Genomic DNA, 72,089 nt, shown 5'->3' on the forward strand with positions numbered 1-72,089 from the left:
AAACCGAACATCATGTCTACAAAGTCCACGTGGCTGGTGTGATTGACCAGATCGCTTCCACTGACAGACAGGAAATTTCAGACTAACTTACTACGAATGAAGCAGACCCCGGATACCAAACTTTTGATGACGAAGAGATATTAAACGATGCTAAGAGTGACAATGAAATTGATAGTGAAATTGAAGATAAAGAAAATGATGTCCCATGTGAACCAGTACCATCGCACGGCGAAGCGGCAGCTATGTTTTCTCGGTGTTTATTATGGTTAGAATCGCAGCCTGATTGTGAACCTACCCAGTTGTTATTGCTCCGTAGTTTACACAAAAAAGCAGCAGACAGCCGTGCAATGAAACAAAAACCCCTGACTTCGTTTTTCCTGAAGAAAGAGAACTATTAAACCGCTGCCAAAAGACTCTGAACTTTATTTTTTTTCACTATGAGTGGCTAAATTGCCGACACATCGTTTGTACACATTTTCATGTCTGTGAACACTATTTATAGATGCAACCATGACAACAGTGCGTTGTTATCAGCTGTCCACCACTTCGTCGTCTTTCTTGTAAATACGTTTTTTTTATTTCTTCTTGTATATTCAACTCATTATTTAGTTTTAGTATTAAATAAGTACAATTCATTTAAAAGGTTTCTATGTAGTACGGTACATTTCATTTGTCTGAGAGTGCATGTAACATGTGTAAGTGTGATATGCACCGTATGTGTACATTCATTCTGTATGAGTGCGACCTTTTGACCCCGCCCCGTACCATATCTTGATGCAGATCGCATATCCGAACTGACCGCATATCCGAACTAAATGCATGTCCCCGTAAGTGTTCGGATAATCGACGTTTTACTGTACATGAATAAGGCAACATGGAGTAGAATGGCAGGAGACAGATGAGAATAGAAATTGCTTGAAGGAGGGCTTCACCCAACATTGGATGAACATTGCCTTAACTAATTGCATGTAAGGAACTAACTATAAAGTAACCAAAAATCACACGGTTTAAGACTAATTTAGATATTGGGAATATCGTCATTATATCTTGAAAAATTCTTCATCTTGACATTGTTAGAAACATGCCTGACAAATTTCAGACCAACTCATCCTGTACTTTTTGAGTTTAAACTTTTGTACCAAAGATAATTTGTTCCCTAAATTGCAAATCTATGGTGCCTACATTTTGATTTCAACAATTTCCAACTGGACACTCTAAGTAACAACCCCACCAACCATCAAGGCAATCAGCCCCAGCAGTTTTTAATTATAAGTCATTCACACACATGAGAAGATACTTCCATACCCTCATTCACATAGTTTCTAGTGATAGAATTCTATACCATGACAGTATATAACTAGTCAGTGTTTTTTCTAAGGTGAGGGTAAAACTGGCCACAGAATGAGATAAAACAGAAAAACCTTGCATAGTTTTTGATAAGTTATATCATAGTTGTGTCAAGAAATCCCGGTAAAATAGCTGAGGAATTCATGAAAATTTTACCCACATACTTACTACCAGGGAGTTCTAAGCTATTGTGATATCTCTGATGGTAGTTCTGCCACTACCATAACTTCTATGAAGGGAATTCTATGACAGTCTGTTAAGTTTTTACTTACCATTTGTTTCAATGTAATCAATACAATCTCTGACAACTGCAGGGAGTTCTATACCATCATAGTATTTAGTTCTTTCTACTGCTACTGACAGCGGTACACCAAATACTGCCTTGTTGCTTTTAGCTGTTAAAAATCAAACAAAGTCATTAGTGTACATAACTAACATTGATTTACAATATCATATAATGCATAATAACTGTAGTTATTAATGTTATTATTTCTATTATAGTATGTTTTGGTGTCCACATTTCTAGGTGTTTTAGTCACTAGCATGGTCATCCTGACTGAATTCAGAGCCTAATAAATTAATAAAAACAAACAAACAAACAAACAAACAAACAAACAAACAAGCACGCACACAAACAAGCATATGAAATCTTCATCTTTCATGCTACCTACATTGACCTACCTGTTACTTCCTCCGTAGTGTCCACATTTTGTTGAGCTGATTTCTTCCTCATTTTCTCCTTCTCTTTTCTCTCTGCTTTGCTTTCTTTTTCTTTTTCCTTCTTCTCTACTTTCCCATCTTTTTCCTTTTTATCTGCTTTAGAGAATTTCTCCTTTTCTCTTTTCTCAGCTTTGCCATCATCTTTATCTTTCTTTTTGGTCTTACTGTCTTTTTCTTTCTCCTTTTCTTTCGTCTTTACTAAACCTCTCCTGAATAGTCCTTTGGATTTTTTGCTCTTGGCTGGGCTCCTAATAAATATGAAAATCAAGAAAACAATATGTGAAAAGTGTGTGCCTCTTTCAACTTTACAGAAAAACTGTTTTATAGTTATAGAAAAAATAAACGTATATGGAGAAATGAGAACGTGATAGATAGATAGATAATGTGATAGATAGATATATGAATTCAATCTGCAATATACATATCATATCAATAGAGGCTTAGTACAAACAAACAGGTTGTTTCACAGAAATATATATTCGTGACTGGCAGGATATTCAAATATTTAAATTTGCCACTAATGTTAACTCCCCCCTCCAAAAACAACAACACACACACACCAAAAAAACCCAAGCAAACAACAACAACAGCAACAACAACAATAACTACAAACAAACAAACAAACAAACAACACAAAACATTTCAGATACAAATACTAATTGTACCATCTTGAACAATGATCTTGTCATCTGTCAAAATTGTTGCAAAAAATGACAAAATTATATAGGTGCATGTAGTAGTTGACTTTCACTATACCAGGGAAGTTAGGTTTGTCATCATCACAGTTGTGTTAGTCTTGCACAAACATAAATTGATCAACCTGAATGCGATATTACTGCAGGGCCAAAAATAAAACTTAACAAGGCATTTTATTTTGCAAAATAATAGGTTCAAGTGAACATGGGTAGGCAGCTGGCTCATGACAAAGTATCGGGTTAATTTTCCCCTTTGCCTGTCTCTAGCAGCACTATAGATAAACTGTCATTTCATACCCCCCCCCCCCCCACCTGCCTTCTCTTCACAAGATATGGCCGATTTTGTGACTCACAAATTCAACTGGTAGACAGGTTCACATGCCCTTAAAAGTGTCATTGTTGCGAAAAAGTCATAGACTCTTACGAGAGTCAAGATCAAGATATATGGTTTTAACATAATACAGTAATTATTTTTTACGTCACGGAATTAGGACTTTCTCTACTATTTTCTTTATTCAACTTTAGAGCCATAACCTACCTGTCATCATCTTCTTCTGACAATTCAAAAGCTTTATATCCTCGGTCCTTCTTGTGTTTGTCTTTCTTCTTTACTTTTAGAAAATCTCTCTCTTCATCTGAATCTGTCAGCAATATATAAGTTGTAAAGTATAATTGCACTGGACTTATTTGCTATGGGTCTTCAGTGCTCTGTCCCCTCCAGAGGGGATGGAAGTGTATAAATATTGACTCCATATGTCCAGAGCTATGTATACATGTAGATTGCTGGTGTGATAGGAATGGACAATTTTCATATCACTATAGCCTGGAATGCATGTGGATTGGGATTTGAGATTTCACTTTCATTGATACATCATATTATGTAGCAAATATACAGATGTGTATATACAAAATGTATATTGTATGTATATGATATGTATGTATACATATACATGTACAATGTATAATTTATATATATATATATATATATATATATATATATATATATATAAATAAAACTTAACAAAAAAGTGTATGTAAACTTAACACCCAAGAAAGAGTTCCAGTACTACCAAAACTATACATGTATATATATATATATATATACATATACATATATATATATATATATATATATATATATATATATATATATATATATATATATATATATATATATGGAAAGCAAAATCTAAAATCACAATCTGTGGTATGGATGTATTACTGATAATAACAATTCACTATTAAATATACATCCATGATTTAACTATATTTGCATTTATTACTACCAGAACAATTAGGTCTGACAATGGATCACTTAGAAGTACAACCATATTTTTTTCTGTGTGATTTTTCAAAACAAAAAAACATAAAATATTGAAACAAACAAAAACAAAATACACACCAGAATATAATTTTTAAAAGGCATCACCTGGCACCTGTATTAAACATCAATATGGGAAAACGGAGCAAGAGTCTGAACCAACAATTGACTGATTGATCACACACACGCACACATACACTTTTTTTTAAACAACAGACATACATATTCATGACTGTTGTTGATAACATGATTGCAAGTGACGTACAGGCACGTAGATATTAAAACAACGGTTTTGTGGCCAATGTTGCGTCACCTTACCATCTGTGTAGCTCTCATTTTCATCGTCTGCCATGCCACGAAAATCAGCATCCCTTGGGTCGTCTGCACTCATTTTGTTGAGGTGCGATGTGTCGACTTATTTAGCATCTGAAAAAAAATGGGCGATTCCCAAAAACACAAATTAGATGGGCGCTGCCATTTTGAGTGGAGCATGCTGGGTAAAGAGCCAAGTACGCTGTGCATGTAGGGACACATTCCGTAATGGCGGTACCTTCAAAACAGTAACAGGATTCATCTCGCGGAGGTAAGTCGAATGTATGTGATTCTCAAGCAGTTTATTGGAATATTTTTGTACAATTCGACTAGTATAATGCTTGTGACCATTCGTATACATTTTGAAGGCAATACACCAATTTTTGAACCATTTCACACGATTTTCGAAGGTTGTGTCAAGTTCGACTTCCGTTCGTTTTGATTTGCAGAACTTAACGTTAGAATCGATCGTGAAGTATACACCCAAATTTACACACTTATGTTGTGATACGATGATGTTAGGACATCACAAACGATTTATTCCACTGACTGTAGTATGTGTTATTTATAAACATTTCACGCATCATTCGTAAAACGTTCATATCTAGTGACCCTGACATGTGTTGGTTTGCATTGTAAACTTTAACTAAACGTTTATCGTGTACATACGTGAACTCCTCGTGTACATTATTGGAAACTTTTAATTTTTTTTGTCGGATTTTTGTCAAATTTGGCCAGGAACAGTAGTCTTGAGAGACAGTTTGTAATTTTTCTCATGTTTCCCACCAAAGATGGTACCTGTGTCAAGATCTGACAAGCAGGCATAAACAATTGAAATGGGATTGGGAACTTCTTGTACAGTGTAGCAGTTTTGTTTATTTTATGGTTATGTGATAAGTTGTACAAGCAGTGCTGAAATTTGGTTAGAGGAGGGAAAAAGATAAAGACAAATTGAAATACTGAGGAGGGTTAAAGTCCCAGCTTTTACGAATGGAACGTTAGCTGAGCTATATTGCCTGTGCATCACTGAACTGCTCAGCAATGTGGCTGTATTCTTGTCAGCTCTTTCATGCTGCTCAGTCAGGTGTGTCATGTCCATTGTTTGGCCATGCCTTACTCCTTCAGTTAGTATTATCTATTGACATTGAAGCTCTTCCGTGCAAGTTCTATTATTCCACCACAGTAATACTATTAGTGTAGAAAATATCAAAACTGGGCATGCAAAATTAGTTTTTCATTACACAATCTTTGGAAGGTTTGAAACTTACGAAATGACCTTGTATTGGTCATGGATGAAAGCAGCAGTCATAAAATTATTTATGATCCCTTTATATTGGTCTGGTGCATATAACTGTCCTCAATGCATGTTCAGACAATTTTGAACAAGTACCATGCATATAATTAAAAAATCTGGAGGCACATTATCAATTTCAAATAGTTGTAGTTAGTGTTAGCATTGGGACTGTCTGATTGTAGAGTTTTGATTTGTCTGTGACAGGTAAGTGTATGATCATCATTACAGTGTATATTGACCTGTATGGTTACATTGCCTATCATTGTTAATATTTGCCATAAGATAGAAAAGTGGTAAATTTGGAATAATTTGAGAGATTTGGTAATCTTTATTTCATACTTGGTAATGATAATGTACATATTTTAGATATTGGAGTTTTTGCACAGAATGAATGTCAGTGTTTTGACGTGTATTTTACTTTGAAAACTGTGACGTTTATCATATCACCAAGGAAACAATCTAAAGTATCAGTTTTCTGAGTTAGCTATCAATTCTGTTGCTAGTCAACCAATAATATAGTTCTCCCAAATTAATCACAATATGGAGGTTGGTAGGATCAAGTTGTCTAATCTATACGATAAGACAGAGTAGATTTAGGGATTTTCAGAAAGTTTGCAATCATTTCACTTTACACCTGTACTTATTCTCAACTCTGATTGAAGGAAAGAACTTTAGATAAAAAAATTAAAAATGTGTACTTCATACTATATACAAAAAAGAATACATAAATTTTAAAACCCCACAAATTTAGATGGGAGAATAGTTTGTTTTAAAACCTAAGGGTAAAGTGTAAGATTGTATGTGATGTATTTGAAAGTGTGTGTGTGTGTCACTGTGTGTGTGGTTTGTCTTGTGTGATTATATATATCCTGTAAATTATCTGAAAAGATACTGGTCTCCATTCATGCTGGTACTACATGTATGTGTATCCCTATACATGTACAAGGGTTGGTTTATGTGCAGAGTTCACTCACCCACAGAGAACATCAATAGATTTTGTGTGGACAGGTTCCGTTATATTCAATTGAACTGAAGAGACATTGTGTTACATGTAAAGGAGTAACAGATCTGGGTTTGATTTGAATTTTTGAATTCTTGTTGAAAGTGTGGTGATGACTCTAACTGTTCACAGGATGACACAAAAACATGTCCAGATCTGTTGCTCTTCAATTCTCAATGTCATACCTGGTCTTATTCATTCAGTCAGAATCACTGGAGATCAAGCCTTTGTTCATATGCAAATAAACAATTCAATGCAGCCTGTCATAGGGAGTAAATATGGTTTCCTAGCAACAGTCCAAGAATTCCAGACATGTGGGTTTTACTGTTCTGACTTTGTGCTTAATTTGGTACTTATCACCTGTATTTTGAGTTGCCATGGATTTCATTGGTACAGTAGGCATATTACATATGCTGAATTACATCTCTGTTTACTTTAGAAGTGTTTAAAAAATCAGGCGTATAATGTCAACTTTGCGAACAAATCAAATCACTCTGTAAAACAAACTATATTGATTATCATCACAAAACCGTGTGGTCTCTTGTGGTAACAGTAAAATGTTTCCTCAATTTCCATCAGAGTGGCAAAACTACCCTGGCTCATGAAAATCAGGCTTACAATGTCAACTTTTTTCAACAAATCACTCTGTAAAAGTAACTATGTAATATTAATGGATCATCATTATCACAAAACCAACGTGGTCTCTTGCGGCAACAGTAGAATGTTTCCTCAAATATCATGAGAGTGGAAAATCTACCCTGGCTCCTGAGAAAGTAGACTAAGATAATATGCAGTGTTGTTCAGCCCTTGACAGTCTTGTTGGCTGATTAAGCATAGAACTAAATGTCATAACTTACACAGACTAATGAGAAAGATATTAAGTTTGTGATACTGTTGTAACAATGCACATGTTATTGCCCATGGTTAAACACATCTTGTGTATATCATGATGTTCAATGTCCTCTCCATTCCATACTTTTTTAGAATGTATCACTTCATATTCTTACCTAGTTATTCAAATAGTGTACTTTAATGTAGTTTTAGCATGTAGTATATTTTGTTTGGCACAAACCTATATGCAGAATACACAATGCATGGCCAAAATATAGAAATACAACAAAACAAATACTAAATATAATAATACATAAATAATTATAATAGGCATTTGCGTAAATTATTGTCAGTATATTTTTTAAAATCTGATCAACACCATGTTTTCATGTATTGGTGCACACAAGAATAAGCCAACCTTGTTCTATTTTGATTCTCAAGCATTTGACCCTCTAGCATGAGGTAAAATGTGATGTGGCAGGTAAACAAGATAATATATTATGTAAAATACCATTGTTGGTGGCACATCGTCTCAACTTAAGTGCAAAAATTAAATATAGAAGCACAGACAGACAACTGTATCCTACTGTCAGAACAAATACAAAATGTTTACACAAATCTGAGATAAGGATGTTTGTATATTCTATTTACCATTGATACCCTACATGTAGTAACCAAGGATTCAAAGCTGGGTACTCCAGGTGTTTTTAACATGGAACTATACTACTACCCACCATATTGAAATACATTGAACATATAAACACATATTCTTTTTCCTAAAAATACTTGCATATTTGCCTGTATAGTTTATTTGAACAGTTTGAGAGGACTTCAAGGCAGTTTTTGAAAAATGCACCTGTATTTTTCTAGCCCAAAAACTTGTCACACATGTAGTCTACTTACTATTAGTGATATCCAGACCATTTGGAAGCTTTAGTTAGTAAGACCATTAGTCTCTCTGGGCTGGTATAAGCTATCCAATGGATGTTATTTTATGATTTTACATAAAAACTTGAAAACTTGAATTTATGATTCTTTGACACAATACTACAATATCAAATGAACAAAACTTCTGCGATTGAAGATAGATATTTGTAATCTCTCCCATTTCAGCGACACTGTAACACATACAATACATTTTATATTTCATGACTTTGGTGATCCCCATGGTCTAAACATACAGTACAGAAGATGCTAAGGTTAAATGTCACCTATGAATGTAATCAAATTTTAAAACGGTAGCATATTTTCAAATAAGTAGGTTTTCAATCCAGACAAACAAATTAGATTTCATTTATGAAATAAAACTCTTCAGAACATAATTGGAATTTTAATTCAGTTTTTTCATCAATCATGAAGTAGAAATGTATTTCACCTGCCTGATGGCGGTAAACCCCTGTATAATTATGCACCTGCAATTTGGATATAGTTGTCAATTCTTTAAAACTCAAGACATGATCTTTGACCTCTGTTGTAGTTTTGAAGAAACATGTCACATCAATTATAGCAGAATAAATATTTCGTCATGGTTGTGTTTTGATTTTCATCAAATGTGTCCAAGAATTAATCCTTTAATTAGTTTGAATAGTTACAAAATCATGTATTGAAGTGGACTTATTGATTGTTAGAGTCACACTCTGTAGCGAGTGCAACACTGAATAACAATAGTATCAAATTAGTCACTTGAGAAAGGGGTGTGCTCACCTTGTTAGCAAGGCATAATTAATTACATAATATTAGTCATTTATGTGTTAATACCAAGATTTTGGTGTTTGAGTAATGTGTTCCTGGCTAGTGGTTTTGTGTTTAGTTCTTTGAGAATCAAGTATACAGGTTTTCCTATGGATTACAGGTATGACATAAACAGACATAATAATGTACAAAATCAATATTATTTGAGATTAGCAAATTATGTCATCTCATGAGTTTTTTAGTCATTTTGTAACAGGGAGGTGTGATTACATGTACCTCTGGTTTTGTAGTTATTTCTGGAAATACGGTCCTTGATAGTGCATTACATGACAGTTAAAATTGTATTGGGGCAACCTTGTTGAGACTATCATCAGAAAAGTTAGCTACATGTAAATCAGAAATAAGAAGCCCCACTTGTTGTATTGACACAAACCAGCATAAATGTATTGTGTTTAAGGGCTTCACATATGGTTTTTGTAAAGTTGTTATATTGAATTTTGTATAGTCATCACTGTTTTCTTCAGATCTATTTGTTTCCTGATACAACAATGCATAAAAACCTCACACATATTTATTGTTCTTGTATGGTTTCTGTAGACTTATTATTTAGTTTTGTATGTTCCCCATTGCCTTCCTCAGATGTGTTTCTATTTTCTAATACAACAATACATAAGCATACAACCTGCATGAGTTTAGCATACCCAGCGGAGAACAGTCAGACTAATTCAATGCAGTTTTGACAGATTGGTGGGAACTGCATCAAGTCTAGCCTACACTGAAGGAGGAGAATACACATTGTAGTTTTGACAGATTAGTGAGAATTACATTTGTACCATCACTTGTTGAACCACCACTGGTATAGACCATATGTGTGATAGATGGCTCCACCTTCAAGTTGGTGCTTGTCTGTTATGCAGATTTGTTTTCATCATACCAAGCTTGGTTCAAGGTCATTGTCATTACCTTTTAAACTAAAGTGGGTGTTGTTTTGGGGTAGGGGTACTCATGCTAATGAGCTGCAGAAACTATTGTTTTAGAAACTATTGTTTTTGAATTGATTATGCAACATGTGTATGTACATGTTTCATTTCAGATTTTCAGATGCTTGTGTTGTTACCAGGGACATTTAAACATTTGGTGTGAGAGAAGATGGACCCAGGTACTAGCATCAACTTTGATGGCAAGGCTTTAGAGGAACAGGAGGAGGCCGAGTTTGAGAGAGAAGAAAAACAGAGAGAACAGGAGGTTAGTGAAAGTGTATATGCAGAGAGTGTATGAGTGGAAATTTGAAAATGTATGATACTGACAGTTAGCTTTGCAGTGGGTATATATCACTGTTGAGCTGTCATCTGTAGACATGACATGTGACTCTGTATATGTATTTGTGGTTTGGAGAAAGTGAAAGGCATGACTGAGTGTAGTGTATGTATATATTTGTACTTGGTATTGAGCAACCATACTATTTTCGTGGATACATCCATTCTGTTTTTGGCCATTGATTTTGTATTTGATGTTGATTTTGTTTCTTGTGTTGGGTTTACTCTATTCCTTGTTTGTAGTAGTTAACTCTTCAATCTATGTCTTACATGTGATCTCTGTCCAGCTTCAATGACTGGATATACACTTAGTTTATACTCACTTTATGTCATTATTAATCAAACTTCAAAGAGATCCTGAATTAAAGGTTTTACAACCCTGGTAATAGGGAGGAGGAATTAGTCAATTTTGTATGGTTTCCTCTGTATTACTCAGTAAGTAACTTTAACAAAATTTCTTCTTTAAAGTGCCCTACTAGTTTGTATGTGACTTACAAGTTACTTGATATTCAAGAGGTGTGCATGAAACCTACCAAATAAAGCAGGTGAGGTTTGTAATGATACAATGGGAATCAATAAAGTCTTGGTGAAATGTCCAGTTTCATTCATTCGTTTCTCAACATGTCTTAGTATCATTATTCCCATAGATCTACTAAAAATAAAGCTGTCTACATAAATATTTTGCCTTGTTGTTTGACAGCTAGCTTTCAAATAACCCTACCAGTACTGTACATCCACCATTCACATTTACACGTAGTTCCCTAAGTTTACAAAAATATGTTTATTCATCTGAAGTCTTTCCAATTACCTGCAAATGTTATGTCCACACTGTAACAAGCCACATGTTTGTAAAGTCAAAACATTTCCCATTGACACAAGGTCGTGCACGGACATGTAACGGCAGTGATGCATGAACTGGGGTAGGGGTATTCATTTACACAACCCAACAATGCACGTCATGCTCAGGCATGTTTTCATAGTACAGTCCTCTAGTATAACAGTCTTTTCAAATTTATTCAAATTTATTTTGTAGATTCTTGAAGTTTTTGACAATTTCATGACACTGTTGAACTCTCCTTGTTTTCATTGTACAGTCCTCGGGTTTAATAACAGATTGTCTTTTTACACTGACTCACTACTTGGTCAACTTTTATGCTGTAGAATCAGATTCTTCAAGTTTTTGACATTTTGCCTTTTTCATGACAGTGTTGAATTCTACATAACACTCATTGTTAGGATTGTATGTCTTTTGACATTTTCATCACACTGCAAATCTCCTTGTTTTCACACGGTGTATAACCATAGATGTCTCTCGCCAACGTCTATGGTATAACAAACATGAGACTGGACACATATTTTCACTGACAGTGTTGAATGCCTCCTGACACTCAATATACCTATTAACTATGTTTTCCTTTGATACAGTAGCTTAAAACCTATACCCAAGGTTAGGGCTTTGTCTCTAAATCTAGAAGTGAGACTGATTCCAGTTTCCATCTCTAAAGCTGGTACTAGTAGAAATGAGACTGTTTCTGTGCCTGAAGCTCAGTTTTTAGATTGTAACATAATGATGTAATTGAGACTGCAAAGTATAAGTTTGTTTTTCACCATCCATGCACAGATTACATTTTCACCTGTCACCTAAATGGTTGAGTGTTGTAACACAAAACTCAATTTAGTTCCAATCTATGTACATTGTATGTGCATATACATTTAGTAATTAATCATTCCCTTTTAGCATGTAATTAGCATTGTGAAAATTATTACAATGAAGTGGAAACTAAAAACACTTTGCTACAAATAAAGTGACACTATGGCCATTAATACTATCACAAAATGATAATAACTGGCATTTCTTGTGAGTCACTGTATAGTAAGAAATAGGGGACATCAAATTTTGGTGTTTCACTAGAAATTGTGTGCGTCAGTGATGCATCAATTAGAGGGCACACTTGTCTGGTTACAGACAGAGTGAAATGATACTCATGTCTCATGCAATTCTTGCAATGGTACAACAAATAGAACTGTGAAGGATCAGTCTGTGTTTAAGCAGGACAAGATGAAAGGATGTTGTAAACAAACAAGTTATTTAATAACTTACTTAGTAGTATATAATACATAAATGCCTGACAGATTGAGTTTTAATCATTGAACTTAATTTAAACTTTTTATAGAACATTTAGGAAATCCTAGCCTATGCATTCAGAATTTGTATTTAATCCTCTCTCCCAACTTGTACTTAAATGTGTACAAACAAATACCCACTAGGGGGGAAAGAGGATTAATAAAAAATCTTCACTATGAGTACGTGATTTATGTACATAATGATGTCATTTAAATTAAAAATAGATTTTTACAAGGCTGGACATTTGTCATCAAGATTTGAAAGCTGTTACACTCTGATGGTGTACACACCTGGTACTTTCTGATTCTAGTCTATTCAGTTGTAAATGTGATGTAACAGATTTAAATTTAAGATGAATAATGTTAATTATGAATTATTTTATTGTGTGAAACCAGCCACTTCTGTGAGAATGCATTGCCCTATTACACTAAACAATAGTGCTAAAATGTGAGTCTCTTCTTGGCCTATTATGGTATGTATTATTTTTCATTTTGTGTTATTTTTTCTTGAATATTATGTGTATATAGCGCATGGGATATAGACAGTGTGGCAACTTTAATGTAATGTATGTCTACGCGTCTCCATCATCCCATGGTTTTAGAATCTTGTTCACACGCAGATTTTAAAAAAAAGTATGATTCAATATTTTTCTTGTTGACTCTTGACAAATGTGATGCTGAAGGGAAGAACATAAAATTTGGAATAAAAGATGTTCTTTATTCTTAGCATGTAACAAAAAGTCTTTGTCAGAAGATATTGAATTTGATATAAATGATATAATTTCACTTGCTACAGTATTTACTACTATAGCAATATATTGTGAACATCCCCTGGTTATGTGAAATACACTCCAGTAATACTAATTATTTTTATTTCAAACTACCTAGTCATACCCTTTTCCATCATCTTTTGAACATTTTGTTTTATTACATCACAATCCCAATATACTAAAATAGATTAAGGAGAACAGACATGTACATATGACATAATTTTAATGGAATGATCAGAAAGCTCATAAGTAGACATCAGGTATATGAAACCTTGTTGGATATGACATGACAGCAGACTTTGATAAAAACAAAGTCATTTGTGTGTGTAGCCATCGGCGGTGCTCTACATGTCAAATACCATGATGCTTGTAATTCTTGTTTGTGGGTATGTTTTGTACCATAGAATTGTTAGATTTATTACCCTGTCCGATTATATACACAGAGTTCATGTTCAACATCGTCTTTAAGATTCTGAAAGTCAAGTTTATTGGCCCATTGTGGTCCAAAGGGACCAATCTATTTTGTTGTATGATAAAGCCTTTGACACTGAAGGTGACATTACTGAAGATCACAGCACCAAACCATAGTGATGGAATTTTGTTTTCCCATTTTGGTGAGATAAATCAATAAACTGTTTTGGAATGCTGTGGAATTGATGATGTTATTTAACAATAGACGTATCCAGGTAGATTCATTTTCACTGTTTATACTCTAATTAGACATGTTAGGCAAGAACTATTGAATATCATAGTAACTTGTTTCACTCAAAAAAATTCTGAACATCAAAATAACTCATGCACGTTTCTCATGGCTGTACATAAAGTTTAAACCATGGAAATGGCCTTCTCTTTAATAATACTAAGATGTAATTTTACCTCCTAGACGCTAAGTATGAGCAATAAAAAAACGATATAAAGGGCAAACGTTTTCTTAATATATATGTAAACTACCATTTTTCCCTTTTTATTGCTACCTCCAGCTTGGGTGCCAAGGTTTCATTTATATTGAATTGTGTGTCTAACCCAACCTCCCAGCTCCAAATCGTAGCAGCATGCTTGGCTTGGCAGAATCTATGAAGCATGTCATCGGCTATTATCTTGTCCACTGTTATGTTTAAGCCCACTGCACTGTTGTTCACCCAGGTCATAAATGTCTGTAATTGTCTATTATAAACTATTGTGGTAGTGTAGAATAGTCCAGTTTTATTGGTAGAGTGAGTGTCCCTTAAACACGCTGCAGGTGGTTACACTATTTAGCAGTTACATTTCAAAGGAAAGTCCCCATAAGCTATAACAGCAGGTTGGTGAACGTTTACTACATTGTACTTTTAGAAGTTTAAATGTCTTTTCAAGGGATTAACTTTTGCTAGGTATTATTGTTCCTTTCGATCTTTGCAGAACTTAATCGCCATGTGGCTGAAGGGCTGTATCAGATTCAATTCTAACTAATGCAACATTTTTCAGAGGCTTAGAACCACTTTTTACTTTTATGAAAATACTAAAGTTTGTTCCAAATACTTTTGTAACCTTAGAGATTTTAATTCCATAAGTTAGGTAGTTTTGATAAAGAATATGAAAAGTTATCCAGTTGTTTGCATTATTGTCATTGGTTACGAAAACTTTCTGAAATGTGTGCGTTGTTTAATTCATATGTAAATGAAGTAAAGACAAGTGTGATTTATTCAAAAAAAATGTTCTCAAAATACTTCACTTTTGTTTGATATCTGTCTGGAGATGAGCACCTTAGATTGGAATTGCAAAGTTCAAGTACTTTATCCTTATAGAGTTATAAAAGCATTTTCAGCCATCAACACAAAAAACAACTTTCAGTTCATCTTCTATACTGACTAGCGTATGTGTAAAAAACAAAAGCTGGCTTCATTGTACCTTTCCTAGCAGGGAACCACAGCTTCCCTGGCGCTTTTTTTTAATCTTTGTAAAGGTTGATACCCTATATATAGGGTGTAATCAGCGGTCTATTGAAAAACCAAAAATAATTAGTTGAGAAATACTGTATGGAGGGGTTTTGAACTTGACGTCATCTAGTACAATTGTTATCCGGTGCTATTTTAAATACTGTATGCAGTGGTTTTGAACTTGACGTCATCTAGTACAATTGTTATCCGGTGCTATTTTCATCTAAGCTGGTCATGCACAAACAGGTTTTCAAACATCAGGGATAGTATGAAACCTTTGAAAACTTTGTTCGTACTCTGGAGAAGCTTTATGGCCAGGTCTATGAGATATGTTGCTGCTTTGTGATAGTGAATATCATTTCTATTACCCAAGCGTTTGTCAGAAAATATACAGGACTATGTGAGTACAAAGAACAACACGATAGTATTTTGGAATACTTTTATTTATTCATTTAGTGGCTTCATGTGTTACATCAACTACTGGGAGTAAATAATTTCTATCTATGTGCGATACAAGTAAATGAAAGCAATAGCAGTTCATTTTGTTATGTTTCAAAAGCTCATTTTGACCATGTCGTTTAATAAGTAACCTAGAGAACACACAGATTAGATTAACATTCACTCTTTTTTTAATGTTAAGAGGTCTAATGACTTTCTTGTTTAAATTTAAGTATTCTGAGTTCAGATTTGATTTGTGGTGACTGTTTCCCCGTCTTATTTTTACCTATTATAAACACACACTCAGTTTGTTGGTGTTGTTTGTTATTTTAATGCATTAAAATGAAAATGTTAGAATAAGACTTCTTTTCCTCCAATTTTTCTCATTTCAAATTTGCATGATCAACATGAAGTATCCACATGTACCTGTTTGTTTAGATAAGAATAATATTTTCATACGTGTATATCTTATAAATCATGTCAAATTCATTTTACAACATGATTTTTATGAAATTTTTATGTCAATTTTACAGCTTCCATGTTTACTCTGTTAGTGTCCTGTTTTCCTAGTAATAGTATGGCTACTTATTCTGAAATACTTCATTAGGATTTCTAATGATTTAGCAGTTGGTTATAAAATGAAAAATCTATGCCTCTGAGATGACTAAATTGTTACTCAATGATGTGACATGTAACATTAAAGGTAAAGACAGATTGTGGCTGGTAATGTAAACGGGAAATGAAATCTCTTTGGGAATCTCAGTGCAGGAAATTTTAGGTCGTATGATGTAATGTAATTGGAAGTCTGTGATTGTAGAAAGAAAGCAGCTGCTGTTGTGTAGAAATGATAGATGTGGAAGGAAAGTGCTCTCACTAAGTGCACTGGTACAGAAACCATTAAATGCATCCTTCGTCTTTTTTCCATGCCTGCTGTACAAAAGTTGTCACTGTACTGTATGCATGCTTACTTGACTCACAATAGAGTTAAGCGGTGTCCCCAGTGGTCAAAACACAACTATACATGTTACTTGCTGGATAACTTAACTTTCCCCCCAGGGTTGGATTACAGACCTTTGTCTATGGAATACTGTTTTAGTTTGTTAGGATTAGGGTTTCTACTTGTCCTTCTGGTTGTGTAATTCTGTACATGTGACTCTAAGCGATAGAATTTGTGTACCCTGACTCATAGAAAGTCCTGACTTCTTGACTGTGTGCTACGTTTCCACACAATGTGATAGAAATGCATGGTGATTGAGGTAAGATTTGGTTTTCATAGTTTGTGTTCTTCTTTGGTTCGTATGATTTTAAAAAGGGAAATTGTGGACTTTCAAATATTGCTTGGGTGATTTTTGTTGTTTTTACTGAGGCCCAAAATACTAAAATACCTCAGATTTTATCCAGTAAGTGTTTGAACAACTTGTATTTGTTGCTTCAGATCAGTTTCTCTTGTTTTCCCTAAACCATGACCATTGAAAGTTGTCTCTGTATATTTTAGCATGATAAATAAGGTGAGAGTGAACTAAATTTTACCTTTCAACTTTCTGTTAACAGTTGTATGCACATTTCCCTGCAAAACGTACTTAAAGTGGATTACCAGGTACATGTACAATTTGTTGGGTTAAATTACTTGTTTTCCTACAAATCTACAGCAGTTACGTACACTTAAGTTGGAAGTCTCTGTTTTAAAGAGATGATTGTGTCAGTTGTTTTAAATTGATCCTCTTGATGGGAAAGTCGTGTCTCAGATAATTATTGTTAAGCCATAAAACAACAGAATTTTTAAGTAGGTATTTGGGACAAGTGTGAGGAGAATAATAAAGGCAACATTTTTTTAAATTTTGGTGGGAGGGGAGGGAAGGAGGGGTGGGAAGGAGGGGTGGGGGTAGGGTGGGGTAAGTAAGACTGTCCTGGCTCATCTCACATTTGGGTCTGAATATTACCCAGTGTTGTACTTGTTATGTTACATTGTTTATTTCAGTCAAAATATGTTGTCTGGTAAATCATAAAACAATCATGACAGATCTGCTTTAAAGAAATGCTGTAATATTTGCCCTTCATGATCTACACATTACAATTGCAGAAATGATGAGAATTAATGGCTTGAAATTGTTATCTCATCCGAATTTGTTTAAATACTATATGTACATTTAATACAAATGAAAATGTCTGGTCAAAAATATATATTTTTTTTAAAAATGAATCCCAAGTTTTTGCTGATGTTTGGACAGCATTGTCATGGATATTATACTGCAATGGCCTGTCGTCAAATGTCTGGCAGTAACCTAAGTAGTGTTTGATGACAAGTCTTACCGCAGTCAAGTACCGTAAACATCTAAGAAAAGGTTGATAAATACATATTGAAACTTTTGTCAATGTTAATTTACTTAGAGGTGAAATAAAAGCTAGGTCATCCCTGGATACTTCTGTAAATCCTTTAATCCCAGTCACTGATGCTATTTTTTTCACTTTCAATAGAACATACCAAGCAATAAGTAAATATTTATGGTTAGCGTCCTGGTGTCCACAGAGAATACAATAGAATAGATAACATTACTAAGTAACTTTTCTTAGGCACTGGCATACCAGATAGCTTAGAGAGAATAATAGTCAGTAACATTAAAGTTGAATTCAACAAAATAACAGTGAGTGAATTGACTACAAATTTAACAAGGGTCCAGTTAAGATTAGGATGAAATTTAAATGTGGAAAACAGTTGTCTGGCAGAATTATAGAAAAACTTGAACAAAAAAGAATGATTTTTTTTTGTGGTTCCACTGATAAATCAATGTGAGAACCTTTGATTGAAATCATGCCCCATTTTTAAATGCCCACTTAACTTTGAATTAGGATTAAAATCTAGATGTGAAAACTGATTAGGATGTAGTAGAATTATATAGTACTTTACTTTAGAACGGTAAAATTGGAAATGAATGCGACATTTCAATCCATGTACTGAGGACTTTGATCACACAATTTACCATTCCAAAGTAACTATATTGTACTTTCCTAGTGATTCTTGGAACCATGAACACTATATTCTCCATTGAAAACTGATTCTTTAGCTGTAGAAAAAGTTGGTCCGGAACAGAAGAATGATTCCATGCAATCCTTATTAAGATAACACTAATGCGATGACCTGGGATTGAAACATGGCCCATTAAGTGAGACTTTGACTTGTAAGTTGTATATATGTATTTTTGTATCTTTTTTTTTAATGTAACAAGTATATGATGATTGTCCAACCAGCTTCTCCTATGTCAGGTTTATTTACTAGTATATCCTTTCTACAGTAGAGTCTACCCTTACCTTCCTGTCCTCAATTTAAAACATGGTGGTTATGTTCTAGGAATTGTTTCACTCAGCTCACAACAAAGCAAACATGCAGTGGATAAATATAATCAGATAGATCTATAGACCAGTAGCTACAAACTCTTTATGGTTTAGAACTTACTAGTAACAAATCGATAAATAGAATTAGATTTCACTTAAAACAGGTACAAACAGCTTATGAGCAAGAACTTACAACAATTAGTTGACAAATTTTTGACAAACATGCAATGGAGTGATATAGATTTCTCTAGTCTGTATCCATAAAACTGATGCATATAGTTTATAGTTTAGAACTTACGTCAGTCAGCTCACAAAGTGTCAAACATAATAGAGCAGATATGGAGAGTTTATGGTTTAGAACTTATGTCAAATTAGCTCACAAAGGCACAAGCAAGCATGTGATGGATTAATAGAATTTAGATTTTAACTATTTAATTCCTGGAAGTTAAACCAAGTAGTATTTGATTAAAATATTGATTAAAGTTTTGTATTGTACTTGTATCCGTTTCTCTAACTATACATAATAATATAATATAGACATGTTTACATAATTGTAAGTTAAAAATACAATTGATGACGGCTATTTGACGTTGGTCTTGACAATGCTTTATTGCCTATAACCTTTACTGTCCCTGACAGAATGGAGAAGGGGATTAGAACTCCTCAAAGAAGTTCACTACCGAACAATGTGTGCATGGCAAAACACGTGAGATAAATCAATGCAAACAGAGTTTAACTGCATTATTTATTAAATCTGTTGTTTCGAACCACATGCATGCAATGTGATTCAACTTTGCTGTTTGTATAAAAGGGTTGACTATTTGGGTGAAGTTCACTCAAGTGTGTTACCTTCATGGTCAAGATAGGTGAATGAATGGAAAAGATGCAAATCTGGGTATGTATGCATTACTCATGAGTGTCATCTTATCTATTCTTACTTGTGTTGTTTTGTCTTTAATATTTCACTTCCAGAAAAATGATATTTTGAATTTACAAAACTCAGGCAGAGCACAAACCTTAAACATTTCTAGTTATCTATATGTAGTCTAATAACTCTTGTAATGGGTCGGTAACTGGAAATTTACGTGTCTGCTTCTGCTTGATACATGCATTTTTAGTTCAATGTACAAATGTATACACGGTACGTGGTCCAAGATTATACACATGTTGACTGATCATGAGGGCAACATCATACGTCTGTTTCCTTGAGGGACTGTTGGTCACCCCAACGCTGACTGTTTCCCTGAGGGCAAAGCCTCAAAGGAAACAGTGTGTTGGGGTGACCCACAGTCCCAAGGGAAACTGAGGTATGATCAGTTAACACATGTTTTGTATCACACCTACTTTCTATGTTCGTGTGACTCAGAACCAACAGAAGACATGACACCATGTTCGTTTGTTTTAGAAACATGTATGCATGCACTTATGACATCATCAGTCAACAGTTGATAGTACTTTTGGCCATACAGGCAACACCACTAGCAACTTTTGACCAGCAATAAATGTCATTTGCAGTCAACAGCATAAAAACTCTACATGCCACATGACCACATATCGACGAATCCCAACACAGGAAATGTAGTAGGTGTGTTACAAATATAGTTGTTGTCCTGCAACAGGTGGTGGAATTTTTTAAAAGTTGTTTTGACTTTTTTAAAAAGTAGGAAACTCACAAATTACAGTACTTAAAGTAATAAAAGTGTTGTCTCATATATCTTATTAACAAAAAATTGGGGGAAGAAAAAAAGTGCACCTTTGTTTTCTTGTAGCAATGTTGAAAGTACTACCTGTAGGATAGGATGTTTATGTGGTCCGGTTCAGTGACCAAAACACAGGAACTGGTTCACTTGTAATTATCAGATGTTTGTGAACTGCCACAGGGTGGGATAATTGCACTTAGGCATTCCTCTGTCTTTGTCTACTAATTTAGGTATTTTCCATATCAAAACCCTGTCTTAGAGTATGGCACCTGTTGTATCCACATGTTATTGTTAGTACTGCCAGTTTGTATGCCACAACATGCATTGTAGAAAAAAAGATGATTTCCTCATAATCATCCCAAATGTAAAAGAGTTGAGTTGATGAAAATGGCATTATTGTTCACATTGATGTGTTGCTAGGTAACAGCATTGTTATCCTTTCTCAATCACGCTGATAACTCTCAAGGGTCTGCAAGGTCTATAGATTATCATCTGTCATATGCTGTAGGTATAAATAACAGCAGGAGTAGTGAAAAAAAAATGTACACATACATGTAACATTTCCAGGCTTTCTTTTCCACTTTGTACAGGCCTTAGCACTTTCGCTTTAAAATGACAAACTTCATTCTTTGATCAGATTAGAACTATATAGGTATATCCCCAAAAGCACTGTGGTATCACAGATGACATAACAGCCATTGCAAATTAATCTTAACAAAGTTGTTACACCCCTTCCCCCTCCCCCTCCCCTTCCCCTCCCCACATATTTGAGCTTGAGAGCAAGAAGGTGAAATTAGATTAATGCAAACCTTAGTAGCCAGATTATTCACTTGCCAAAGTTTTAAGAATTCTGCTTTTACCCAATCTGCAAATAGGAGGGGGGTGGGGAGGCATGTAAAACTCATACCATCTCGTCTACAAACTTTTAACAATGATGACTGATTGGAACAATTATGATTAGATACTCTTATTGATGCTTGTCCACACCCACATATCAATAGTATGTAGTTCAAGGAATTGTTTTGTGTTGACTCTGAAAAATAGAGATCATTGTAAAGGTCATACCACTCAACAAACTTGGAACAATGGTGAATAGATACTTTCACTGATGCTTCTTCACACCTTTACTGTTTATAACAATAGACTTTTGCAGTCTGTCATTCCATCATTGCTTTGGGGTGAGTCATTTCAACTAGTGAGGTCCTGGATAGGTGTGCCTGCATACAATTTACAAACAAATTTGTCATCTCTTTAGTTAAAAAATTGTTAAAGATAAAATGCATTGTTAACTTTTAAACCTATTATAAGCTCTTTGACTTCCAGATTTGCTTGGCAGGATTCAATCTGAATATTGAAATGAAATTTTGTGGTAAGCTAATTAAGGTATGATTAAAAAGGTGAAAGTGAAGAATTGTATCTATATCTCCAAAAAATTGACCACTTAACATGTAACATGTAACAATGTCAAGTTGTCATATCCATCCCTCTGAACCAAAGATGTTCTTTGCCAATTGGGAGAAGCCAGAAATTGGAACAGAATCTGGTATCTTTCTCAAGCCCAGAAACATAGCTACATTTTGTATCTGGCAGCTTGGTTCTGGCAATAAGCATTGTCAGGCCATAGCCTATGGGTTAATCTTTCATAGAACTTGAAAATAAAGATTGGTTTTACAATATTGTTTACTTCATTCTCAAATATTGATCAGTTCTTGTTGGCGATAGAGATAGCATAGCTCATTAACTATCACTCAATTACACAATAACAATACAGATGATTTGGAGAAACAAAGAAATTCACAATGAATGGCTTCATTTGGCACATGATGACGTTATTCTGACTTCCTGTCTTTTGACATATTGATTGGGATCTGTATATTTTAATGACCCAGTTATCCCAACTGTTGATGCATTCCCCGTAGCCATGGTCCCCCTCACCATGATATTGTCAAATCTATACCATATTTCCGGCAACAGAGTAAACATTTTTACAGAGAGATTGAGAGTGCATGCACCCATTTAGTTAAGCAGGGGTTTTAGTACAAACCTTCTGTTTTTAAAAGTTTTTCCTGAAATTAGCAGGCTGTAGAAATGTATATACAATGTACCCTCCAGTCGTGTGAGTAACTTTACCTTTTGATTGCAATTTTATAGAGATATGTGCAAACAATTATTGTCCATATCTTCCAGAAAGTGCCATTAAATCATATCCTCATATCATTATGATAGAATGGCAAATGGGGGAGATATTTAGAAATATTTTGAAATTCTGACAATTTTCCAGTTAGTCATATTCAATAATTGCCGAGTTTAGAACATGATAAAATACTGTACTACATGCAAAATAATAATTACACGTTAAAAAAAGGATGGAAATTTCTAGGCAAGCCAACCAAGAAGTTATCACGCACTAGCTCAGTCTCATTTCCTAGCATGTCACAACTTTTATACATTGGTATATTAAATATTTGGTCAAAATCCCATGTGCTGACAATGTGCAATGAAATTTATTGGCAATATTCATAGACACAACAAAATATTATAATTTAACTAAGGTAGTTTAGTTGATGAAGCAACAGAAATGATGATTTTATAATCATTTTTCAAGTTATTTCTAGATTTTGCTTAATATTCAAATAATAACACAGTATGAGTCAGTCTGAGCTTCTCACATTAGTAACTGCTATCTTACCTGTAAAGCTGTAAAGATCATCTATGATCATTCGTTTGTTCTGGACCAACTTTTTCCATAACTCTAACAACTTCAAGACAGCTGTTTTTTACACCTAGATTTTAATCCTAAACCAAAGTGGGCTTCAAAGTTATAATATACAGAATATACAGCCTAGTTGTAACAACTTGTGAATTGCAAGCATGTCGTAATTAACTTTGCCTTGGGAAACTATTTAGTGGGAACAGTCAGGAGATGAGCAGTTTGTCTTCCTGTGGTGATCATTTGTTGATTAGATCGTTTCTTTTGTCGATATTGTTGAAACAAGATAAAACAAGTCATTAAGTTTTAAAATTTAATGATGTCATCGTTTCTCTCTGTAGAACTCCCATGGACTTGTTAGTGTATAGTAGAGTACGCTAACCTCTAAGACATACTTTTTTGTGTCTTTATGGCGATGACAAGGACTCCCAGGTTTATCCTGAATGTTTAGTGGTATGATCCCCCATGGTTACTTGTTCTTGTGCTTGGCTTATTTCTCACACTCTTGTGTGCACTTGTCAATAGATTTGGAGTACTGCCAAATGAGGGGAGCTTCATTACAAGTAAATGTTATGAGCTGGAGATGCAAATTATTAGATACTTAGTGTTGGTTTTTGGTGATGCTGGCTCTGAAACAAGGACTCGACAGTGGATGAAGGCATGCTTTATCTAGGTCTGATGGCTCCAATGGTAAAATTACTTACTTTTCATATAGGACGTCCTTTTCCAATTGCAATACATAGTCAATTTTTAACTTGACTTTTCAGGACTTCAGTCTTTAAAAGGATTTTCACTCGTGATTTTCACTCGTCAGTCAAAGTATACTCATACTCATAAACTCATTTTCCAGATACATGTACTTCATACATCTCGTCATAAAACCAACCTAAATCTTGCTGTATAGTCTTCCTTGCTGGAAAACAACATCTTGTAACTACAAGTGTATAGGTAGACTGCTACATCAGTAATCCTACATGTGCCAGCTTATTACAACTTACTGGAATTAACATCTCATAACTGCAACTAAGTGTGTAATAGACGACAGTTACTCGAACCACTCACTGCAGTACTTATATGAGGTACAAGTCACACAGTGAACTGTACATGTGTGTAGTCAGACTCAGAGAGGTATGTTGTACAGTGTGTACTGAATAGAATATGGTGGATTATGCAAAACGACAACCACTGCAAGATGTAAGAGAAATAGAAGCTCTCCTGTATTCGGTGAGTAAGAAGCGTTCAAAGTCTACAAAGTTGGTCTGATGTCTAAATTTGTATCTTTACATCTGTGTCTTTTTAGTAAAGAGACAGTATATTTGATATTTCTGAATCTTGCATTGTCATTAAACCTCTACCAGTCACATACACATGTATTGACTAATCTTTCAAATCATGTGTATTCTATAATTCTTTATCTTTGACATACATGTACACAAGTCATAACTGTAACAAAAAACAATTTGTTACAGCTTTACCGACTTGTTGCTCACGTCATGTATGACGAGGTTGCTCAATTCCAAGTACATATTTGTGTGTTCTGAGTGTATGGTATTGTTTGTTTGTTTGTTTGTTTGTTTGTGTGTCTGTGTGTCTGTGAGTGTGTCTGTGTGCATGTGTGTGTGTGTGTCATGTGAAATGTTGAAAATGTAAGCTTTGAATTTTCTGCATTGTATACAGTGCAATACAAATGAATGTTCAAATGTATGGTGATCGGCTTGTGGGTATGCAGCACTTGTCAATCCAGTTTTGATTGCTATAAGTATAAATTTAGACCATAATGCATATGTACATGTACAAAGTGTGTGCTGTGACCAAAATATAAATGAAACTTTGCTGCACATGAAGTTTGAAGGTAGTTGTTTTGGCAACATAGTGACTCGATAGATTGTACAGTAGATTCCATGAATACATTGCTTGTTGTAGGAATGTACTTGAGTGTATGTTTAAATATACAACCTTATTTTGTTTGAACCCTGTAATAATCCCTTCTAGTAAGTCATTTCCATGTCAAGGAGTTTAATTGGGTGAAAAATTGGCCAAGAAGGACTCGAACATCACCTCCACTTAATTGACCCATAAAAGCACTTTAGGAAAATGGTTAGTGATACAGTCATTTGAAACGAAGTGTATTGTCATTGAAAAGTGTTTAGTTGGGATTCACTCATGTTGTAATGTAACAACATAGTTTTCTTAAAGATGTGATTTTTTTTCTACTTTATAGCTTCGAGAATTGCTATCGACAGCTCTTCCTGATGACTTGTTAGAAGATGACACTATCTCACTATCATCACATGACTCCTCCTTGGTGTCGGCTGTGTCAGCAGTGTCAGGCAAATCCTCATCTTCACAAAACACTACCAGGTATAATGCTTTTACCAAGGTGTTAGAACCCTGTAATAAGGAAAATCTAGTAACATTCAAATAGTTTCAGACATTTTTCAAAGGTTAAGACAATCTTGAGGATCTTTATTTATGATATTCATTATCCATGAACCAATATCAAAAGTTAGACATTCTCCCCTTGTTTATAAACCTATCTTGTTAAATCTCATGGCATCAGTTAGACTTCACCCATGTCAGATTAATAAATTACTTGTGTAACATTTTTGTTATTGTACATACAATAACAAACATTCTACACATTTATCTGTGTTTTGCAATGTATTGAGTTACAAATATGGACTTGGTATATGTTGTTTCACACTGATTTTTCAAGTAGGACGCTATGGTAAAATTATTTTATAGATTAAAATCCAAAATGAGTACAAATCCTCATTCATATGGCCACTGAAAAAATATTGTTGACATAGCAGTTATGACTACCATGAGTAATGTGTTTTTCATAATTCTGAAATGTCTAGTTTCTTTCAACTTTTTTTGGACTGAGGATATTTTAAACTTTGCAATTTTTGTTTTATCATCATGTTTTGTATGTTTTCTCCCTCAGTGATGGACAATGGCAGCAGCAGCAGTCACAGCAGAAAGGCTGGCAAGACCAGCATCAACAACAGGTAGCATCCCACAATGGGAGTTTACAACAACAAACATCTACTCCAATCAGTGGTAATAGTCCACCTCCACTACTGGACACACCAGCCAGTATACCACTACAGAATGGATACACAGACAAACACTATGAACGTAATGGTTATCAGGTTAGTTCTAAGTCACATCTCTACCTATTAGATATAAGGTGTAGGCTGTTTGCACATAAATAGAGACAATGGGAGACACTTAGCGAGAGTGAGAGCTAGACAGGTGACGATGCTTAGATAGGAGAGAGAGAGAGAGAGAGAGAGAGAGAGAGAGAGAGAGAGAGAGAGAGAGAGAGAGAGAGAGAGAGAGAGAGAGAGAGAGAGAGAGAGAGAGAGAGAGAGAGAGAGAGAATGCTTAGATAGAAAAGAGAGAACATTTCGCAATAAAAAACTACCAATAGGTATTTGAATTGCACTAACAAGAAAAACTATATATTTTTCGTGTTCTTTTTGGCCATTTTTGTATTTGTTTCTAAAGCAGATTTAGAGAGACAATTTACAGTCTTCTAAAGACAATGCCACCATAAAACTTGATAGGTAGCTTTCACTCATAACAAGTAAAACAATAGTTCACATAACTGTTTATGTGCCGATTATCCAATTATCCAGATCACACACATTTTATATCCCAATTATCTCATTACAGCAATGAGTTCACTCCCAGAAACCAACAGGATTTCAAAAGATCTTCCAATTTTAGATTGGTTTTCTGAAATATAACAAAGTAGTTATTTGAGAATAAAAATATATAAACGATTTAATGTAGGGGGATACAAATGAATCCAGTACTGTAATATGTTGTTTATGGTCCAATTATTGCTATTTTAAAATAAACAACACATCATGTTACATTTGCTTCATAAAATATCAACATTTTAAAGTCCCTACACAAGAGTAGATTGCTGTCAATTATGTTTTACGTGTTGTTTGACCTTTGTCAAAATTCAGGCCAACCACACAAAAATAGACGACCAGATTCATCGTTGTTAGCTAAGTATACATGTTTATAACATGTGACTAAAGTAGTAACTATACACAATGACAAATTTTTCATTCTAACAAAATTGTACTTGATAGGTCAGTGCAAAAAGACAATTTCTCTGTCTAGCTGTCTTTCCAAGGCTATCATCTGTTCTGTATTGATAACGTACAAATATGCTATGATTGTGACTGATTAAAGGCCAAGGTTTCAATCCCAGGTTCTCACATTAGTGTTAGCTTATCAGTGAAGCCATAAGGATTACATAGGATCATTCTCTTGTTCACAACAAACTTTTTTTTTAAAGTTCTGCTGGACAACTGTCTTTTTCACTTAAATTTTAACCTTTGACTAAATCTTAACCCTTGTCCAAAGCAGGCCTTTAAGTAAAAACCACATTGTCTTTACTGTATATGCAAAAAATGAATGACCATGAATAACCTGTGTGTAGCCTAGGCAACGATTTCACAACATCAACCAGACAGACATTAAAGATGATTTAATATACTGATAAAACCATAGACAGTGGAGGGGACTGTCTATGATAAAACACTTAGAATCTCAGTGTTGTCTGTGGTATAGCATTAGGAGAAATAATCATCAGACAATATGGAACCCTATGTTCCCTAGCTACTAGCTTTAATTTATAACCCCACAATAGGTGAAGTCTATAAGTAATGAGACTGAATGTACTGGATGCTTGTACCGACTGGATTTATTCACTGTATCACTAAAGGTACAATGCTGCAAATACAATATACCAAAACATACACAATGACTCGGTAGTTGGTAGCAGTTAAGACGTTATGCTTCTCCTGGGTATATCGCACTCTGACATTATGTAGTATTTACAACAGAGCCCAAGTTAGACAAGTTTGTACATGATCAAGACAAAATAATGCCCACAATTTTTTATCAATTGAGTGTCATGGTGTGCACCTCATCAATCAGTCTTAGGAATGTGTTGGAATATAGCATGGGAAAATTTTAAACTTGAAAAAAAAAATGTGTGTGTGTGTGTGTGTTTCATAGGTGTCTGTCTTTGTGTGTGTGTGTGTGGGGGGGGGGGGGGGCTGTAGTAGGTAGATTCCACCAGCTAACATAAATACTTTTATTCACAAATCTGTTATCTCATTTAATCTCCATATCATTTTTAATGCAATGTAGAATTTCTGGTCATAAGTTTTGTTCTAAAGTCCTTTGATATATTTTCCTTCATCAGAATGGAGACGTACATGAACACAATGGATATAGCAATGGTTTTAACCATGACTACCAGTATACAAATGGTAGCAATGGACACTATGAAAACCACAACTACAATCAACCACCACCACCACCACCACCACCACAACAAATGAATGGTTACTCAGAAACCAATGGTTGGAATGGTCATAACGGCTATCATGATGGTGAAATGAGGTTTGAACATGTGGAAGGAGCTCCTAGAGATGGCCAACTAAATGGTCACTCAGAATATCAACACCCAGGGGATAACAATGGTCACCCAGAGTACCAACACCAAGGGGACAGCAATGGTGACGTTTATAACGGTTATTACAACGAACACAATGGTTATGCACCGCAGTATGAAAACGGTGTAGACTATCACAGAATGGATGACGGACAGTATAGCAATGGATACATGGAACAGCAGAATGGTACCGAATATATTAACTACAGTGGATCCAATGATGACCAGTCTAACTGCACACATGAACAGAATGGGTATCACTACGACGACTACGAGGTCAAAGGTCATCATAATCACCAGGAGAACATGACAAACGGTTACCACAATCCTAATGAGGGATTCCGTCCCACCATCAGTCCTAAACACAGGAGTTCCATGCCTGAACTAAACAAGGTACACGAAGAGATCGAAAACTACAAAGTCCAGTACAGGGCCCAAGTGATGAATGGTCATATGGAAAATGGTACCGGCATCAATGGGGAACGTTTCACACCCCAGAATAAGGTTATTATTCAAGAGCAGCAAAAGATGGACGATTTTGAGAGATTGCAGAAAGAATTCCTGACTGCAGGTAAGAAATTTCAGTTGATGGTTCTAAAAACCATGTCATTGTCACAATTACAAGCACTGGTAATACTCATCATATTGTGGTGCACTGACTCAATTTATAAATCATCATTGATATAGCCATGGTGATGATTACATGCATATGAAAAGCTCTTAAAGCATAGCAGAAAAGTGCATACCTTTCAGCTAAAAGTGCTTAAATAATGGAAAATGAAGTTTTTTCATAGCAGTTTTTGGCTGAATAGTGTTAAGGACAACCATTGAATAGATCTTTGATGGCACTAAAGTACCATAACATCCTAAGTATTTAACTTACAAGATATAAACCATACTATATAGTAATATTTGTCACAATGCAATAATGCACACATGTAGTTGTGTAATCACAGGAAATGTTATTTCAAAAGTTTCTCAAATGTTAATAGACAAACAGGTCACCAGATGGTCTCAACAAAAGTTTTCAGCAAGGTTACCTACATATTGTGATTTTCAATCTTGTAATAGAGAATCACCAGGTCAACAAGTATTAATATTTATGATTTAAAGGTACTTTAAAAAAGAGAACTCATCCAAGCTATTTTTGTTTATGCTCGGGAATATTTTTTTTCAATCCCCAAGAATTTAAGTGGTAAATTAAAGTAGTAAAAATGGCAGTAATTCCTGCCTGTTTTGAATGTAACTGTGTATTCTAAATCAAGCAACTCCTGCTGTAAACTCAGTGGCATTGTAGTCTGTGTAATGCACCGTTGCCCTTTTCACTTTAGAAGTTCAAAAAGGTTGTATTGTGAACTGTGTTTTGGTACAGTAGACTTCATGGTCAAGTACTTAATAAAAACCCACAATGGCTGTTAACAGAGAAAATGCATGTCACTGACTTGTAATCTAAACAGTATTGTCAAGTTCACTATTGTGTTTTCAACTTCATGACCATTTGCCCTTGGCAATAACAAAAGCAAGGTAGTTACCCAAACACATTAATCTCGTGTAAAATTCTCAAGTATTGTTGCTTATTTCACAGCAGTATGCCAAAAATATACACTTCTTTTATCACTGCGGTGGAATAATACAAAATGAATAAAACTTGACGTTGAACTTCATTGTTAGTCATTTTCTGAAATGGTTTCATCAATAAAGGTTGACATTAAAAAGACTCCCACAACAACTAGACAGGAAAACAATAGTTGATAATAGAATTTACAATCACTAATGTGGTTGTTGACGGTACTTTGCAGTGATGGAAGTGACACGTTTATATATCGATGCACTTTCCATAGTGATAATATGTTCTACAATGTTTGAAGGACGTTATTATCCGTAAATTAGAGCCATTATGTCACGATTTCTGATTTTCTTTTGTGAATCTCAGAATCTTGACTTTCAAAATTTATGTTCATAGACTTGTTTATGAGAAATTTGTTAAACACTTCTCGAAAGCATTAATGAACTGCAGTATGCTTTTTGTGCTTTTTTGATTTGTGCATTTTTCTCCTAAAAAGCCATGATACCTTGGTGAGCTGAGTCACTCACTGTATAGCAAAGTTTATCTGATTTAACCATCGTTGTCATGGTAGCGACAGGGGTTTGGAGTCATACAAAAAAGAAAAGTTATTAGCTACATGAATTTCAAATTAAAATTCTTTTCCATCCCTCGATCATAAAATTGAATTAGCTGGTTTAGTAGTTTGACATTATATTTGTATGAAGAGCTTCTTGTCCACCGTTGACAAAAGCATGCAGGTCTGTGTGTGCACACATCTGCACACACATCTGCACACACACACACACACACACACACACACACAAATGCATGCATACACAGTCATACACACATGTACATTTGTATACAAACACACACACACACACACACACACACACACACACACACACACACACTCACACTGAGATACATAGCATACTTGTGACTGGGTGATCTAATTACTTGTTATTGTCATGTTCCATCTATACAGGAGGCCTTGGAGAAAACAGACAGCTTGCACAAATACAAATCCTATACAAAGCTAGGGGTAGAAAACTGGAAGAACTGACCAATGAAATAGAAATCGTGAAAGAAGAAAAAAGCCGAGAAATCAGGATTATCAATCATAAACTTGCTGTATCAGAAGGTATTACTATTATATTACATACTATAATATTATTCTGTTATACATTCCTTCATTTAATCGGAAAGTACTTGAGCTAGAATATCAATGTTTGCATCAATTTGTGGATGAATGAAATGAAATATTGATAGCATTTGAAAGCAGAATTTGAACTACTATTATCGTTAACTTGACCAGTAAGATGACATGTTACAACACCCCAGGGTGAACATTTAGTAAGTTAAGTATCTGTAACTTAGTCATTAGACCGTAACAGGTTTCTAAATGACGTGAAAATGCCACATAGGAGAAGGTTGATGGTTTTAATCCAGTCACATGGGACTATTATGTCATTGGATATGTCAACTATTAGGCTTTACTTTGATAATAACATACCTACTTTTACCAGCAGCACTGTCATTTAACACAGAAAGATACTAAAACATGTACATACTGTACTCCCGAGTAAAGGAACAGCTCTTTAAATGCCAGGGTTGCAAGTTCTGGTTTTAATGTTATCCTATCAGTGGAGCCATAAGGATTACATAGGATTATTCTCTTGTTCAGGGCAATCTTTTCTATACCTCTACAGACAGCAGTTTTTCACACCTAAATTTTATTCCAAAATTGTACCTGGAGTTTACTTAATGTGAGAATGCAGAACAGTAGCCAAACTGTATAATAGGTATACTTTTGTTTTCAAGCTAGGGGGTTTAGGTTAGGATTAGGTTAGGGATATGAATAGGGTTAGGCTCCCCAGTATAGAGGTGATTTGTATAACATGCAATGGACACTAGTGTCCTACTTATATCCCATAATTACTCAATTAGTTCCAAGGTGCACCAACTGTTACTAGCAGTTTGTTTTAATGAAAGAGGTATTTATGTCAATTACCATGGCAACCATAGTTTGCATATTTCAAATGATCCCCATGATTTGTCTACACAGTTATGAAAGATTAATCAAATTCCATGCTGTCAGTAATGAAAACAAAACAACTCATTTGACCTTGTATTACAGTATGAATTTGTGTTACAGTCAAAACACTGACGTTTCTAACTTTGGAAGAAATCTTTACTGGTTATGTTTCTAATTTTATGGTGAGGTCTTTGCTAGAATTCAGAAGTTTGTAGTTTGCTAAGAATATTAATTCACTTGTGTGTCCTGTTGCTACAGGTGAGAGGCAGGGAATGGCCAATAGTTTACAGCAGGTCCAACAGCTACTACAGAATACCAAACAAGACAATGTTAACCTGCAGGGAAAACTAAGTGCCGCTGAGGCCCAGATTCAGTCACTGTCAACTGCTAAGACTGAGGTATGTACAGGTCATTTTTCACTTCTAAACAACCCCGTGGCACAGGTAGGGGGTACACCCAGTGAAAAGCCTGGGTATACGCTGCCGAAAGAGTTCTACATTTTGTGTGAAAATTTGGTCGTGAGAAAGGGGTTCATATTAAAGATTCACATTGTTTTGCATGGTGAAACAATGACTTGAATCCTGCCGGAAAAGTCATTAGGTAAATTACTATAATGTCTGTAAAAGGTTTGAGATTTTCTCTTGCTAGCCTTACCACTTTCTTCCGTGAGTATCAAATCAGATTAACAAAGTGTATGTCTTGTTTTTAGATCATGAGTAAGCTGCAAATGGCAGATGCAACCATAGAGAATCTAAACCATCAACTCATACAGCTTGGAAAGTCGGAGTCTCTGACTAGAGCCAGAGATCAACATGATGCAGTGGTCTCTAGTATGCAGAGAAAGTTTGAATACGACCTGTGTGAAATCAGAGAAAAGCTAGACCAAACTAAAGCTGACTGTGACCAGCAGGTAAGAAGGAAATGAATTCTTAAAACCTTGATTATAATGTTAATGTTAATGCTTGTCTTTGGTGACATTAACCCCTTCAATACTGAAAACATTCCCGCCAAAATTGTTTGGACAAAATTCTTGTTTTATTTAAGTTTTTGGCATATATCAACTTCATTTTAGACTGGAATTAAAGAAATGTTACTTCCAAATAAAGTAATATTATTGTAATTATGAAAATATTCATATAAATTGGGTCCCCATACTATTTAAAACTCGTCTCTCGTCATGAAAGGGTTAACTCTTGTCTTCTGGTGTTGTTAGTAGAGTTGATAGCATTGATAGGGGATTTTCTCAACAGTTTAGTATGCATATAAAATGTATTAGATTATGTTATTGAATTATGTATATATATTATGCCTGAACAACAGGTTTTAGTTCTACTGATAGCAAGTGATAAGTTTGCTTCAGTAATTTGAATACTAGAAGTACATGTATCTTTTAATATGCAGCCAAATTTACCTCCTTGTCCCTCTAGTTGAGAAAGAGAAAAACTGGCCAGCATTTGAGAGTTAACCTGGGACCCTCTGAACACATTTGTTTGGTATTTTGGGGCCACGTTTATAGATGTTCAGCACATGTGTGGACTGCCTGACTTTTGTCAAAGTTAAATAATAAATAAATAAATAAATAAATGTCAAAGTTAAATAATAAATGAATAAATAAATATATAAAAAAATAAACAAACAAACAAACAAACACTAGACGGATGTACTCTAACTGTGCTAAGCTAAGCAGGCTGACGTCCACCAACCCAACTAAACCCCTGTAGTATAGCGCTGCAATGACAACAGAACTGCATATTGTACAAAAGCTAACCATGATGTTTGTGTTTGTTTTTGTATGACAGATTGAAGAGAATTCAATGTTGAGGAAACAGTTGGCAGAAGCTGTCAGGATGTCTGAAAGAATACAGATTGACCATACTGAAACTATCAATAAACTTACAAGGAACTTAGAGGATAGTCAGAAACAATGCAGAGAGTTGCTGGAAACAGGTAGGTTCATCAATCAAGACAGTGAAATATAGTCACTTGTACATGTAGAACAGTAAGTTAGAATTGATCGTGATTTTACTATCCGTCTACTACAGACCTTGTTCACCCAACCATGTTAATTATTCATCATATAATATCTCTGAAACTAATGAAATTCTGAAACTGAGAATATATTTTCAATATCTACATCAGACTTTGATCAAAGTATCAATCTTTTATAGCATGAAATAAACACACACATCTAGGTTTAGAAAGATTGTTATTAACCACTGACATTCCAGCAACAAACTGGCATTTAAGATACAGATAGAATATGTTTCTGGTTCTAAGTTTAGAACTGAACTGATATCTGTGTTTCATCTTGGTTTTAATACTACAGATCAGTGCATCACAGTTCCCTTTATAAAATAAATCTGTACATACTTACCTCTAATAATAAAAAAAGCACCTTAGTACAGCTTTCTCAAATACAGATTGATGATGATGATCAGAAAAGTAAACTATGACTGGTTATAAGCCATTGTATTGAATGATGTATGATTTAATGTCCTACACAACTAATCAAAAAGTCAACATGGCCGTAAACAAGATATGAAAACAAGATTATTTGATGTACACCTGACCCTTAGGCAGGCTGATAGAAATCAATCATTTATGGATGAAATATAATTTTTATGTAGCTAGGGGAAAGTATGATAAATGATACTAATCTTTGATCTTTTTTTACAGTCGATTTCCTCGACAGAAAATACATTCTAAACTAGATTATTGAATAAAATTCATTATGGCTCCAAAATATTCATTTGAAAAATGATTACGTGTTCTATTTTGACACGCAGGGTCACTGATGAGTGATCTTTCTTCAGTCTTTCTCATCTTTCTAACTAGATGATCAAATGATTTTTTTGTAATAGCACCACAATATTTATTTGAAAGATGATATGTTTCTATTTTGACATTCATGGTCAGTATGATAAAGTATTATGACCGATATTTTTTTTTCAGTCTTTCTCCTTACTACAAAGATTACATTGTGAACTAGATTACACCATAATAACATTACTGTATTCATTTTAAAGATGATATATTTTCTATTTCGACATTCAGGGTCAGTGCAAGAAATAAGTCAGCTGAAAATCCAACTGCAGCAATCTAATACTGCTAGGAATATTAGTGAAGGCATGTATCAAGCCCTCCAGGTATGTAGTAACATGTGGGTGTGTATATGCATGTCATTACATGTACTTTGGATTATGTTTGCTATAAATCCCCTTTATCTCAGGATTATAGATGTCACTGGAGACTTAGACATCCGGAATGAATTCTTGATTTATATTATAATACCTCGTCTATAAAATTTCAATGGTTGAGATCCAGTAAATTTGAATGAGATGTATACAATGTCATTATGGGTTAACTTTTCAAATGTAAATTCAAGTTGAAAGTTTTGATTTAAGTTATTATCATTTTGGCAATGTCATTGTGGCCATAACAATATTGCTATCAATATTTTAGATATATAACTTTATTTTAAGAACATCAGCTGTATGAAATGCATTCTGCTCAACCAAACCCAGGACCTCCCTTGCAACAATTCACAAACAATATTAAGCACACACCCACACAACCCCCCCCCCACCACACACACACACACACTTCTAATATTCCAGTAAGTATCATTTATAAAACTTATGATGTGACAATGCATGGTTTATATTTATCTTTGTATAGGATGAGTTGTCTGATTTAAAAGAACAGTTACAACTGTATGAGTCAGCTACACAACTTGGTTTATACAGTAACAATGGCATGGAAGATGGACTGTCAGATTCCTTCACTCAGTTGGGTATCAAACCTAAAACAGACACCAATGGAGACTGGAAAACACCCAAACTGCACAGGTACACAACTTTGAAAATGTCTTTTCAGCGTACTCTTACTCTTTCTTTTGTGTTTTGTATTGTTTTAGTATAGGTGTATTGTTGATATTTTGAGGAGCGACTCCCTGTCAACTCATACTACTGGGTAGTAGTTAGCTGGTTGAATGTCTGCAATCCAACTTTGCAGTCACAAACTTTAGATGAAAAGCTCTGCTGAATATTGTAATGAATTGGCTCCGCCATGCAACCAAGGATTCTTATTACTTACAATTAACATTTCATCTTTCAGGTTGACAGACTTTTGTCAAACTGTCAGTTTGCTAGCATTATCTCTAGGTACTGAATATAGTTGGTTGTATTATGTGTATCAGCAGACATTGAATATTTGTACATGGTAAATAATCACAGCTACTTTTCTAATTGGTAAAATTCAAAGCATACAACATGGAACATGTAGATGTATAAAGAGAAAATGTGCATGGATGTCTTAGTTTATAATTTCATTAATTTTTATGTTTTACCAGGATTAATAGTTGTGAAGACATTTCATCCGATGACTTGGTGAATGGATTGAAAACTGAACTGGAGAGATCTCTCAGTATGATACGGTCCAAGAGAGGACACGTCAACAGATTACAGAATGAATTGAAAACTATCAAAGCTGAAAATGAAGAACACAAGAATAAAGCTGACAAGGCCGAGAAGCTTGCCAAGGATTACGAGGTAGGAAATTAAATTAGTAGTGCTGTAAAGTAACGTTACACCAGACTTGTCTTCATATGATCTCTCCAGTGCATCTTCTTAATGCCCTGTATATATCAAACTATTACTATGGTATTACATTCATGTTTTGGAAAGCATTGTACAAATAAGTGTTAGCTTGTGCTATGTTCGTATACACAAACGAGTCAATGATTATGATTCTGGGTTTCAAAGTCTGAACTCAAACTCAAATTAATTTGAACTTATGATAGTCATGATAAAAGAGTGTGGTATACTGTATAGTGCCTAAGTATCCATTGGTACGTAACCAATTATCTACAGCCCTGTTACATAACTGGGCTGTTAGAGTGCTGTAGCATTGTTGTAACAGTACAGACCAGTTACATGGCTGTGGTTACTCTGTTGTAACATTGATGTTCAGCAGTGCTGAAACAGCACTGTTACATGAATGTTACAAGACTGGTAGACTTTAGTAGTGTAATGTTGATTGGTACTTTACAGGTAACAGTCATTAATAATCTCTCTTGAAAAAGTTGGTCTCAATACTTGGTGTAGTATGGCTAGAAACTGGTGAATAATTCTAAAGATTTACATGACTTCATAACTTTTGATACAATTGTGTCTATGCAGGTGAAAATGAAGGCTTTAGACAAAGAAGTTGAACTATTGAAACCTACATCAGGTGTTCTAACTGAAAAGGAGAAAGAATTCAAGAAGGAAACAGAAAGATTAACCCAACAATATCAACAATTAAACAAAGAACATGAGGTTTGTATAAAATTTAAGTATTTCTGAAATACTGACACTGCACTGTTATTAATCATTAATGCTTATGACAAATCACTTTTAATCGTCTTTCAAAGGAAAAGATTATATATACAAGCCCTGTGGATTAAAAACTTGATAGATAACAACTCTTGGCATATATGTATATAGCTGTAATGAAAACTTTCATCTTAGTGGTAATAAACAAAGATGTTTGTCGAGAAAGACTTACACAAACATACCTTCATGAAAACTTTCCCAAATCTGACTGCATCATATGTATTAGTAGTTTTTGCCACAGTCCCTTTATCAGGTGAGAGAGGGATTGTTGTTTTGAAAACATTGTTGAATCAGCTTTGTGATTCCAAATCATAGGTATATTTATTTAAAAATCAGCTGGTATTTTATACCCAATGATAATGCTTATATTGAAACATGACAAACTGTATTTATTACTTTGACAGGAACTACAGCATCGCTATCAAGAATTAACAGTCAATGAAGAAAAAATGAATGAATTAAACTGTGAACTGAAGAAAGAAATGGCACAGATGATATCAGAGTATGATGAGGACAAGAGGATAGCACTTGAAAAGTATGTCATATGATATATTGTATATTATAAACCTTTGTGAAGATAGAGAATGTAGTGTTCATGGTTCCAAGAATCAATAAGACAGTGAGATATATTAGTTACTTTGGAACGGTAAATTAGAAATGAATGTGATGTTGTCTGATCAGACCGAAATATCACATTCGTTTCCAAGTTACTGTTCCAAAGTAACTATATTTTACTGCCCTTTGTGCAGTTGATTTATTGTAGAACTTATTTTCTAAGTCACCAGAGCTAACTTTGTTCATACTTACACAACAAATTTGTTTGTTATGTGATGTGATATACAGTTCACTTTCAAATTCTTCCCCTGAGAGAATACACGATATTGTCACGGAATGATGGTTTTAATTTATAATATAGTAATTTGTGGTGCAAATCATGTCAAACACTACAGCTGTCATTGCTACCCCTTGCAATGCTACACAGATAACATGAAGGTTGTAGTTTTTAAAACTAATTTGAACTAAACTTGTTTTTATTACAGATGCCAAAATGCTTGCCTGCAACTCCAAGAAGATTCATCACACAGGTTGAGATTGGATCTACAAAATCAACTTGAACAAGACAAGTTGACACTACAAGAAGCTCACCAACAACAACTCAATCAACTTCAGTAAGTATACATCATTACATTTACTTATAAAGTATATAAGTACATATATGTATACAAACACAGACAAACAGACAGACACATCCTTAGACACACATGCACACACAAATGTACACATTCGCATGCTCTTTCTCTTATTCACACACACACACACACACACAAAACAATAAGTTAAGATAATGTAATGTTTGAGCCAAAACAGGATTCAATATGTACTTATCTGTGTACATCTTAAGCAATTTTTAACAATCAAAATCTGCTTCAATTGAATGTCAAACTAGATTTCATATCAAAATATATTTCATAATGAATGTTACCAACACAATGACTGACAAACAACAATGCTACATTAACTTACACCAAGTCTACAATACAAGTGTAGTTATTTTCTGACTTTATTTATTCTAGAAGAGAAAAATAGATATTTTCGTCTCATTCAATTCGTAAAATACTTACCCTTACAATATTATGAAATGATACTCCATTTTACCTTTATCAGGTTCATGACAAATATACTATTTCATTTCAATTTACAGGTGTGAACTGAATGGTGCAATGAAAGAAGTGGATGATGTTAAACAACTGTACATTAATATTTGTGAAGAGAAAACTAGACTAGAAAACACACTCAGGGATAACCTAGCTAGTGAACACCAAGAACAACTCAATCAGGTACAGTCTTTGGTAATATTTACTTCCAAATACAGCAAATCTGAAAGTCAGTGGACCTAATACACCACTGCCATTCCAACTCTACAGTAAATTGTCAATTTTAATACCAATTTCAGTAACTCAAGCATCTGAGCCAGTGGTGCCCCCCCCCCCCCCCCCCCAATCTTCAGTGTCATTTTAGTGTGACCTATGTGTTATATGGTTAGTCATTTCTTGTACAGCAGTGAACTCCTCACTTTCAACATGTTACAGTACTTGAATACACTATGCAATCAATATTATGTTCTGATATCAAGCAATCAATGTATGTGATACACTTAGCTATTAGGATTGTCAGGTGTATATATGAAATGTAGTCACTCATTTTACTGTCAGGATGAGTAACTCCACAATGGTCAGTCTATCATCAGTCAGTTGACCAGACAGATTGACTGGTAAAGTCACCCATCCTTATAGTAGACAGACTAATGAAATTCATTTATTATCATTACACAAGTGGAGCCACTGTCATGACAGTGAGTCCCCAATACTTGAATTTATAAGTACATGTATATGGAGGAATATAAGCTAGAAAACAGTCTTTTTATAGTTTAGTATTTTATCAACTGTGTTCATTCATTCATTTATTCATTCATTCGTTCATTCATTCATTCATTCGTTCATTCATTTGTTCGTTCATTCGTTCATTCATTCGTTCATTCATTCGTTCATTCATTCATTCGTTCATTCATTCATTCATTCATTCATTCATTCATTCATTCATTCATTCATTCATTCATTCATTCAAACAACCATTCCTTTATTCTTTCTTTCATTGGTTCAATACATGTAAATTTTCTGGGTCTTGTTCTTAGGAATAAACCTCAAATCCCAACCATGCCCCTCTTTCCCCAACATTTTTGGATTGTGATGCTAACAGCATGTGTCTTAACCTACAGGTAGAAGAAGAGTTAGAGAAGGAGAAAGACAAAGCCATTGAACAACTAAGACAAGAACTTTCAGAAACATACAAGGTAGAATTGAAACTAGCAGAGGAGACATGGCAGAAGAAACAAGAAAATGACGTGAAGAGACAGCTAGAAACCAAGGTAAGAAATCATACAGACTGCTTTATGTGGAGATAGCACCAGTAATCCTTGACTGTATCCTAGTGTTATCCTCCACATTTTCAAAATTGGAATTTGTATATGGTTTAATTTCAGTACACATGACTTTTGCTGAAATTGTAAGTTTATAGTTATAGTTTCAAAAATGTCTGAAATTGGAATATATTAAGGGTTTCCTATATATCTGCACAGATTGCAAAATGTTCTGATTGTTGTTACTGTCGGTATATGCGGAAAGTCTGTGTATGTGTAGTGTTTTCAAAAATTGAATATAATGTGTGTATTGAGAAAGAGTGCAAGTTTACCTGAATAATGTAATAGTATTCTGTGTTGAGCTCAAACAAAATAATAACCTCCTCCAATCTTGAATAATACAAGACAGGATAACTATAAATAACATTGCCAATATTTGACTGATTTCAGATTGCTGTATCTAAGCTGGAATGGCTTCAAGAACACAATGAGTTAAGACAACAAGCTGTAGACAATGCCGTGTCAGCTGCTGAGAGAGACTGGAAACTTAAGATGGAAACTACTATTGAAGAAGATATACAGAAGAGATTACAGTTATGTAAGTTACAACTTTGTACGTGATACAACCATTGCAGTTTTGAACTTCTCTTTCCTTTTGTCTGGACAACAGACGAATCTTTGAAATGTGCTCATCAGTCTAGAAATAAATTCCAATCATTGTATTTCTTTTTTTTTAATCTAGTGAAAGAGAATGGCAAAAATGGTATTGATGCTGAGAAACTGAAGAATGCACTGACTACTGAAAGAGAAAAATTAAGAGAAACCTACGAAGAAGATAAAAAGAAAGCCATAGAGACATCAGTAGCTTTAGCCGAGGTTGAATGGATGACTAAGCACCAAGCCAATGGAAGTCAGCAACTTGATGAAGCTTTGAAAGCAGCCAAAGATAGCTGGATTGCAGAGAACAAGAAAGAAATGGTTGGGAAAATTGAGGAAGCTGTGAGAGAAGCTAGAGAGAAGTGGGTGATAGAGAGTGAAGAGGAGACAGCTAAGAAACTAGAAGATGCTGTCAGAGAGGCAGATGATAGATGTAAGAGAGAACAGCAGGAGATGCTGAAGAGGAAGATGGAAGAAGCTAAGAAGGTATGGGTAGCTGAACAAGAAACAGAGAAAGATACCAAGTCAGATGAAGAAAGTCAGTTGATTGAAGAAGACATCAGAAGTAAGGTAGCAGCTGCTGTCTCTGACGCCAAGGACCAGTGGAAAAAGAACAATGAACAAGTGATGAAACTAAGAATAGATGAAGCTGTACGTAGAGCCAAGAATGAATGGAGGATGCAAGGAGTTGAAGATATGAGTACTAAGATTAAAGAAGCGCTGAGGGAAGCTAGAGAGAGATGGCATATGCAGAGTAAGGCTGAGATGACAGCTAAGATTGAAGAGGCCGTTAAGAAGGCTAGACTGGAGTGGATTGGTGGTAGTAGCAGTCCTAGGCACTCTTTGGAAGATAACAGAAACTTGAAGAAAGAGGTAGGTTTTGGCATAGCGCAGTGTGTAAAATTACTGTAGATTGTCTGCCTAATTGTTGACTTGGACAAATCAAAGGTTCAATGCTCTTTTATACTTGGTTGAACTGTTTATGCATTATATCCTAACCTCTGTATTTTACTGTATGGTAATTACTAGAGCTGATACATTTTATTGGCAGGGGGGAAGGAGATATTTTGTTACAGAAGTTAGAAATTAACTCTTTGAATCTTGTGACTTGATTCCAGATATCCGTAGCTGTAGAAAGTGCTAAGGGAGACTGGCAAAGAGATCACCATGATGAAGTTATAAAGGCTGTGTCAGAAGCTAAGGCATCAGTATGGCAGGAAGTGAAATCTAAGTCAACAGATAACAGTCAGAGGGCTATAGCTGATTTACAACAGGTTAGTATACATTTGTATATTAAAATGGGATTTCATTTGTGCCCCAAATGGTCTTGATGAGCAGTCATCACCTAGAGATAACGAACACTGCATGTAACAGATAATGACAGACAGACTGATAAAGAATGTAACTGACAATCATCACAGACACAGCTGGACAACACAGACAATAGTTAAACAATAAAAGAAAAAGTCTGTTTACAATGAAAAGTTATACTATTAAAAATTTGCTGGCATTTTTAATGCTCATCATTTCATTGTAACCAGATTCTTTTTTTTATTGTTCAAACAACACCATACTCCAACAGTGTATCAGGCTCCATAGTTGGATCGATTTTAGCTTTTTTTTGACAGTAGTTGGTTGTACTGTTCAAGTTGTTCAAGTCCCAGTGCTACTACCTGGGAAATAACACTGTAAAATAATTCACCATATTTGTTTTTCATTCCAGGAAATAAGACGTCTTAAAGATGAGCAGGAAGAAAAGATGAAGAAGAAAGTATCAGAAATGAAGGAAAAACTACAAGAACAGAGAACATTGACGGAAGAAAAAGACAAAGAAAAGAAAGAAGCACTGAAAAGAATGCAGGATAAATGTGATGCCGAGTATTCAGTGTTCTTAGAAGAACATAAAGAAACTCTGAAGAAAACTATCAAGAGAAGTAGACATGAGTTTGATAGAGAGAAGGTGAGTGTAGAGTACTATAAACTAGACAGAGAAATAATGACTGTGTGGTTTTCATGTCTAATGAGTTTCCTGAAAGCTGTGATTTCCACACTACGAAATGCTTGAGAGAAGTTACTACTATGGAAATCAAGCTATTGGCAAGCTAAGATAGACACAAACTAAAACTACTGTTGATATGAACTATCAATGACATCGATGAAAATGTACTCCCTGTAGGGTGGTATTTCTGATAGTAAGTTTACCTCAAGTGATCACACATTCAGCCCCCATTCAGTGTTTACACTATCTTGATTACAAGGTGATTATATCCACATAACCAATGCACTACTATCACCTGCTGCCTACTTGTGTAATCTAGTACATTTGACAACAACACTTTTAGTTTGTTTCTAGCTTCATTTGTTGGTAGCTTGCTTTCTGTAAGTACAAAATGTTGTACATTTGCTCTGATACAATGTTACATTTGCTAGCAACAGTGTCTGAATATTCATCATTGCATGGTAGTTAGGTACCACCATGTTTCAAGACATGAACACATGAAGTTTGCTGTTATTACATTGTGTGTGGTTTGCTTGAATTGTGAAAGACTGTGTGTACTGGTAATTTCACCATATGTTTAGTAATATGTAATTATTGTAGTAATTGGGTGTTTCATTTTCACTCAGTCTCATGTCGGTATCCATAATAACCATCATGTCCGGAAAAAGTGTAAAATACATTTTTGTGGCTGACATGAAAAATAAAGAATTTATTAAGGAAAATTGGTGTTTTATTTCCATTTTTAGTTATTACAAGGTTAAGGTATTCCATAGATTAGTCACCATCTGTCATTTTTTTGTCCACCATGCACATACAGACTGAGTTACTACAACAGAAGGAGAAAGAAATCAAAGCTATCGTTTCTGAGAAAGAGAAACGCTGGAAGGGAGATTACAGCTCCTTCCTGGAGAAACACAGAAACATCCTAGATGAGACTCTTGTCAGTGCTAGGAAAGAGTGGGAGAAGGTTTGTACATCATTACATATTCATTGATTCTACAGCAAATGTTAATTATTCATATATTGTAGATTGTTGCCAGGCATATCACTTGTATGTTTTATCACTATTCATGCATTTATCATTCACTATTCATACATAGTTTATCTTATTGCTAGCTATTATGTCATGATATCTATAATTCATATGATATCTATAATTGGAAGTTTAAAATATCTTGATTCATTGTAACGTTGTAACCATTTTTGTGCTTCATCGTGAGAGAATAAGAGAGAAAGTGTGTGTGTGTGTATGTGTGTGTGTGTGTGTGTGTGTGTGTGTGTGTGTGTGTGTGTGTGTACAAATACATGGGAATGTGTAAATACGTGTGCAAAGATAGATGTGATGTCTGTCCATTTGTTTGGCTGATTGTCTGTCTGTCTGTCTGTCTGTGTGTGTGTGTGTGTGTGTGTGTGTGTGTGTGTGTGTGTGTGTGTGTGTGTGCATGTGTGTACAAGTTCATCTTGTAACAACTTGATATTTTGCAATTATTTTGAACTAGATGAACATCTATCATGTTTTCTATTCTGAACAATCCTCTTTGTGTTTTGGTTGTAGGAAACCCAGGAACTGAAGAAAAAACACAAAGCTGATATTCAGGCAATGCAAATTGAGTTTGAGGAGAAGAAGATAACAATGGAAAGAAGCTATGGAGATAAAATGGTAGCCCTGAAGGAAGAACTCAATAAGGTGAGAACAGTGAACAGTATTATACCTAGAGGAATTTTCAGTTCAATGGAGGAGCTATATGACATCGATATGTAAACAATACTTATACTTATCTCCTATATCAGATTATTAATAATACTAATAGTCAACCATATAGGTATTTGTTTTCAACTTGGTATGATTATTTTTAATCTCTGCATTATTAAGTCATACCGGAAATGAAAATATTATCATGATACATCTTTAGATCCTGGTGTGAATTCAGTAGAAATTCAGATCACTTTAAAGCACTATTACGACTGTAAATATATCCACTTATACAAATATTATTTTACTGATGTAATGTTGCTCTGTTAATAGGGCGAAAGCTAGTCAGAACTTTGGGAAACCCTTTGGGTTGAGGTTTTGCTGAGACCATCCAGTTCTCTTTAGTGAATTTGCATTAATAAAATGATGTACTGTATTTCAATAGAAATGGCCATTGTGTAAACACAAGCTAAATGTATAAAATAATAAAATGGTGAAAATTTGGTTACACACTATGCTGATAGGTAGTTATCCAGTTAAAAGAGTAATCACTAAAACTATTGATTCATTGGTGTTGTAGGATTTTGAAGTTGAAGTCAAGAAAGCTTGTGAAGACATCATGGATAAAAAGGAACAGTTATGGCAAGAGGAAAGGCACGAATTACTGAAACAATTACAAGAAACTGAACAGGAATTACGAGGAGTAGAAAAACATCTGAAGAGTGAACTGGATGACTTAAGGTGTAAATTTGATGCTGAGGAGTCCTTGTCTCATTCAATGGAAGCCTACGAAAAAGAGAGAAGTGAACTGAAACACAGACTAGACAAAGCACAGGGTGAGCTTGAGAGTGCTGATACTAACCTGACTGTGGAGTTAGATAAGCTGCACAGTAAACTAGAGAAGGAACAGAAGACTGTCGTCAGGAGAATGGAATCTAAATTGGTTGAACAAGAAAGAAAACATAAACAGACTGTGGATGCTCTCACGCAACAACTACTTAAAGCTAAGATGGTGGTTGATAAACTGGAGGAAGATGAACGACAGAGACACAATAATTCTAATATGTCCACTCAGGTAGGTCTATCATATTGTAATATCGGATTGTCCTAGAGGAAATTAGTTTCTCATTTGGCATTCTTTAAGCCTACTTCAGCTTGTAAGTGGCAACTTGTTTCACAACAATGTACTTGGGCCGGAAGTACATCATTACTTGAAATATAATCACTTCAGTGGTGTGTGTGTGTGTGTGTGTGTGTGTGTGTGTGTGTGTGTGTGTGTGTGTGTGTGTCTGTCTGTCTGTCTGTCTGTCTGTCTGTCTGTCTGTCTGTCTGTCTCTGTCTGTCTGTCTGTCTGTGCATGCAGGTGTGTGCACCTATGTGTGTCTTAGTGATGTGTTATTTTTGGAGTTTACTAAAATATTTGTCTTGTATAGAAAGCTATGTAAGAAAATGAATTTGCTTGACAGCTACCACAGACTCTTGTCCTTGTTTTCTGTTTATGTGTTTTGTTTTTCACCACTGTAATAATATCTGATGATAGATGAGGAAAATTGGAATGAAATGTTACAGTTTGTCTGTATATTATGTTTTAATATTAAATTATCTTAGTGAGTATTCTATATTTATTTGATGTAAATGTGTTGTTGTTGTCGTCGTGGGTAAATAAATAAATAAATATTCCTTGTCTTGTATTCTTTCAGACTGATGTTGATGACATACTTGAAATCCATGGTGACGGCCTACAAGAACTACGTGAACACTACATTGCAGCAGTCAATAAAATCAGAAGTAAGTTGTCAGTTTTGTCCTCAGTGGGTTGAAGGAGACACTGAAGTGATGTCTTGTCAATGAGTAGGAAGGAAAGGATTTATTAGTGAGATGAGTAAAATGCAATGTTAAAATTGCACATCACAGATTGAGTTCAAATATAAAGAAATACCAGCAACATGAACATGTCAAGACGATTTAACACCAGATCTAAAGAAAAAAGTTTTGTCAAAAGATCAGCTGCCTAAAAAATTCTGTAAAAAAAGAGTAAAAATAAAGAAATGCCAACAACCATGTACCTATATGCATATAAAGACTATTTAATGCCAAACTCACATGATACAATTTGTATTTTATAACAGAATGTTCACTTTAACACAGTATATTATAAAAAAGGTTACCTTGTCTTAGTTTATGAGAACTTGTGGTAACTATTTGGATTGTTCTGTTCACAGATGATGTACTGTTATACATCAATGAAAGCCGTGAGAGATGTGCAGAGACTGTCAGATCAGAGGTGGTTAAGGAAAGACATTGCACTGCCAAGAAACTCAGGAAATATTACCTTCAATGTCTTCACCAGCTGTTGGAAGAAGAAAAGAATGGCGATAAGTAAGTGTTGAGTTTGGATATTTCTGTAGAAAGACCCAAGAAATTAAGAATACTGGAAGTCATTGACAACGTTAACGTGAAGTCTACGAATAAAATATTGCAAGCATGTTATCCATAGACTTACTGAACCATTCTTTCACAGCTGGTAAAATCTAGAAATATTGTAGATGGAAATACATACGATGAGCTGTCTGTGACACTGTACTGTAATGTGAGAGTAGTTATCTGTTGTTCATTGATAGGGGAATGTCAATATGTCAAAATAATGGTACAGTCTGCCTTGTGTGTGTCTTAGTTTGTCAAGCTATAACCATACAAAGGTTATAACACACAAGCAGTTCAAAGTTTTTAGCATTGAGATTTCAATCTGTCTTGGTCAACAATCATCATTAGAATGACAAATTCCATAGCTACAGCTGACCTCTTTGTGTTATGTGTTATATCTTTGTGTATATAATCATGCTGTTGTAATGTTTTGCTGAAGGAAAAGTATTTATTGTGGTGTATATCAGCATATTTCAGTTTTTTCTACGTATTAATGAACTGTCGATGTGTTCTTTATTTTGCAGAGAATTTGATCATATCACAGCCTCTCAAAAACTTGCTCTGATGGCCAAAACGCTAGAAGTGACTCCTGAATGTATCGTCAACAAAAGAAGACAGGCCAGTAAAACTAAAAGTACCAGTGGCCGAAGCAGTGCCAGTGACAAAAGTAGAAGTAGTCGCAGCAACTCATCTAACAACAGCAGCAAATCGCAGCACTCGACTGGTTCCTCCAAAGGCAGCAACACAAGTAGCAGCAGTAGTAGTAACAGCAGCAAGACAACTGTACGACGCAGGAACTTATCAGATGAATTCTTTCAAGTAGATGATAAAGTCAAACACAGCAGCAGGAGCAGCAGCAACTCTGATAGATACAGCAACCCGAGCAGCGATGATAACAGCAGTAAAGGCAGCAGCAAGTATTCAGGCAGTACACTGAAATCTGTGAACAATTACGACACACCCTTATCGAGTAGAATCTATGATTCATACTCTAGGAAAGAGGATAACATTAAGGAGTCAAGTGATGCACACTCCAACAAAGAAAACATTCAGTACTCACCGCTAACTAAACCTCAAATAGTTGTAACTGACAAGCCATACGACTCATCTCAAGAAAACAGTGTGTCATCATTACTACAGAAGTATAAGGTTGATCCCGTGACTGGTAAAATCTCAGTCAACGATACACCACCACAGAAATTAGATGACAGACACCTTCGCTCCAGGTATGACGAAGTCATGAGTCTTCCCAGAGAACCAAAAGAATTCAATCCCATACCGGAAAGGTTAACTCCAGACTCCAAGGACTCATCACCAGATTATCCCAGAAGTGCCTCCCCTGCCAATATTACTCTGAGACCAAGAAGCTCATCACGTAGTACTGATATGCCAGTACGGCCAAGAAGCCGACCTAGCTCTCCAGCCAGGGAGACATACAGATCAAGTAGAAGCAGGGAAAGATTGACCACACCATTACGGTCTAGTAGCAGTGATGCCTACCTCAATATGAACTCCAGATCTAGAAACAGGGATTCTTCCTATAACCACGTTTCTACTAGATCACAAAGCAGGGACACATCGCCTGCAAGGTCATCATCAAACACTCATCGCTACAGTACTTCACAAATGGCTACACCGGTCCAATCAAACAGAGGCAGGAACTTAGTAACTGAAACTAACAGGCAGACTTCTGAAGATCTTGGAAGAAGCTCCTCCCACTACCTCATTCGGCCAATAAGAGATCACAATGGTCCACCAGATGGTCAGTCATCCATTTCCAAGCAGCCAATCAAAGAATCATCATATAGCGAACAGATATCCAATGATACATCAAAAATGCAGAAACCTATTCCCATGGTAACACGCCAAACCCAAGCTCCGTCGCCTGCACCGACGAATCTCTCTTTTGTATCTTTGGACACATATAACGACTTGCCAGCGCATTTAGAATCTACTGTCTCAACTGCATACAAAGCTTTGTCAGAACGATCCGGTGGTGCCAGTGATCACCAGACGTCGTCAAGACATGCAAGAATATCACCACCTGGACCTATGACTAGAACACCTGGGATTCAAAGTCTACCATCACGACCACAAATCAGCACTCATTCTAAACCAGAACACCGACTGAGTGATAGTTCTAGCAACAATACTAAAGCCTACTCATCTTTCCACCCAGTCAACCCTAGTAACACTCATTAAGATCAAAACTGAAAAAGTTGAACACTCATCCAAACAAACTGACAGTATCATACTTATGTCAACCATATGTATTGCCTCAATCTTAGCTTAGTTTCAACACCCCGTTGTAGGTGTTGGTACAGGTTTTTTGGGCTATATGAATTTCTGATTCATAGTAAGACTGTATATAGACATTGGTATATAACGCCATGACACTATGGTACTGTATTTACTACTTACCATATTGGTAAATAATACAACCCATAACCTCTGTATGTACCACAATCATTTACAGCATCCATATCAAGTGTAAAAGTATACTGTTTCATTTGCTAATTGACCACATTAGAAAGACCACATGATAGGCTTGTAAATAAACCAAATGAAACAGTATACTTTTATACTTGATATGAATGCTATAAATGGGCATAGCACATAGGGAAAGTGCTTTACTTGAGTGTTACTGGTTGTACCATGATGTCAAGCAATGCAAAATGTATTACAAAACAGAGTGCTGTAGAGTTTTCACAAACATGATGATAGAAATGAAAACTTGAGGATTATTTGAGAGATATAAAAAATCACACCATGACATCCTGTGATATATCAAATTGACCAATACACTTTACTTTATAAATTTTATCTGTTGAAGTCAGCACTTGTAGCGTCCAAAACACATTCAGTGTTGTTGTTATTTTTTTTTTAAATAATGAGCTGGTGGTCCCTTTAAATAACACACACATGGTAAACTGTAAGATATCAGTAGCCAATCATATGACCAGGTTCATTAAAGACCAGATGGTAGTAAACATTAAGATACCAGGTGTACATAACATATTCAACATGCTAGATGTTCATATGCTACAGTTGAACATGTGAACAATGAAAAAGAAAAGCCCCCTATTAAGTAAACTTCCTAGAAAATATATATAATGTAGATCATGGTATTTATGCAAAGTAACAGGACCAATTGTCACAGAGTTTGTATTCAGTGATTAGAATGGACCTGACAAAAAAAAAAGTAGTTCATAGTTGTTGGTACATCATATATATATTATATAAACATCACGTTTGAATTGAGCTGTTGATATTTAGTTTGTTGGTGTCTGTCTTGAAGACGGTGTCTGTCTTGAAGACTCATTCCAAACGTAGATGTTTTACAGTAATGATAGCTTAGCTTGAGTAGTGTAAAAGATATGTACATCTGACCATTTATACCTCAGTGTTTTTCCTTTAAAGGGCATTTCAGAAAGACACAACTTGTAGCTACATTTCTACATCTCTAATATTTTCAACTTTTCTCCTGTCCACTTTTTTTTCTGTAATGTAACACAAGAGTATTGATGTGTGTTAGAATTTTAGTCTGAAGAAAGCAAGATTGCCTTTGTTCCTCACTTATTTCTTCATGCACTGTTTATTTCAAAAAACTTTGGTTGGAGTATTTGCATGTAGTATTTTGTAGTTTGAGATGAAGGTGTTGAAAGCCTACGCAAGTCTTGGAAAGTAAAATGGTTTAGATATTTTATAGGTTCGGTTTTTAAAAAGAAAACACTTTCAAAATGTTGAGGAATGAGTTTATATGTTAAAGGGTAATGGAGTTTAAAGATCAGTGTGTGTGTGTGTGTGTGTACAGTATGTGTGTGTGTGTGTATGTATGTATGTATGTATGTTCGATGGTGTATATGTGTATATGCATTTATGTATGTATGTATGTACATACATTTTGTACATACATACATATGTGAATGTATGTATGTATGTGTACATAATATATGTATTCATTTTTTGTCATGTGTTGAACATTTAAACTTTTTGACAAAAGCAGAGAAAGAGAAACAATTTGACCAAAAAAATATTGAAATACTTCATCATGCTATCATGTTTGAAATGAATGTACTTTAAAAGTAAGAAATATAAAAAAATGTAGAAAATTTCTTGAATATTTGTGAAGTGTTTTGGTTTAAATTATGTTCTTAGCTGTTGTTAGTTTTAACAGCATGTCACAAAGTCTTGTTCTTTTCACTCTGCATAATTTCAATGGATAGATGATAAGAGTTTTTTTCTTGTCCTCAATAAGATGTGTACATTTCAATCTATGAATGACCAGGTGTACATTTCAATGTATGGTTGACTGTGAGAGATGTACGTTTCAATGTATGGTTGACTGTGAGATATGTACGTTTCAATGTATGGTTGACTGTGAGATATGTACGTTTCAATGTATGGTTGACTTCGAGAGATGTACGTTTCAATGTATGGTTGACTGTGAGAGATGTACATTTCAATGTATGATGGCCATATGTACATTTCAATGACAATTTGTATTTTTTGTTCAATTTTGTCCCTCTATACCTACTAAGATATATTTGAATAATTATTTTTTACAGATCAAATCACTTTAATTAATTGATTAAATCAGAATATTTAAAGTTTTATGGAATAAATTGATATTTTGTAAATTAACTGAAAATAAAGACTTTTACAAGTATAAAAAAATGGACTTTTTGTCAGACTATTTGTGTTGGGATGTATGGAAGAAGTAAGATAGTGAAGTATAAACACATGGGGAGCATGGAGTGGTTAGCTCACAAACAAACTTGCTAAAATACGTTATATGCCCCTTCTTTAAAGAAAAATTCCAGAATTATTTCCAGGCTTATTTCTACCTTTAGTACACTTGTATTGATTACTGCTATCAATTTAAAGTAAAAGTCCAGTCAGACTTATTTCTACCTTTAGTACACTTGTATTGATTACTGCTATCAACTTAAAGTAAAAGTCCAGTCAGACTTATTTCTACCTTTAGTACACTTGTATTGATTACTGCTATCAACTTAAAGTAAAAGTCCAGTCAGACTTATTTCTACCTTTGGTACACTTGTATTGATTACTGCTATCAACTTAAAGGAAAAGTCCAGTCAGACTTATTTCTACCTTGAGTACACTTGTATTGATTACTGCTATCAACTTAAAGTAAAAGTCCAGTCAGACTTATTTCTACCTTTGGTACACTTGTATTGATTACTGCTATCAACTTAAAGGAAAAGTCCAGTCAGACTTATTTCTACCTTGAGTACACTTGTATTGATTACTGCTATCAACTTAAAGTAAAAGTCCAGTCAGACTTATTTCTACCTTTAGTACACTTGTATTGATTACTGCTATCAACTTAAAGTAAAAGTCCAGTCAGACTTATTTCTACCTTTAGTACACTTGTATTGATTACTGCTATCAACTTAAAGTAAAAGTCCAGTTAGACTTATTTCTGCCTTTAGTACACTTGTATTGATTACTGCTATCAACTTAAAGGAAAAGTTCAGTCAGACTTATTTCTGTCTTTAGTACACTTGTATTGATTACTGCTATCAACTTAAAGTAAAAGTCCAGTCAGACTTATTTCTGTCTTTAGTACACTTGTAATGATTACTGCTATCAACTTAAAGGAAAAGTCCAGTCAGATTTATTTCTACCTTTAGTACACTTGTATTGATTACTGCTATCAACTTAAAGGAAAAGTCCAGTCAGACTTATTTCTGTCTTTAGTACACTTGTAATGATTACTACTATCAACTTAAAGTAAAAGTCCAGTCAGACTTATTTCTACCTTTAGTACACTTGTATTGATTACTGCTATCAACTTAAAGTAAAAGTCCAGTCAGACTTATTTCTACCTTTAGTACACTTGTATTGATTACTGCTATCAACTTAAAGTAAAAGTCCAGTTAGACTTATTTCTGCCTTTAGTACACTTGTATTGATTACTGCTATCAACTTAAAGGAAAAGTCCAGTCAGACTTATTTCTGTCTTTAGTACACTTGTAATGATTACTGCTATCAACTTAAAGGAAAAGTCCAGTCAGATTTATTTCTACCTTTAGTACACTTGTATTGATTACTGCTATCAACTTAAAGGAAAAGTCCAGTCAGACTTATTTCTGTCTTTAGTACACTTGTAATGATTACTACTATCAACTTAAAGGGAAAGTTCAGTCAGACTTATTTCTGTCTTTAGTACACTTGTATTGATTACTGCTATCAACTTAAAGTAAAAGTCCAGTCAGACTTATTTCTACCTTTAGTACACTTGTATTGATTACTGCTATCAACTTAAAGTAAAAGTCCAGTCAGACTTATTTCTACCTTTAGTACACTTGTATTGATTACTGCTATCAACTTAAAGTAAAAGTCCAGTCAGACTTATTTCTACCTTTAGTACACTTGTATTGATTACTGCTATCAACTTAAAGTAAAAGTCCAGTCAGACTTATTTCTACCTTTAGTACACTTGTATTGATTACTGCTATCAACTTAAAGTAAAAGTCCAGTCAGACTTATTTCTACCTTTAGTACACTTGTATTGATTACAGCTATCAACTTAAAGTAAAAGTCCAGTCAGACTTATTTCTACCTTTAGTACACTTGTATTGATTACTGCTATCAACTTAAAGTAAAAGTCCAGTCAGACTTATTTCTACCTTTAGTACACTTGTATTGATTACTGCTATCAACTTATATGTGATTTTTGGTGATTAAAATATCACCTCAGTAACTTATGTAACTTTGAAATTCCTGCAATGGTTTATAGGAAAACATCAGATGCTGATATCTTATTTAATAGTAAAGTAGACTGTCTTATAGAGTGCCTAGCCTAATCTCTGCAAGCAGAGCTCGAGGCGCAGAAATGGAAAATTACTCTCTGGTAAGAGGAAAAATGGATCCACAGACACTGGATACTAGGTAATTGAAGAAGGTTGAGACAAATGTTGAAAGAGATAGGTGTTGAGAGAACGGCAGAAGGATGTAAGAGACTTGGAGTGATGGAGATCAAAAGGGAGATGGTTCCATAAAGTAGGACCAATGTGAGCGAAAGATCTCTCGCCCAAAGTCTTTGTGGAAACCCTTGGAATACAAAGTAGATGAGAATCTGAGGAAGAGCGGCATTGTCTTTGTGGAGTATATTGATGAAGGTCAGACAGAGGTATTGCAGTCCAGAACCCACAACTGAATTGAAGCAAATGGATGAAAACTTTGTAGTGAATACGAGAACTAATAGGTAACTAGTGAAGTTGTTGCAAGAAGGGTTAGACATGGTCATACTTACCCTTGTCTTACAGTTATTTTCGGAGAAGCTTGCCCAAAGCTGTTAAACGAACTATCAAGATCAGTGAGCCTGATCACAAGGTTTCATGTTAAGTAGACTTACACAAACATCACATACACGGTGTGGGTTCTTTATTTAGTTAATGATATAAAACAGTAACTGCATGAAAGAAACAGTTCAGTTGGCTGCTGACCATGGATTTTGTTTGAACTTCAAGAAATTACACTTCATATCTATTATAATTGTAGTAGTATGCATGATGTTAATGTTTATGATAAAGAGTTTATTCATTTTCTGTTTATTCATTTATTGATTTCACCAGGAAATTAAAAAAAGCATACATAACAAATAAATTAACAAAATATATCAATTAAATTAAGTCAAAGAATATTCAATCAAATACATCAGTAATTACATGGACCTGGTGGGGGTTGTAGAAATAGTTCTACAGAACTAGTCTAGCCCACAACCCTTACAGAATGAGTTAAGTCGAAAATACAGGGTGAAACTCGGGTAGCGGAAAAATAAACAAAATGTGATAAGAATAATTGTCAAAATATTGCTTTGCATGAATGAATAAATACGATTTACAACAACAACAACAACAACAACAACAACAACAACAACAAAAACAACAACAACATCAACATCAACATCAACAACAACAGCAGGATAAACACACACACACATAAACACACACACACACACACACACACACACACAACCTTATTGAAGTAAGTAAGCTTTTGAATGAATGTCTGTATGTTATGTTTTTATGTAGTCTGGGAGTGAATTCCAGTGTGTTACAGCTGCATACTTGATATTGTGTTGACTATGAGATAAGCTAACTTTAGGGACAGAGAAATTATTTTGAGTCGCGAAACGGGTGGGATACATGTGAGGAGGTTTTTTAAAGTAATGTGTTATATCATGGGCAAAGTGATTATTCAACAAGTCAAAGATGAAAACGCATGTGTACAGTTTACAGAGTTTATAAATGTCTAAAATACCAAGTTGTCTGAAAAGAGGGTCGGTATGAGCACGAAAGTCAGAAAAAGTAATAAGGCGAGCAATTTTCTTTTGAAGTAAAAGTGTTGGCTGTAAGGAAGTTGCATAGGTATTGCCCCATATTTCTAGGCAGTAAGTAATGTGTGGTAAAATGAGTGTGTTATATAAGAGAATGGCTTTCGGTACATAGTGTCGCAACTGTGCAATAAGTCCAACCTTTGGGGGTGATAGCATTAACAACATTTTGGATATGTGATTTCCAGGTAAGATTGCGATCAAGAGTAACTCCTAGATAGGTTGATGACATGACGCACTGTATTTCATTCCCGTCTATTCCTATATATTAACCTCAACTGAGATTTTCCTGTGGGGTGTATTAATAATCATGTAATTTGTTTTTTTCAGCATTGATCGTAAGTTTATTTGCTTGACATCAATCATAAACCTTTTGAAAGTCACAATTGGTTTGGGTAAGGTTTATATTATCCTTGATAAATTTAAATAAATTCGTGTCATCTGCGAACAGACGGAATTGAAATTGGTTAGTTGAATTTGCGATGTCATTAATATAAATAAAATGGGGCCAAGAATCGATCCTTGTGGAACGCCACACTGTAACTGTCTATAGGGTGATGAGACACTATTAATTGTTATGGACTGTTGTCGGTTACTGAGATGCTAAAGGGAGACCTCCAATCCCATAATGATGTAGCACTGATTAATATTTCGTGGTTAATAGTGTCGAACGCTTTTTGAGGTCAATAAAGACCCCAAAAGTAGAAAACCCGCGGTTAAGATGACCACTAATTTCTGAGACCAAGTCTGGTATGGCAAGCTTTTGATAACATGTGCAAGGGGGCTTGAAATAACATGTCCAGCATGTATAACTAATTTGGGATGAAGTTTATCAAGGCCAAGACTGTTGATTTCATTCAGGACTTCTTGTACGGTCACTGGGTGATAGAAAAATGACTCGGGATAGTTGCAATGAAGATACTGGGAGAAGTTACTAGATGAAGTAATGCCTGCTGCTAGATTTGTGCCAATATTTACAAACAATTCCTTAAATTCATCAGCGATATCAAGACTTCGGGTTACAGCACCTTTACCAGAAATCTGGGAGTTTATTTTACGTGGAGAGAGTTTGTTAGTAGTTTTATTTAGAACTTCATTGATCACTTGCCATGTTTTATTTGTGTTACCGTTTGCCCACTGAAACCTGTTCATGAAATACCTTTTTTTGGATGACTTCAGAAGCCTAGTTAAAATATTTATGTATACCTTGTATTTTGTTTTGTAATATGCATTGTGAGAATTATCTCGCATGACTTTGAATAGTCTATCCGTGCAATTATACATAGGTTGCCATGATGTATTTGTCAAGGCGTCCTGGTTATATTTATTAAAATTAAACAATGATGCGGGGGCTTCCTGATACATTACAGAGTTGAGTTGATTAATAAGGCAGAAACTAGGATAATGGTCTGATATGTCTGACTGAATTGTTCCACAGTTTATAAAATAGTCCATGATGTTTGACAGGCAGTGATCAATGATTGTTCGAGAAGTTTCCGTGACACGGATGGGGGAGTTAATTAACTGATGAAAGTTGTACTCGGGAACAGGTGTGTTATTCGTGGATGTATCAATATTCACATCTCCAAGGATTATGCAAGCTTTACCTGTGGCAGACAGCTGGTCAAGACACAAATCTAGACTATTTAAAAATTCTTGGTGGGATGTATTTGGTTTCCTATAATTAACACCTACAATAATCGTTTTGTTGTTTATGACTGTCTCCACAAAGATTGTTTCACAGTAATGTTGTTCATGCGTATGAAAGGCAATGATTTACGAAGGTAAAGAGCTACAACCCCCCCCCCCCCACCGCGCCCTTGAATTTACACGGTCTGAAGTGATAAGATTGTAATCTTGCAAATTGTAAAGTGAGGCAACTGAATTTTGACCTATACTAGTGACACAATGGCCCTTTCTACTTCCTCGACTTGTGCTAAATGTTTACCCAGAGAAAATGTTGCTGCCAATTTTGATTACGATGCAATTGCATTTCCTTTTCTCGATCAATATATATGTTTCGATTGAAATTTTTCTACTACTATTATGCTCTCCATTGCAATAGTAGTGTCATGACCGACACGACAACTATCCGATATAGTCCGTGCTGATTGCTTGGACACCTAGCCCGAAGGATGACGATTCTCGGTCACAGACGAAGTACGCGCAGACATAAATAAAATCTCATTACCCGCGCCGCGTCCTACACTTTCAACCAACAACAACTTCGACATCATTAAAGCTGACGGGATTACAATGCTAGTAAAACCGACATCTGTGACTCTATCATCCAATTAATACGCTTAGAAAGGACATCTTCTCCAAATTGGCGAAACACTAGAGAAATTAAATCTAAGTTTAGTACATTATTTAGACAACATATTGATTTTAACGTTGTCATTATTGATACCTACGATATCCAGATGTTCCGATAACGACACTGTAATTAAATTTAACCTTTCAGTTCTAATTCGTCTCGCTCCCACGAATACAAGTGTCAATCTACAACTACAGCTATTTCTACACAAAGAAGCCGGTACGAGAAGCAAGAAGATTTTTTTTCAATTATTTCTGCTGTGCTGTGGCATTAAACTGCAGCTCCTTTATAGACACAAGACGTTATGGTTCAATGCATTTAATAATAGGGAGATGTAAAATTCCGATCAAACTGTCAACAGAACTTAGACGGTGTCGTTCGTGCTGATACACTTTCTAGCGGTTATCGTGACTGTATGGTCCAGAATCTCTTTCGCCTAAGGAATCATGAATATTTGATTGAAGTAAATTTGCCGTCTCAACAAAGGAATGAAAGTATTAATGTCGTCAGTAAGGATAGGACTGATGTCGACTCATCGACGACATTGTCGCAAAACTCCCCCCTCCTCTTTGCGGCAACAGTATAACATTTTCAGAGCTGACAAAAATTACTGCTCAGCCTCACTAGAATGATGATTGACTGGTAGGTAAGAAAGGGAATGTCCTGTTAAAAATTATCTCAGGGATACACACAGTCTATGTGACTGGAAAGATTACACGCATTGTAAAATTTGAACACATCGATCAAATATCCTTTGATATCTGGTCTGAATTCAAAGAAAGAAGATTTTCAACAATTTTTTATCTTCTTCCTACTAACACTGTCCTAAAGCATTATTTTGACGACATTCACTTTAGTATATTCTCTTTCAACCGTGACAATAAAAATTGCTTCAATTTGTGGTGAATTTACTGACAGTTCACTGCTGTTCTGCGATTGCGCACTCGACTACAGTATTGTATGTATCGTCATGGGATAGAATTTAAATGTATCCGCAAGTCTAGCATCAAAGGGAGACATTGATATATCGCATAGTTGACTTAAAAAGTATATGTGCAACGGTTGTGAGCCAACATTTTGAAAATGATTACAATCTATTATAAAGATGGTGAATACAATAGTTCTTGGCAAGTATCAGCAACAAAATCATGACGTTGCCGGGCTGTCACTCCAAGCAACTCATTCGCAGCGGAAAACTTCTTCGTAATAAAACGAGTAAGCCTTAATTGCTTTATGTCCCGTGGGATATTTCGACATTTACAGCAACAAGAACCGCAGGCCAAGTACCGGGTACGATGTCTGAAAAAATACAGCCACAGCGCTTCCTCGAGTCATATCCTCTAGGAAGATTCGACAAGCGTACCGGGCCAGGTACACTGAATTTGAATGTGAAAGTAACAACCAAGGGCTCATAAACATGTATAGTTACAATCCCATGATATCCCGGACACCTCACATTTACGCTATCCGTAAGACTACCTGAACGAGAGAATTTAAGCGACCAAATAATATAAAAGATGAGCACGTTATCTGTCCCAGGATGACTTTATAAATATCCAATGTATTTTATTTATTACCCCTTGGGTCAACCCTGTCATGACAACGAGATAACAGCCTTAAGATATTAGCCAAGACTTATAAATATGTCATTGTGTCCAATGTTTCATCCTAAAGTTTGCACATTTAACCCAAGGGGGAAATATTTTAATAATAGCGTTATCTTTTCTCCTTCATAATCTTATCTTCCAATCTGTGTTTATGTATTTGAAAACGCGTAGCTATTACAAGACATGACATGACTGTACGTTCCATACGTAATATTTAGGTAAATAGTAATGTCATAACTCAATGACGTAATATTTAGGTAAATAGTAATGTCATAACTCAATGACGTAATATTTAGGTAAATAGTAATGTCATAACTCAATGACGTAATATTTAGGTGAATAGTAATGTCATAACTCAATGACGTAATATTTAGGTAAATAGTAATGTCATAACTCAATGACGTAATATTTAGGTAAATAGTAATGTCATAACTCAATGACGTAATATTAAGGTAAATAGTAATGTCATAACTCAATGACGTAATATTTAGGTAAATAGTAATGTCATAACTCAATGACGTACTTTTTAGGTAAATAGTAATGTCATAACTCAATGACGTAATATTTAGGTAAATAGTAATGTCATAACTCAATGACGTAATATTTAGGTAAATAGTAATGTCATAACTCAATGACGTAATATTTAGGTAAATAGTAATGTCATAACTCAATGACGTAATATTTAGGTAAATAGTAATGTCATAACTCAATGACGTAATATTTAGGTAAATAGTAATGTCATAACTCAATGACGTAATATTTAGGTAAATAGTAATGTCATAACTCAATGACGTAATATTTAGGTAAATAGTAATGTCATAACTCAATGACGTAATATTTAGGTAAATAGTAATGTCATAACTCAATGACGTAATATTTAGGTGAATAGTAATGTCATAACTCAATGACGTAATATTTAGGTAAATAGTAATGTCATAACTCAATGACGTAATATTTAGGTAAATAGTAATGTCATAACTCAATGACGTAATATTTAGGTAAATAGTAATGTCATAACTCAATGACGTAATATTTAGGTGAATAGTAATGTCATAACTCAATGACGTAATATTTAGGTAAATAGTAATGTCATAACTCAATGACGTAATATTTAGGTAAATAGTAATGTCATAACTCAATGACGTAATATTTAGGTGAATAGTAATGTCATAACTCAATGACGTAATATTTAGGTAAATAGTAATGTCATAACTCAATGACGTAATATTTAGGTAAATAGTAATGTCATAACTCAATGACGTAATATTTAGGTAAATAGTAATGTCATAACTCAATGACGTAATATTTAGGTAAATAGTAATGTCATAACTCAATGACGTAATATTTAGGTAAATAGTAATGTCATAACTCAATGACGTAATATTTAGGTAAATAGTAATGTCATAACTCAATGACGTAATATTTAGGTGAATAGTAATGTCATAACTCAATGACGTAATATTTAGGTGAATAGTAATGTCATAACTCAATGACGTAATATTAAGGTAAATAGTAATGTCATAACTCAATGACGTAATATTTAGGTAAATAGTAATGTCATAACTCAATGACGTAATATTTAGGTAAATAGTAATGTCATAACTCAATGACGTAATATTTAGGTAAATAGTAATGTCATAACTCAATGACGTAATATTTAGGTGAATAGTAATGTCATAACTCAATGACGTAATATTTAGGTAAATAGTAATGTCATAACTCAATGACGTAATATTTAGGTAAATAGTAATGTCATAACTCAATGACGTAATATTTAGGTGAATAGTAATGTCATAACTCAATGACGTAATATTTAGGTAAATAGTAATGTCATAACTCAATGACGTAATATTTAGGTGAATAGTAATGTCATAACTCAATGACGTAATATTAAGGTAAATAGTAATGTCATAACTCAATGACGTAATATTTAGGTAAATAGTAATGTCATAACTCAATGACGTAATATTTAGGTAAATAGTAATGTCATAACTCAATGACGTAATATTTAGGTAAATAGTAATGTCATAACTCAATGACGTAATATTTAGGTGAATAGTAATGTCATAACTCAATGACGTAATATTTAGGTAAATAGTAATGTCATAACTCAATGACGTACTTTTTAGGTAAATAGTAATGTCATAATTCAATGACGTAATATTTAGGTAAAGAGTAATGTCATAATCAATGACGTAATTTCAGTGTCTGGATAGTACCATAACTTAAATGACGTAATTTGTGGAGTTCACTAGTACGTCATAACATAACAGTAAAGAGTAATACGTCATGAACAAATGACGTACTGTATAAAGAAATGCGTCACCAATAACAAGTTTGTGTCATGACTTATTTATACTGCCTTATGAATTTGACCTCAGAATGGTAGCAGGAAAAAATACCCAGTTTCTGGCAACACCAGATCATTCTTAGACCTTCCAACTTCTCAAAAACATGGCATAACGCATTTGGACAACAAGTGTCACGTGATTGTCATTTAGTCACGAGACATGATCAGATCCACAACAATCCAACTTAATATCAACGGCAAGTTACGATTAAATAAATACGTATAATGTTTTTAATAGAGTTAAAGCAAAGAAGAAAACATAATTTATTAGAAAGTTGTGTATGTTCTCCTTTTACTTGTACTATAAGCACAGCTCTTACAAATCTTCTGAGTGGAAGAGACAACCATTGGTAATCATTCTAATTAAAATATTAAAAGATGATAACATTTCAAAAACTTAATTATGCAATACAATAATTGTCAATTTCAAGCCTGATCGCTTAAACAACAGATTGATCATTTAAAGACTTCAAGTTTTAATTAACTAATTAAAAATTTAATGGATGTACTATAGTAAGTAGATTAATGTGTTGATATCAGATTCTAGATTATTGTTCATTTTCATGGTAACTATAGATTTATTTTTTGAGAGTTTTCTATCGCACAGAAATATTCTAGCTTCGATTCACATTTATGTCGATTTTCTATATATTTGAATATATTATCAATTTCATAGATACCTTTCAATCATACAAAAATTTTTTTTATACATTATACAATTAAATAATTCAATATAATTAATTCTATTATGAAGTTTAAATATAGACAGCTCGACGACTTTCTTCGTTTTTGTGCAATTAGGTACATGAAAAGCATATGCAAATTTTTAAACAATTTAATTTATTTTAAAACAATTTACTATATATATATATATATTATATATATATATATATATATATATATATATATATATATATATATATATATATATATATATATATATAGTGTTTAAAGGTAGATACACCCCAAGTACATTGGGAAGGGGGGGGGGTATTGCTAGTCTATCAACCATGCCAATGTACCAACAATAAATATATACAATTTATGTTTTGAACCAAATACACCCCAAGTACCCCAGGAAGGGGGAGGGGGTGGGGGAACTAGTGCTAACCTATCAACTACACCACTTACCAGTGATAAACATACATAATGTATGTTTAAAGTCAAATACACCCTTCCTACCCACAACGTGCCTCAGGAGACTATAGTGCAGTCTATCAATACCTTGATTATTTAGATTACCTCGTCACTTGTGAGATGACATGTATATATTGTCACGCTGTCTATCGGCAGTTATAATGGGGCATACAAAATCTTACCAAGACTTCATTAATCGAATTCATATTAGAATGCAACATGGGTTTATATACATTCGATAACACCATTCATTTTAAACATTACCACGTGAATCTCTTGTATTCAAAGTGATTAACTCAATTTCCGCATGGTTGCCTTTCTTCAGTCAGGACTACTTAGGGCATGCATTGAATAGAATCTAAATTTACTCATTCCAAAAAAAATCACATAATCATTTATGCATTACTAATACGTAACCAGTTTTCAAGTTACAGTGAAGATTGATTCATAATCTGCTAATCGAACCGATATTTATCGGTATTCAAGATTACTTTAAAAAAAAGCAAAGTATGAAAGGTTGTAAGAAAAAACATTCTCATATTGACTATTAAAAAAGATAATTTTTACAGATTTGGTGCGGACTGTGAGACTTCGATAGACATGGTTAAATGTACGTAGCTTAAACAGGGATTCGTGTGGGATTGTGTCATTGAAAAATTACCGTCTTCTTATATATACATACATACATACATACATACATACCGGTGTTGGAAATAAATAACTATGTTACGGGAATTGGGGTTTACGGACGGATTTCTTATTTTCATATTCTTATTTACTTACGACATGTGTAAAACACACTGAACATCGTTATTAAGCTACCAACTGATATTACAGTAGAACGTTTTCCTTTATTAGAAAACTTAATATATATATGCATAAAGTTTTGTTTTGTATGTATGCATTTATGTATGTATGTATGTATGTATGTATGTATGTATGTATGTATGTATGTATGTATGTATGTATGTATGTATGTATGTATGTATGTATGTATGTGTGTGTGTGTGTGTGTGTGTGTGTGTGTGTGCGTGCGCGCGTGCGCGCGCGTGCGTGCGTGCGTGCGTGCGTGCATGCGTGCATGCATGCATGTATGTATGTATGTATGTATGTATGTATGTATGTATGTATGTATGTATGTATGTATGTATATGTGTGTATGTATGTATGTATGTATGTATGTATGTATGTATGTATGTATGTATGTATGTAGGTAGGTAGGTAGGTAGGTAGGTAGGTAGGTAGGTATGTATGTATGTATGTATGTATGTATGTAGGTAGGTAGGTAGGTAGGTACGAACATATATATTACATTTTTAATATAGTATACGTAGTAGATTATAATTTTTGTGTTTGTTTGTTTGTTTGTTTGTTTGTTTGTTTGTTTGTGTGTGTGTGTATGTGTGTATGTGTGTATGTATGTATGTATGTATGTATATGTATGTATGTATGTATGTATGTATGTATGTATGTATGTATGTATGTATGTATGTATGTATGTATAGAAAAAAAACTACCTAGGCTACGGCGATGTAATCATATCAATCTTCTGAATTGCACTTATGGAAAATCCCGACATTTCAACATCGGAAATTATTATTAGACTTTTAATATATCAACTGGGAATAATCCACGTAAAAAGAGATAACGCTTTATCAGACGTAACCAAAAATAACAAGTTGTAAACTGGATGTGGCCCTTGTGGGTTTTCATCGAATCTTTTTATTCTTTAGTTTTCTCTATTTATTATTCATTACATGATAATATGCCCAAATGTCATTAGTTAGTATCTCAAATCAGTTAGGCTTGGAGCTCCCTCAGTGTGCAGCATCGAGCTGTAAATTTACCGTGTGAACCAAAAGGTGAGCTTCACTCGTATATCCAAGATGGCGGAGGGAACTGCAGAAGATCTGCAGCTGATCGAAAAGGGAGATTCGCCGTCGAGGACTTACTCGACCGAGGACGATTTCGATATTCCCGGGGACGTGGGAGAGGAGCTTCGCGATGCTGAATCGTTGGGTTCGGGACTTCGAGAAGGACTGAGAAACGAAGATACTATTGGAGGCGACTATGCTTTAGCAGAAGCATACGAGAAAGCGATTGATGAAGTCGGGTTCGGAAAGTACCAGGTCGCTCTTTATTTTGCCATCGGTTTCGGACTGATGGCTGACGGCGCTGAAATTTTCATAGTCGGATTTATAATACCTAGTGCTGAAAGAGATCTATGCTTGAATGACAGGGAGAAAGGATGGCTTGGTAGGTGGTTAAACATTAGCTTTCTGTGTCTTTTCCATGCATGCTTTTTGTCCCCCCTGCGCGCTCTGATAGAAAGTCGTAGAATAGTAACACTGCGTTGCATAGAGCAACAATATACAAACCGTTCCTTGGCACCCGATCCATCGTCTGTATAAGTGACATGCAATTTCCGTTGGGATTTGCAGCCTAATCTAAAGAACATCTAACATTCCTTCGAGAATATCAATCAATTTACACAATCCTTTCCCGGCTATGTTTTTCCATTTTTAAAACTATCAAACATAGCTTTAGGTCTAGAAAAAGCGTTGACAATTCGAATACACTTTTGTGTGAGAAGTACATTTTGTACCGATATGAAGATGTGTGAAAATGTCCATATCTTGTGTGAGATTACTCATGTAGAATTCACGGATCAGACAAAAACCGTCATTTGTTCATTACATTTTAATACACTGTATACATTAATAACACGAAGTGTACATCTCATGTACTTACACCGACGTGTACACACGCACACACACACACACACACACACACACACACACACACACACACACACACACACACACACACACACACACGCACACACACACACACACACACACCACACACACACACACACATATATATATATATCTGTGTGTGCACGTGTGTATGTATGTATGTATGTATGTATGTATGTATGTATGTATGTATGTATGTATGTATGTATGTATGTATGTATGTATGTATGTATGTATGTATGTATGTATGTATGTATGTTGAATTGAATTGAATTGAATTGAATTGAATTGAATTGTTTATTCACCAGATATAAAACAGGATAACATTTTTATGTACATTTCAAAAAGGAGGTTGATTGGATAATATATCTGGTGAGGGCCACAGAAATAGTTCGATCTGAACTAGTCTAGTCTGTGACCCTGACAAAATAAATATAGAAGAAAAAAAAATACAAGTGTGTAACTGGGCAACAAAAACTAAGAACAGAAAGGGATATCTACAAATACGAAACAATGATTGTACAAAATATTTACATGTTTCAATAATTTAAATAAAATTTATACTAATAAGAGAAAAAAAAATACATGTCATGTGTTTTCTATGAATTACTCAGGTGAGCCTTTAAAATTGATTTGAATCTATTCCTATCAGTGATGTCTTTAATGTGTCTTGGTAATAAATTCCAGTGATGAGTGGCTGCATATCTTATACTGTGTTTACTTTGTGTTAGGTTAACTTTGGGTACGTAGAAATTGCGATGTGTAGCGGAACGAGTAGAATAGGAATGTGAAATTGTATCCAAATAGCGATTTACATCATGGGCAAAGTGATTGTGTAACAAATCAAAAGTAAAGAGGCAGGTGTGAAATGAACAAAGTTTATGAATTGGTAAAATATGTAGCTGTTTGAATAAAGGGTCAGTGTGTGCACGAAATGTTAGTTATTACAGAACAGTGTCTGGAGTAGAGTTAGGGGGTTTCTCCCCCGTTTATGACATAGACCTCTACCGTTTAGCTACTAGATGATGACAGTTATTTTACATGTGTATTTGGTCAATGTTATACATTTCTTCTTATCCTGTCAAAGTTTCTTATATAAAGCAACTGGCATCATCACTCTACTTAGTGAAACATTAGTCAATAACTCAAATCAAAACGTCAATAGCAATAATGCGCTCGTAGAGCATTTGATGACGTCATTGTTGTGCGTTAGAGAAATTACGTCACTCTTACAATTGTATACGTGCAGGTGTGACTCCTGCTATAGGGTATCACAGTGGTTTAGAATGTAAGTTGAAGATTTAAATAACTCTTCTAATAAAGTGACGAATGGATAAAAACTGATAATTCGGGACTGCAGCCTTTAATGAATGTTCCTAGGAAATATCGATGACAGATGTCTCTTCAATTGAAAGTAACAGTCGGCTTCTGACAATGGCGTATTCCTGTTCACCTCAAGAAATGCCGTTCAGTACGCTTTAGTAATACCGCGGCCCAATCTGACTTGCTGAATTGAATTAGTTCAAGTTAATGTACTGTGTATGGCATTTAGAAAATAACCTGCATATCAGGATTGTAAAACTCGTCGAGGTTGATGTGAAATATAATGGCGCCAAATTGTCGTGTAAAATCAACCATAGTATTGTAGCGACGTCTGCTATATTCTGTAAAACATAAAAGACTCCCACTCGTCAAAATCCGTCAGTACTGGTAAAAAAGCATTTTCTAAGTTATGCAAATGATTGCTTTGGGTTGCGTTGTAGAGATTTCCCACCTGGACATCAGATGGTTAGCAATCATAATACCAGTAACGTGTCTCACCAGGAAATTATATTAAATGCCTTACTTAAGCTTATTCACCACGTGTTATTACCCGCCAAAACGATATTTCGAAAAATCTTATTTTTGAAAACTTTAGCCAAATTTAAACTTTTAATTTAGTTTATAATCGAATTAGATATTTATATGAACGGAATAATCTCAGAATATTGGTAACACTTGCAATAAGATTTAAGAGCTTTAAACTTGTTCACCATCCGTAATTTCCCGCCAAAAATATATTTTGAGAAATGGTCATATCTTTGGAAAATTTCTTCTAATTTCGGCCGCATTTTAGATTGTAATCGTACAAGATAATTTTCATGAACGGATTCATGTCAGAATATTGATTGATTGATTGATTGATATCACACATGTAATTAAAGTTGAAAATTAGAATTTGTTGTTTTTATCAAATATGGCGGGAAACTGAGGAGTTAGGGTATAATTTCAATATTTTATCTTGTTATACCATTATGTTTCGTGCATGGCAATGTGTTTTGTATAAAAGGACGACACACATTCATTATCATTTAAATGTCAATTTAATGTTTAATAAAAAGTCGCTTTTATTATCAACATTACTGTACAATTATCACATAAATCTGAAAGAGTAAAATATTGATCGTACGGAATCGTGTCCCGTTATCAAAATGGTCTGGTCGATATCATTTCTCGTCACGACATTTTTTTCGATATGATTTTCGTGTTGTTCATTATGAACATAAATCTAATACGCTAATGTCCTACTTACAAACGCCATCTTGTTGGAAGACATGCCTGATAGGTTTGAAATATCGCAGATGTTTAAAATGATGATAAAACGTTCTAGCCATACGAAAGATTTTAATCTTGATTCTCATAAATGACATTAAGGTCATATGTAAATTAGTTCAAGGTGAGTACCATCGATATCAATAATCATTATGTTCACTTTGAAGACATCACAGAAGGATTAATCACTGGAGTTTTCTGTAATGGCATTTTTGGAAGCTGGAGATAGAGCTGCAAAATCGAATCGTCGTAAACCACATATACCAGCCTCTTTTACGGCACCGTCAAGATTGACATTTCGCAGTGTCGCCGAAGAAATATTAGCTCTGGTTAGCGAGAATGAGAAAATCGACCATGTTTTGCTTCATTGTAATTTCAGACATGGCATGTAGTCATTCAAAGACTGAAAATAATTGAAATACATTTCTTTCGGATGAAGGTTTTGATTCTGAAACTCAAAGGAAATGTATGTATGCATAGATGTAACTATTAGCCGACAAAACTATCCATTACACATACATGAATAAACTTCCTTACAAATTCGATCTTCATTCAATTTTTATGGATCACGTGATACCACATTGTCAAAGAATGAACGTCGTCACCCTGTCGCCTGCATCTTCGAAATGGCACGTGACATAATTGACATTTTTCATTGTCAACGCGACGTGCCTCACGTTCATCTCAAACAGATTTCCATAACGCCATGTAAAAGTAGCCCTGGTTTCATCTCGTTAACGTCTGCCAAGGCTTAACCGCTCATGTACTAAGTAATTTCCAACCGAAATAATTTCACCCAAAATAGTTTTATAGTAAATATTTCTCAAATGTATATTTGGATTTAGTCTTGGATGGTAGATAGCATCTTAATGTATGCGTTTACACGAAATTTTGGCTTAAAAGCGACCAGTTTCAGCGAAATATTGCATATAATATTCTGTCATCTGTGTATTCGTCTGAGAGTGAAATGGTTAGGGATATTTTTCAAGTGGTTCTAATAGCCCTTAAACATTTTTGTGTACGAGATGGAATACACGACATTAAAGTGAAAGACCGGCGTCTGGTTTTTAATAGCGTTTTGCTGTTGTCACTTATTTTCTTTGTTCAATATCGAACAAATTAACCCTTGCCTAGCCTTCAGGTCACCGAGGTTAACTCGAAACTCTAATGCAAAACATTCTGCGCATGTGTGTAATTAACACTCGTCAAACTGGATAGTGTGTTGTTCGACGTCTTGTTCTAATCACGAGCGATGACCGATGCTAGCACGGACTAGTGACAACACCCACCGTCAAGGGGATGTCGGAAGTAATTTATTATTGCGAAAAAATGATAATTTTTTGCACATACTTGTAATTTCTTTCAAGTTGGCCTGCTGTTATATTAGCTAAATCTATTCGAATACAATGTCAAATTATAATGTTGAGTGAAACCACTGCTGGGTCCTTCTGGTGACACAATTTAGTATTACGTCACGTAATTTAAAAAAAAGGCTGTGTTATATACCTAAGGAAACATGTATATAAGGGGAGAGATTGATAGTTCAATGTAGGATAGAAAAACTAAATTATTTTACTTTGGGGATTGGGTGGGGTTTTTGAGCCATTTTAGTTCTACTTTTAATGGCTCTGTTTTTACCAATATTTCTAAAACATGTCATCAAATTAGGAAATGGAATAATTTTCGCTATATAAAATGCATGGCACTAAAAATACAGTAAAATGTCACCAAAAGAACCACTTCTACTCACTTCATACTGGCTTTCTATTTATAGCACTACATACTACTACATGCTGATTTGAAATTGATTGTGCGGTCTGGATTATTTTCAATTTTGGCCAATTTAGTTAGGTGTGTGTGTGTGTGTGTGTGTGGGGGGGGGGGGTGAGGCCTAACTAAAAGAATTTAGGTTTTTATCCTACATTGAACTATTAAGTGTAATGTCCTGTAGTTACAACTGAGTCATTACAAATGAAAGCAAAAATACAAGTACTTGTAATTAATTGTTATCACTGAAGACTTTCAAGTCTGACTACTTGTATTTTGTTTTCATTTCTAAAGAGTCGACCATTCTCGAAGACCAGATCTCTGTTGGCATTCTACTTCCCGCCGCCGGATCAGGTGCGTCCTGGACGGTCGGTGCCGTGGAAGTAGTTGTGGTTTACGACAATGAGAGTCGGCGTGTCTGAAGTTTTGTCCCTACAAAGTAACTCAGTTGTCTACCCATGTTGTATGAATACATTTGTCACACAGTTTGAGCGAGGTTAGGTGAAATTGGATGTAAAAATTGATTCTTGGCTGTTCTGTTCTACAAGTCGAACATATTAGAAACGCAATTCTGTCATTTATGTAACTTATAAAAACCATAAATGTATATTCTCGCAAGCCAAAACACATATTTCTACTGCAGCAACGATGCGTGCTTGGACGGTGCCGTAAAAGAGGCTGTGGTTTATTACGACGATGTAAATGTAATGCTAACCATAAAATTAATGTAATAATTTTTAACCACAAATGTAATGTTCATTTATGGGTTTTAATACATTTCTGGGTGGGCGTGGTAGCTAATTTCATAGAACAAAATGATTATTCTTTGTGAAATGATATCAACTTCAATAATACTCCCACGTGGATATCGATGTTGTATAGTGAACATGTTTTTTAAAGTGGCCATTTGGATGAGAATTTGGTATATATTTTGGATTTTGAATTGATAAAACAATTTTACTATGTTTTTCTACTTGAAAAAATGTGTGAAACAACATATAGCAAGCTTGTAACCAAATAAATTTCAAAATTAAAAAAGTGTCTAAAATGTTTGTTACTGTAGCATTTTGACACACTTTTTAGCTTTCTGCAATTTGTTGAATTCCAATATAGACTTTATCGATACTGTTTCACATTCAGTTTCAAGTAGCAACAACTTGGTAAAGTTGTTTAAAAACTAAAAATCCCAAGTAATACCAAATTCTCAACCATATGGCCACTTTAATGCATGAAAACAAACTTTGATTTTTTTTCTGAATTGTTAGTATAGTACTGTAGTGTATGGAATCGAACTACTCGCAATAACTTTTTCTTTTCGATTAACTAAAACATCTTTATTTCGATTACTTTGTGCGGTCCGCCATCTTGTCGACATATAAAGAGAAAATGTTATTTTAAATTTGTGACAGACCAAGGGGACACAATGTACTTGATTAAATATACAGATTTTCAAGTTTTGTTTCATCACCTTTATGCCTTGCATTCACATCGTAAAACGAGTCACGTGTATACATTAACACAGTTTGATCATCTGAGGCTTGT

General features: G+C 34.6%; 3 protein-coding genes across 4 annotated transcripts in view; 2 read left to right on the plus strand and 1 right to left on the minus strand.

Moving 5' to 3' along the window:
* LOC144447427 (uncharacterized) overlaps positions 1-4,540 on the minus strand; it is a 13,020-nt gene extending 8,480 nt beyond the window's left edge. Inside the window, exons 1-4 of one of the 2 annotated variants that reach the window (XM_078137448.1) lie at positions 4,402-4,540; positions 3,301-3,403; positions 2,029-2,315; positions 1,620-1,742 (exon numbers count right to left, since the gene is read on the minus strand). In XM_078137448.1, the coding sequence (XP_077993574.1) occupies positions 1,620-1,742; positions 2,029-2,315; positions 3,301-3,403; positions 4,402-4,474 (586 nt within the window). In that variant the 5' untranslated portion in view covers positions 4,475-4,540. Of the gene's footprint in view, positions 1-1,619; positions 1,743-2,024; positions 2,316-3,300; positions 3,404-4,401 lie in introns of both variants that reach the window. The other variant, XM_078137449.1, reaches the window with a different exon arrangement.
* A 5,821-nt stretch (positions 4,541-10,361) lies between these two features.
* On the plus strand, positions 10,362-49,920 carry LOC144447792 (uncharacterized). Its single transcript, XM_078137877.1, is given in 27 exon segments — positions 10,362-10,457; positions 25,738-25,877; positions 26,464-26,671; positions 28,753-29,575; positions 31,539-31,694; positions 32,847-32,986; positions 33,298-33,498; positions 34,388-34,535; positions 35,643-35,734; positions 36,267-36,436; positions 36,940-37,138; positions 37,769-37,906; positions 38,368-38,498; positions 39,004-39,132; positions 39,666-39,801; positions 40,740-40,889; positions 41,331-41,478; positions 41,623-41,913; positions 42,049-42,410; positions 42,614-42,811; positions 43,261-43,497; positions 44,354-44,503; positions 45,092-45,223; positions 45,810-46,304; positions 46,930-47,017; positions 47,452-47,614; positions 48,178-49,920. Coding segments are annotated over 27 exon segments (6,999 nt in total). The 3' UTR covers positions 49,856-49,920.
* Positions 49,921-65,315: 15,395 nt separating this feature from the next.
* LOC144447499 (synaptic vesicle glycoprotein 2C-like) overlaps positions 65,316-72,089 on the plus strand; it is a 30,479-nt gene continuing 23,705 nt past the window's right edge. Inside the window, exon 1 of the mRNA XM_078137541.1 lies at positions 65,316-65,685. Coding sequence (XP_077993667.1) covers positions 65,316-65,685 — 370 coding nt within the window. The remainder of the gene's footprint in view (positions 65,686-72,089) is intronic.

Source organism: Glandiceps talaboti, chromosome 16 (assembly GCF_964340395.1).
Source record: "Glandiceps talaboti chromosome 16, keGlaTala1.1, whole genome shotgun sequence".
Classification (NCBI taxonomy): Eukaryota; Metazoa; Hemichordata; class Enteropneusta; family Spengelidae; genus Glandiceps; species Glandiceps talaboti.